Consider the following 72,089-nt stretch of genomic DNA (forward strand, 5'->3'; position numbering starts at 1 on the left):
TATGAGGAAAGGCCAAGAGACCTGGGGCTGTTCAGCTTGGAGAAGAGAAAGCTTGGGGGGATCTCCTCAGTGTATACATGTATCAGAAGGGAGGGTGCAAAGAAGACAGAGCCAGGCTCTTTTCAGTGGTGCACAGTGACAGGACCAGAAGCAATGGGCACATAGTGAAACACAGGAGATTCCATCTGAACATCAGGAAACACTTCTTTACCGTGAGTGTGATTGAGCACTGGGACAGGTTGCCCAGAGAGGCTGTGGGGTCTCCCTCCTTGGAGATAATGCAAAAGCCATCTGGACATAGTCTTGGGCAGCTGTCTCTAGGTGGCCCTGCTTGAGCAAGGGGGTTGGCCAAGATGACCTCCAGAGGTCCCTTCCAACCTCAACCATTCAGTGTGATTCTGTGTGTGTGTGTGCATGCACACAGCTATAAACTCAACAAAGAAGGATTGAAATGGTTTGGTAGACTTTTCTTGTCCTGGGTCCATGCCATCCATGCACTTTCAATTAAATGAGCCTTTGTCTTACCAGGGTGGCCCTGGTTCTTGGGAGATCTACACAAAACCAGGGACCCTCTGCCTGAAATTAATATGCAACAATCAATTGTGTTGGAAAGCTCTGAGCAGACTAGATGCACTGAACCTGCAATTGCCATTGTCCTCTTTGAGTTGCTTCATTAATCAGGACTCAAGCATGTTATTTATGCTCAAACTACCCCTAGCTTCTCCCATTGTTTCAATTCAGAAGCATCTACAAGCATCTCCCCACACCTTTCCCCCCTGCCCTCCTGCATGAAGCGAGTTAGCAGGGAGCTGCAGGAAGTGTCTGTAATTGCAAAGGCTTTTCCGGCAACAGGGCTGTCCTTGCAATGATTTACGCCTCTCCCTTTCAGTCAAATGTTTTGTGGGCGGGGCGAGGAGCAGGTGGGGGTGGGAGAAGTGGGAACTACTGAAATCAGTCTGTTGGGCAGCCAAGCTATTGCAGGGGCTGTGCGTCAGCTTCAGGACTGGCTCTTCATTCGTTACATGCAAGCACTTGCTACTGTTTGGGAAGAAGAGTTGAGTAGTTGGAAAGAGCAGAGCATAGTGGCAGGGACAGGAATCAATTATTTACAAAAAACAAAGGTACCTGGGGCTTTGTGGCAAGGTTTTGGAGGGATGTGTGTGTGTGAGTGTGTACACTCTACGCAGGTGGCTCCTGTGAGAAAAAATCAGAAGCTGCCCCCATGTCAGATGGAGTCAGTCTCAGCTGGGTTCAAGATGGACACACCGCTGGCCAAAGCTGAGCCAGTCAATGATGTTGGTAGCACCTCTGTGATGACACATTTAAGAAGGGGTAAAAAATGCTGCACAACAGCAGCTGGGAGAGAGGAGTGAGAATATATAAGAGAAACAACTCTTCAGACACCAAGGTCAGTGAAGAAGGAGGGGGAGGAGGTGCTCCAGGCACAGGAGCAGAGATTCCCCTGCAGCTCATGGTGAAGACCATGGTGATGATGCAAGTTGTCTCCCTGCAGCCCGTGGAGAACCATGGTGAAGTAGATATCTACTCTGCAGCTTGTGGAGGACCCCACAGCAGAGAAGGTGGATATATCCTGAAGGAGGCTGCAGCTTGTGGAGACGAGACCATGCAGGAACAAATTTTCTGGCAGGACCTGTGGCACTTGGGAGATACACGCTGCAGCAGTCTATTCCTGATGGACTCCACCCCATGGAAAGGCCCCATGCTGGAGCAGTTCTTGAAGAACTGCAGCCCATGGGAAGGACCCATGTTGGAGAAGTTCATGAAGGACTGTATTCTGTGGGTGGGACCCCATGCTGGAGCAGGGAAAGAGTGTGAGAAAGAAGGAACGGCAGACATGAAGCAATATGAACAGTTTGCAACTCCCATTCCCTGTCCCCCTGCACTGCTCGGCAGTAGAAGATTTGGGAGTGAAGTTGAGTCTACAGAAGGGAGGGGTGGGGGAAGGTGTTTTTAGTTTTGTTTTTTCTCACTATCCTACTCTGTTACAATGAATTGGTAACAAATTAAACTAATTTCCTCAAGTTGAGTCTCTTTTGCCTGTGACAGTAATTGGTAAGTAACCTCACTGTCCTTATCTCAATCCAGGAGCTTTTCATTGCATTTTCTCCCCCTGTCCTGTTGATGGAGGAGTGATAGAGAGGCTTGATGGGCAGTTCTTGGCCAGCCAAAGTCAACCCACCACATCACCTTTTGTCAGGCATGTGCCTGACATCCTATAGCTCCACCAGCCTTGCTCTCACCCCCCTCCCTTGTGTTCATAGGTTTCTTTCACCAGTGCTCCTTCCCCCCTTTACTTTCCTTCTACCTCTTTTCCCCAGATCTCCCTGTATTTCACAGACCCATCACAGGCAGCAAACGCCGAAGTCTATATCTTCAGCTTCCCCATTGCATGGCACGTGCAGAAAAGTCACTGTCATATTGATGGCATGGGGTTAGGAAGTGACAGTGGCCATGGTGAAAGGTGCATGTGTGCATTTCTCAGCCTGGCACCTTTAGAAACTTTTCCCTGTGCTTTATTTCCCCTCCTAAGACTGTGAAGCAGGGATACTATGAACATAATCGGTTAGTAATTTGTGTCCATATTGCCTGACAGACAGATTACTTCCCTTCAAAAAAAGGACCAAGCTTTAATCCTTGAAGAATCCATTGGGATCTTCACGACCTCCCAGGGTTACATGCAATCAATGATGGTCCCTCACATGAAGATTAATTATCATTTAAAAATTCCACGTTTTATAGTGATGCCCAGCTCTACTCGCAAGATCAATCAGAAGAAGTGTCTGGAAAGAAAAACAGTTAATTTCAATTGGGAAGAAGAAATGGGCAGGTGTGGCAGGGTGACAGACTTTTCAGTTACTTAGATACATTTCAAAAATACTTCAGTTAGTATTTGAAGGGGTAAAATTCTATCGTCCAGTAGCTTGTAGCTTCTTGGTGCAGACAATTTACCTTACCATTTCATATAGAGTTTGATAAATAAGTAAACTTAAATTTGACACAATGGCTACAACATATTACTTTGCTAATATATCTGGTAAGCATTTTTAATTTCAAGCATTTTACATTAAAAGATACTAAGAATGCAGCTAGGACATTTTCTCACAAGAATTAAATACGTGTGTGTATTAAAATAAATACATACTGATGCCTCAGAGCTTTTTTTTTATTTTTAATTTTTATAGATTTTAGAAGTAGATGTGTAGTGAATGTAGATTTTAATGTAGCTGTATTATATCCCTTACCCTGTAACATAATGTTTATGCATACCCAACCTTACTACCCCATCTCATATCAATCCCTCAAAATTCTGTTAGCGTGTTTAGTCTTCTTTTCAAGGTAGAATTGTAGAAAAACACCTTAAGGCCTGGACCAGAAGATATCACACAGACACAGCGACCTTCAAGCCCAGAACTTTGGAGGAACTCCAAGGACTGTACGTGCTGTGAAGAAGCAGAAGATGAGGAAGAAGGGGTCCCAAACGCTCCCAGACCCAATTCCCGAAACAGCGTGTCAGGGGGCAGAATGGGGCAGAACTGGGGTTGGACAGAATTGGGATTGGATGGACCTTATTATAAAATCATAGAACCAGTGTCTGAACAGGTGCGTGTGGTATGTATTCCTCTAGGCCTACAGACTCATTAAAGGATCAGCTCTCTTTATCTTATCTCCTACACTAAATTTTCCTGGAGTCTTTTTCTCCGCAGTCTTTTAGGCAACATACAATTGTTAAAATTAATTTTAGTTTTCAGGAAAATTTGCTACCTAATTTAGCAAAATTTACTAACTAAAAGGTGACATGTGGTGTCACTTGTTGAAGAAAAATTATGTGAGTTTTAATGTATAGATGGAAAATTCATTTACTCCTAAATATCACAGCAGTGCCATGTTCTCCACACAACCCCAAATAAAATTTCATTGATTGGAAAGGTTTCTTCTGTTTATTCTTTTAAAACTCTAATAGTTAATGCCCATCCCCTAAGACAGTCGTTCACCACAGAAAGTATTCCAGATTTCATAAGATTTTCCGTGTCACCTACCTGCATCACCCCTTTTCCTCATTCCCACATGTGATTTGATTTGGGTTTTCACGTAATGTAAGAAGAGGTCACCATACCACCTCCAGAGAAGTAACACCACTGGACCTTGCAACCTTGAGCTGAAAATCATGGAATGTCTTCCAGCATTTCAGGCCTTTCTAGGCTAGTTTGCTAAATTTCACAAACACCCCACAACACAGATTGCTAGCTAGCCACCTTGTAGAATATAAGGGTCAAAAGCACTTTTACTTGCCATCCTGTGCTTTGCCTTGTGAGATACTATAGTGGGTTGACAATGGCTGGATGCCATGCACCCAGCAAAGCCGCTCTATCACTCCCCTCTGCAAGTGGACAGGGGAGAGAAAATATGACGAAGGATTCATGGGTTAAGTGAAACAGGAGGTTAGGCCCAAAAGAGTTAACTAAGAAATTTGGACCTGCTAACAAACTACCAACATCCAAAACGATCTGTGCTCGTTCTGTTCTACTTACGGGACCAAAGCTTCAGAGAATAGTACAAGAACATGTAATAGGCCTAGAAGCAATAAATTAGAAATATAACAGGATCAGGTAGACATTTGAATAGGAGAAATAGGCCTGGAGCCAGGGCTTCTTCCAAGCTTCAGTGAGCGGGTCAAGAACAATGGAAGAGAAGGAAGGTCAAGCTGAGGAAGATGAGTTTAAGCCCCCAGACCCACCAAAATTGAGGGCCAAGAGAAGCACCGCCCCAAGCCCCGCCTGAGCTCCACCTATACTCCGCCTATTATTAATATGCATAGATAGATGTTGTAATCACTTGAATATGCATTTAATCACATCTGAAGATTGTATAAAAATGCTGATTTTGTGTGAAGCCTTCGAGCAAGTTTGTCCAGCGTGAACTGGCTTGCTCCCAACGTTGAATAAACAAATACCTTACTGCTTAAAGATAAAAAGTCTCTGAGCAGTTTCTTGGACCGATTTTTCGGATTCATAAGGACTGGGAGAAATCACTCACCAAATGCTGTCACAGGCAAAATAGAATCAAATTGGGGATATTAATTGAATTTAAAATAAATCTTAGAAACACCTTCCCCCCGCCCCTCCTTCCCAAGCCCTACCTCCTCCCCTCCAGCGGCACAGGGAGATGAGGAATGGGGGTTATGGTCAATTCATCGCAAGTTGTTTCTACCACTGCTCAGGGGGAGGAGTCCTTCCCCTGCTCCAGCGTGGGGTCCCTCCCACAGGAGACAGTTCTCCATGAACTTCTCCAGTGTGAGTCCATCCCATGGGCAACAGTTCTCCACAAACTGCTGCAATGCAGGTCACTTTTCCATGAGGTGCAGTCTTTTAGGTGCAGCCTGCTCCAGCATGGGTCCCCCACGGCATCACAAGTCCTACCAGAAAACCTACTCCTGCATCAGCTCATCTCTTCACAGGTTCGCAGGTCCCTGCCAGGAGCCCGCTCCAGCATGGACCTCCCACGGGTTCACAGCCTCCTCTCAGGCATCCACCTGTTCTGGTGTGGGGCCCCACTGCAGGTTGCAGGTGAATCTCTGCATCCCCATGGTCCTCCATGGGCTGGAGGGGGACAGCCTGCCTCACCATGGTCTTCACCACAAACTGCAGGGGACTCTCAGCTCCAGTGCCTGGAGCACCTCCTCCCCCTCCTTCTTCACTGACCTTGGTGTCTGCAGAGTTGTTCCTCTCACATATTCTCACTTTTCTCTGGCCACAAATACATCTGCGTAATAACTTTCTTTTTTTCTTCTTAAATATGTTATCACAGAGGTGTTACTACCATCTTTGATTGGCCCAGTCTTGGCCAGTGGCAGGTCCATCTTGGAGCTGCCTGGCACTGGCTTTACCAGACATGGGGGAAGCTTCTAGCAGCTTCTCTCAGGAGCCACCCCTGTAGCCCCTCTGCTACCAAAACTTGGCCACACAAATCCAGTACAGGTACTCACTACTTTTCACAGTCCTTTTCACCGCTTTATGGTAACTACACAGCTCTCTTCATACAGAAATTTCATACAGAAATGACAGAGACAGGAGGATATAGAAAACCACCATTGCTTTATGGTGATTCAACCTCATTCATTTTCTGTGTGTGAGTTTCTTTAAAACTCTTCCTGTACTGACAATATTGCACAATATTGAGTCATGGCACAGACTCACCTTTGCCGAGTCCTTTGTACAGTTCAATTTTAGGGAATTTCTGTTTGGAGAACAAGATCGGAATGCAAGGTCATTCATTCAACTAAAGTAAGATTTCTAACTTTGCTCCACAGAAGGAAGAGTAGTGAACAGCTGTTTAAAAATATTAGCTAATAAAATTGATAAAATAAGGAAACAAAAAAATGCAGTTAATTAGATACTTAGTATCACCAGAAACACCTACAAAGGAAGATGTACCAACTTGGGTAACTTAAATTACTCTTATTAATGCACTTTGTTTTTGACAGAGGAGTAAGTCATCCATTTCAACCCTATGGTTACTGTTGTCATGTGGCTTCAATACAGTTGCTTTGATTTTATTGTCATATGTGCATGTATGAAAAAGAAGAAGGTATAGGTACCTTTCTTTAGAGATTAATTGCAATGGCTAAGGGTTGAAAACCAGGAGAAAATTAGGGACAAACTGAGGGAAGAAAAACTACTCCTATTTCAAGGCATCTCCTTTTCCAAACAAGAGGATGCCTGATCATGAAAATAAAAAGTGTCTACTTCCACCATTGAGGTATATAAGAAAATATTACAATGCACAAGTAATATTGTTTGCGTTTTAAGATGATGTGGGGAGAAAACTAAAAAACAAAGTTCAGCAAGAAGGAATGCATGTGTTGTTTATAGTTCACTGGGACACCTTAGGAGCAGGAACACTGAAGGAGCTTGGTGTACCACTGAGAGAAACATGAAACAAAGGATAGAGTGGCATGAAGGTGCTGTGGTCACACTCTGTTGAAATCAATGCAGGTATGAAACAAAGGCTGAAGCAATACAACAGTGTTGTGGTTATGCTCCGTTGAAAACAATGCAGCTAATGGGAACTAAGCTAAAGGAAGACGGGTTTTGCTTATATAGGCCAGGGTCTGCTACTCAGACCTACCGTTATCTCCGGTTTCTCCGGGAGGTGTGGGGGAGTTGGCTGCTACCTTGCACACCTCTGCTGTCCCGATCAGGGAAGTATTTAATTCGTTTTTATATTTATTGACTTGCTCTCTATTAATGGGTATATTTAGGAGATATTTGTTTTTAGGCTTCTTTTTATCCCTGTTTCCCCCTCCCTTTTCCCTTTTATCCCTCCTCCCGGGAGCTCCCTGTTGTAGATAATATATTCAAATTGTATATATATATAATTGTAAATATATACTTTTTTGATAGAATCCCGTTTCGCTCAAACTTCTTTCAGTTTTTCCCGTGGTTCGTTTTCTCTTTCCTCTCTGGGAAGCAGGCCTTGTTGTCAAGTTTCGGAGACTTGGTGGGAAGCCGGCTCGAAACCTGCACACACCCCTACATATGCTAATGACTAAAGTCACTCAAACTCCACCTAAACATGAGATGACATCAACTGTAACTTTACCTTTTCCCCTCCCTCAAAGAAAATAATATAAATATAGTTTAAGTGGGGAGGGAGGTCAGAAAAGACTCCATCATAATTTCTGGGATCAGTCAACTGGCAGAACCTGCCTTCACCCCCATAGGGGCCTATTGGGTTAGAACCATATTCTATGCATGCTAAATTATTATGTAGAACTAACTCTCATTGGGGATTAGAGCTTATCTGTATATGACTGCAAGTTCATTTTGCAGTCAGTTACTATCAGCAGCAATCTCTGAACCTTAACCTGTTTGTTAATAAAGTGTGTTATTCTGTAAACTCTTTAGTGTGAGTCCTTCAAGGGCACTAGCAGCTGCTGGCAGCGGATAACATACTTGACAAAACTGATAACAATTAAGAGCAGGGAGATCCATAAGGAGGTCTCTATTTAAGATTCAGCTCTGATATACTGTAGGCATGTGTCCTTGAATAGGTTAGCTGAACCACCCTCCAACAGTAGGCTGTTCAGTGGGGTCCCCATAACGGGGCACTGACAGACTGATTGGGTGCAAGGGTCTTGTCTTTCTTGGGGTGTTGATAGACTGTTGTCTCAGTTTGAAGAGACTGGAATGTTTGCTAAAGAGGATGAGTTATGAGATAGACCAAACTCCTCTCTCTCAGCAATTGTAAATCCAAAATTAAGAGGTTCTAATCAAGGAAGTATAGAAAAAAAGAAGAAATAACAGCCCTTTATTAAAAGATATATGTATGTTGGTAAGGACAGTAACAGAACACAAAAACAACTAGACAATAGTCCTGTACACAAAAGTCCCCTTCAAACAAAAGAAACAGTCTGAATACTTCTTTGTCCTTTAGCACGGTTCTAATCACGGCAGGGGGTGCTGTTGGATCACTGGAGGTGCAGAGATTGAAGTTCTCTGTGTTGGCCTGCAGGGGGCACTGTATGATCATTGGAGGTGCAGAGCCTGCAGTACTCGGTCGTGGCCTGCAGGGGGCCCTGTTGGGCTCTGGTGGTCACTGTGCAGTGGGTCTTGGATCACAGGAGAAACCAAAAAAAAATGGGGACCCTTCCCCCAATGGAAGAAGAGGAAAAGAAAAACAGTCCACCCCCATGGAACTCACTGTTGTTCTCGGCTGACAGTGTTTCAAGGCTCCTCCCTTTCTCCCAGTGAGCGCAAAACTCTCCGATGAAAACACAACAGGTTCAGACTGGAGGCAAGGGCAGCGTGCAAGCAAGCCGAGGTCAGTGGTGAGGACTGACCAGGTCGAGATCAAGAAAAACTGACGTCAAGGCTTTTTTTCCAAATGCATGCACACAGACCCCGTCTCTGTTCCAGAAAGAAACCCAAAACTGTTCTCTCCTTTGTGAGGAGGGCCAGCAACAGAACAAAACTCCTCCCCCCTCACTCCAGTCTCTGATGGACCATCAGTCAGGTTCTGTCAGCTAGATCTTTTGTAAAGCTAATCACTCCCCCTTCCCCCTTCCCGTTCGAACTCCATCTTTCTTACAGTGGGGGCAGGGGGAAGAAAAATTCCTCCTTGGATTTATAACCTATAACATTATCCACCCCTAATTTTTCTTTCCCATGCTACCACACTTTATCAAATTAAGTCTTTGAACTTCATAGGTACATACATTATTCTAACTATGTACACATTCACTAATATGTAGGTACAAATACAGATATAGATACAGTGTTACAGCCAGTTCACCGGAAAATAAGGTCCCCTTGAGGTATACACCGAGTTTCTCCATCTTCCGCCATCACCCACCATGTGCAACCGGGTCCTTGGGCAAAAACAATCCCACGAATGGGTTTGCTTTTGCTCGAGGCAGGGTTAATCCAAACTGTTTTATGTAACATACCCCTCATGTGAATCACTGGGACCTTGTCTCCATCCACGGTGTGAAGGGACTCTGACTGGGCAGGGTCGGTTCAGTTGATGGAGCCTCTGGTGTTGACTAACCATGTAGCCTCTGCTAGACGCTGATCCCAGTGCTTGAATGTCCCTCCACCCAACGCCTTCAGGGTAGTTTTCAACAGTCTATTATACCATTCAACCTTCCCCGCAGCTGCTGCATGGTATGGGATGTGGTACACCAACTCAATGCCATGCTCCTTTGCCCAGGTGGTAACTAAGTTGTTCCTGAAATGAGTCCCATTATCTGACTCAATGCGCTCTGGGGTGCCATGTCGCCACAGGACTTGCTTTTCAAGGCCCAGGATGGTATTTTGGGCAGTGGCGTGGGGCACCGGATGCGTTTCCAGCCATCCAGTGGTGCCTTCCACCATGGTGAGCACATAGCGCTTACCTTGGTGGGTTTGTGGCAGTGTGATGTAATCAACCTGCCAGGTCTCCCTGTATCTATACTTACTCCAACATCCACCATACCACAGGGGCTTCAGTCTCTTAGCCTGTTTAATGGCAGCGCAGGTCTCACAGTCATGGATAATCTGGGAGATAATGTCCATGGTTAAGTCCACCCCTCAGTCTTGTGTCCATCTATGGGTGGCATCTCTGCCCTGATGGCCTGAGGCATCATGGGCCCACCGTGCTAGGAACAATTCTCCTTTGTGCTGCCAGTCCAGTTCCACCTGCGACACCTTGACTTGTGCAACTCGGTCTGCCTGTTCATTGTTGCTATGCTCCTCATTGATTTGGCCTTTGCGCACATGGGCATCTACGTGGCGGACTCTCACAATCAACTTCTCTGCCCGGGTAGCAATATCTTGCCATGTATCAGCAGCCCAGATGGGTTTTCCCCTACGTTTCCAATTTTTCTTCTTCCATCTGTCCAACCACCCCCACAGAGCATTGGTCACCATCCATGAGTCAGTGTAGATATAAAGTTTGGGCCACATCTTCCATTCAGCAATGTCCAATGCCAACTGGACAGCTTTGAGCTCTCCATCTTTCTTACAGTGGGGGCAGGGGGAAGAAAAATTCCTCCTTGGATTTATAACCTATAACAACTGTTCAAACATAAAGAGTTCGAGGAAACCTCCCTTTCATGTGACAGATGGTAGGAATAATGCTGTCTTGCTAACAAGTTTCTGATTTCAAGTAAAAATATTATTTCTGTCTTAAAAATTATACTAACCTGAAATGAACAGCTGATCGAAAATCAATGTAACCAAGCGAGTAATTGAGAGGAAATATCAGATTGTGCAATTCTTTCAAATCAAGCTTTGCTCATATCATATTGAGAACAAAATGTAAACAAAGCCATTGAAAACTTAAGATAATGAAAAGTGTGGGAAATAAATAGGACAGTTTTCTTACAAGCAGGGGTTTCCATGGCTGCCTCGTGCTGGGGCACTTGGGAGCCATTTTGTTTGAAGGACTGGGGAACTATTTTGTGGTCGGGGACTGGTGGACTGCTTGTGGTTCTACTTGAAGTTGCTTATTGTTGCTGCCTACTTGCTGCTACATACAGTTCTGCTTGAGGTTGCCTACTGCTCTGCTTATAGTTCTGCCTGCTTACTGCTACTTATTGTTACTTACTGTTCTGTTTGCTTACTGTTACAGTGTGAAGGCGAGCCGGGAAGAATGTAAGGTGGTGAGACCAACCTGGGCTCACCGCCAGGGAACCATGCGGCCAGGGGCAGGGAAACAACCTGATAGGTGGATGAGGACAACCAATGGACTGCGCCAGAAGGCAAAGATCGCCTTTTAAGGAAGAAAAGAGTGAGGCCTGGCATGGGAGGAGCGAGGGAGTGGTTATGCTAATCAAAGGGTCTTAAAAGGGCTCGTCCCTCCCATCCGGGTGTGCTCGGACTTGGTCACGAGTCTGGTGCACCCAGCGTGCTGTTAATAAAGTTCTTTGTTTCATTTTTTTTGGCCATCTCTGAAATTTTAATTAGAGATATTTCTCACAAAAAGTATTAGGACTGGAGAAATGTTACTAGGATTGACAGAACTTGTATCCAAATGCAACTGTTAGAAGTTGAGACTAACAAGACAGCAAACAACCAAAGTAATGGTTTCTTGCTGTAAAAATATCAATCACCTGAACACATAGAGCTTAAAAATCAATGTCCAAATTGGTTTAAATTACGTAAATGTATGTGCAATTTTTCTCATGTCTATAGATAAGGGGTGAAACATCTGCAATGTCCACACATGTCATGCATCAACTACAGTATAATCAGAGTGTCATAGGTTTCCTTGTTTTAAAGAAAAAAACCACCAAAACCCCTGCTTGGAATTTTTTCCCTTTACCACTGTGAAAGAAAGGTGTTGAGCAAGGGAGTGGGGAGGACATGGCCAGAGTGAGACATACACACAAAAGGACTGGTTGATAGCTCCGCATTCCAATCTAATGGCTTCAGAAGACTGTAGGGGGAGGTGAGTGTTTTTTTCTTCTGAGGATGGCACTTTACTTTTGCCCTGACTCAGGGAGAGTGTGAAGAGAAGAGCTCTGGGGTTCATTTTGTTTTGGGTCAAGTCATCTAGCTGCTTTTGGCCCTGGTTTGCCTCCATTCCCTCACTCCCTGTTCTGCCCACGGCCTGGACTTGCCTGGGATTTCATCGGAGAAGCTGGTACCATCTGCAGAGGAACTTTTAAGGACAAAGGCTGCTCTTCTCCTCCCCCCCCCCTCCTTCTCCATGTCGGTGGCAGTTTACACCCATTGATGAGGAAGGGGAGCTCCAACTGGAGCCAGTCTTTGACAATGTGAGTCACAGGAGGAATCACCCTTTCCCCTTCTCCCTTCCCCCTTCAGTGGGGGACCCCATTCAGCTGCTTCCTGCACACCGGTCCAACAGTGCCCTCTGCCGACCATCAGAGAGCAACTGCAGCCTCTGCTCGTCCTGAGGCTCAACAGCACCACCTGGCGACTGTGAGTGAGGTAATGCAGCCCCTGCTGGGTGTTGTTATAACTGCGCCAAAAGGTAAAAAAGTACTTAATTGTTTTCGGTGGAAGTTTGGTTACAGGATTATTGCTTGTTTTTCTTGTGTTACCTATATAAATATGTTCTTTAGTAAAGAGTTGTTATTTTCTTTTCTACACCTTTTTGACTGGAGCCTCTTAATTCCAAAATTATAATTACTCAGAATGAGGAGCTTGAGTTTTTCTCATATCCCACTCTCCTTAGTAAACATTTCTGTCTCGTTAAATTGAGACATAGAGCAATATAACATACAAAAACACTATGGTGGGATTAAGTCTAGGATCACATGCAGTGATCCTAACTAGGAAACTACTGAGTGATGTGCATAACAGCTAACCCACTGAATCACAGAACATGCTGAGTTGGAAGGGACCCACAAGGATCATCAAAGTCCAACTCCTGATGCTGCACAGGACCATCGTCAAGAGTCACACCATGTGCCTGAGAGTATTGTCCAAACACTTCTTGAGCTCTGGCAGGCTTGGTTCTGTGACCACTTCCCTGGGAAGCCTGTTCCAGTGCCCAAACACACTCTGGGTGAAGAACCTTTTTCTAATATCTAACCTAAACCTCCCCTGACACAACTTCAGGCCATTCCTTTGGGTTCTGTCACTGGTCACTGTCGCTGTTGAGACGGTCAAAGCGACACAGAAACAGTCTTCTTCCAAAAGCAGGACAGGAGAGGGATAGATAGATCCTTTATTGCAACAAGTCACCGACATTTATAGCTCTTGGCATAACATACATGTTACACCACAATTGGTGCTTTTTTATAAACATACATCACGATTGGCTGCTCTGTAGCACACTCACGATGATTCAGCATTTGTATACTCATAGTGACTAAGCTCCAGCAAGCTCACCTTGACTCAGGCTATCTGCCTCTATAGTCCTGTCTTCCTTCCGACAGACCTGCTGTTAACCCCAACAATTCCCCCTTTTTTTTGTATTTATGCCACAAAGATGGCCCTGACAGTCTGTTGCAGGGCCCTTTGCAACAGGTTGATCAAGTAAGGCATCAGTATCGACAACCCCTGATTCAAAGCTAAGAAGAAATGCAGCATTTACCAACAAGGATGGATAACAACACTACACCAAGAAAAAGTTAGAGTTCATCTACCATCTAGAATAAGGACTCACTATGGTCCGACAGATTCATGTAACACATTCCTTTAAAATCTTGACACTCATGTAAAGTATTTTTAAGTCTACACACATATATCTACACAGTTTTTCTCTCTCATACAATCTTTTTCCAGTTATTCAATAGGTGGTCACCTCAGTCATTCTTCACTCACGCATAACTGGAATTTCTATTATACCTTTACATTTTCATTACACAGTTTACATTTTAAGTAGTTATTGACTCTGTACTTCTCGGTCTGTCATTTTTTGGTAGTCACGTTCAACAACTGTACCTGGTTTGAAGAGGAATTATTATAAGGAATATAAGGTCTAACAAATTTAAATGAGATCTATTCTGATTTAGCATCTGTTTATGCGCATACATAGTCTCTTTCCCCTTTTTTTGTATTTAAAAATAGTCATTTGATGTGTAAAATGCTTTCTTGATAATAACTTGTTCTATGAGTGAGTTAGTTTTGTTTAGAATAGTAAAGGCTAATAAAGTCAAAGATATAACACTGGCGAGTAATTTCTGCATTTTGCAGTAATTTGATTTTTCTATGCAACACAATAGAAACAATGTCATTTGAGCTAAAAGAACATAAGAAAGTAATGCCCATACACTTTTAATTTCTAACTGAAATGCACTTAATTTGTTTCATAACCTAAGTTCCACTGTTATTACTATTATCTGTTATTGATGCTATTTCATTTTGGGTACTAACTTCCAGTTAAGTCAAAGTTAAGAAGACAGTATTACATACAGAGCATTCTAAAGGAGATGATTAAGGAACATCAAGAGAAATTACACATCATGTGTTATATACACTACTTGATCTTATTTTTACTTCCACTTGTCTCGTGGGCTTATTTGCATAAGTGTTTAAGTCAGTTCACTGTGGAGACAACGTAGTCTCGATATTCAGGCCACATGGTTGATCTAGTTATGCAAAAAAACCCAACTTATTTGGTTGAATAGACTTCCTCAATGAGTTTGCTGCAGGGAGACACAAATGTGATGCCAGGAAGGGGGAAAAGGAAAGAAAGGTTTAGTTTGCAATCACTGGACTACAGTAACCTGGATTAGGATTAAATTTTCTGAATTACTCTTAATTATTGTTTTAGTAAGTAGACATATAGAAGGGCAAAAAGGCACTGCTAGTCCTACAGTTGGTCCCTGTAGGTTAAAACAAAAGGTAAATAAGTTAAAGCTTCTGTCTGTAGTTGAATATTATTGTATCATGTTCTTCACTATAAAACAAAGTTAAAAAGAGACAGTTATTTTAGTGAAAATTTCTGAAATTGCAATGCTCGAGTCACATGTATTCTATCTTTTATGTAAAGTTAGTACTTAAAAGTCTTATTTATCCTTGAGATAGGTGGATGTTGCGGTTTGAAACTCCCAAAAATCCAATTTCCAATTTCCAAGCCCCTCTCCCACAATTTTGCTTCAGTGTGAGAGGGTTTTCCAGAGATAACACATCTACTAGCATGGGGAAATTATATTAAATTTTATTACTAACAATAAATACTATAATACATTATATATAACAATTCTAACTATCTCTCCTATGGTAAAACAATATATATATATATACACAAATCAAATCCCTCCTTTCCCTCCAAATAAAAGTTCAGAAAGAAAAGAAGAGAATCACTTTCAAGGCAGCACAATCTTTTCCAAGCAACAGGTTCACTCCATCGTAGCTGGAAAATCTGTCTCTCTTCATTACAATGCAGGGGTTTCCTCTCACCCCTCGGCCCTTCGGTTCCAGTCAAAAGTCTCTCTCACATGGGTTGCAAAAGCAGGGACAAGCTTGCTTCACCACAGTCATATCACGAAGTGCAAGGCACCCATGACAGTCCCTTCCTCAGGGGATTCAAGTTCCTCCTGAGTCAGAACGTTTAGGGCTTTCAGTTCAGTTTTTGCCCCAAGCGTCCTACCCAGAGTTCCTTTGCTCTGTCTCAAACTGCCAGCATGGTGAAGGGGGGGGAAAGGGAGGACACTTTCCCCACATTCCTTCTGGCTGTCCTGGTCCAGCTCCAGGACCTCTCTGCATTTCAGGACTCCCTCCAAGTGGAAGTCTACCCCCTCCTTCCAAAAGGGGTCTCAAGGGTTTGGGGAAATAAAGCTAAGTCTCACCCCAAACAGTCTCTACTGAGCTTGGTTCTCTGTCTCTCTCCGTTGGACAGCTCTGTGTCTCTCAGCTTGGTTCCATGCCATCTTTGCTGCTTCCCTCTTCTTGGCTTTCAGTCGCAGCTCTCTGTTCAGTGCTGCTCATGCTGCTGTTTGAGTTTCTTCGGCTGTCCACTCACAGTAAAGAAACTCCCCTCAGTTTTTTTGGCCACGGCATTCGATTCAGTTTAACACTGTTCTGAGTTCCTGCAGCCCAAGCCAGGGGGCTGGGGGTCTTGGCCCCCAGCGGGGCTCCCTGGCCCCTCTCTCTCCTCGTGGTCTCAAAACATGGCTACCTCTCCTCCAACTACATAATCCCTCTTCCCTTCCGGTGGCTCTGGAGGGGTGGGTTCCCTGCTGTCAGTTCTGCTGTGTGGGGGAGTGGGGTCTAGCGAGGCCTAGTAGGACCTTGGGAGGCGGAAGGTGCCGGCAGTCATTCCAGTGCAATTTCTGTTGTCTCAAGGAGAGTAGTAAGATATTCTTTTGCTAATTCTTTAGTTTGCTAGATCCTGAGTTTTTGATCATGTGTATATCTATTTTGGTTTTTTTGTTTGGTTTTTTTTCCTTCCCCCTTCCCTTTCCCTTTTCCTTTTGGAATTGTACATATATTTCAATTGTATATAAATGTAATATAAGTGTATATATATTTATATTAATTGCTTTAGTTGTCTCTCTCTTGTTTTGGTTCTCTTGTTTTTTTCTTTTCCCTTGGTTTTGGGGGGGGGGAGCTCTTGCGGTGAGGTTTGGAGACTTGGCAGGGAGACAGCTTCAAACCACCACAGTGGGACATGTTTGTTGCTTACTGAAATTTAATCTTTAAGGCACTAACATCTATTTTCTCATTAGAAGAATTATCCTTACTTCCACTTTTAACATTAATTAAAAAGGGTATTAGAAATTTTGTATGGAATGCTCTATAAAGCAATTTCTATTAATGTGTAAAATTCAGGGTTATGTTATTCTATTAGCACAACATCTAATTCTATATTTTTGTTCATCTTTTAGCAGCATGCTGTAAGAGCTGCAAATCAAAACAAATGGTATTTCACCTCCTGAACCTAGTTACTCATAATTCACACCCTGACTGAACTGAAGGGATATTGTATCAAATATGGATTAAATTAGCCTGTACAATACATTATCGTGGGATTATCTACTCAACAGTGTTAATACTGAATAAGAATCTCTGAACATTTACATTAGGCATATCAAGAGAAGTTTCACAGCAGTAGTCACTAAAGGAAAACAAAACAGTTATTAGAATTCATGCAGTACATTGCAAATAATTCTGTTAAAGAGGTTCATGCCCCCTCACACTGAGTATAATGTTGTAACCTTTAGAGATTTATGCCGGATGTCTGCAGCGTGACATGCACTTCAACCTGCAAGAATTGTTTTAACTTTGGAAAAACAGCAAATTACAACATTACTTGTCCTTACAGTTTTTTCAAAACTTCCTAAATTGTGGAGAAGTTAAACCAATGTCTGAGTTACGTGAGTAATGTGTGATTGGCAGCAACACGTGATTTCTGTCTATAGTCGGTACCTAGAAAAATGAATAGATAAATCACTATTACAGTCTGCTAATACAGCTTGAAATTCAGCATCTTCTGTGAGAAGTCAGTCCAAGTTGTCTCTGATGTCTGGGATGTAGTTAACTCTCGGTTCTTGTTCATCTGCCTCTTCTAGTTGTTCTTCACCTTTAATAAAAAACTTACAAGTTTGTTATTCATAGTTTAGTCAGTTTTAAGTGGTTATCGTGGGTAATTTTGCAGTTTTTCTTTGAAGTTGAAGGCTTAGTGATGATTCTTTGTAGTATAATTCTCTCCGTAGGAGATAGGTTCTATGGCTTGGTTTTATGAATTTTTTCTGGAGCATTCTTCAATCCTGCTTCTCAAATAACATTGGTTAAAACAATCGCATTTAGTTTTAACTCAGCTTCTTTAGGTCTCTAACTTCTGTATTTTCTTTTACTCTGTTTTTATCATTTTGAGTAGCATTTTATCAGGTTGTATTGCAGAACAATTCTGTCCCATTGTAAAGCAAAACACACTGAATTTCAGGAAGGCCATTGTAACTGATAAAAGCAAGTAGCAAGGCATTAATTGAGCAGGTTGATAACTGTCAGTTTTCATTATGAAGAAACAACTGGCTGTTCGAAATTCCAGCATATGGAAATCCTTCAGAGGATGGGATTACTGATTTTGATAAGGGTTTTATTTGCATAATTGGATTAAATATAGTATTGTATCCTTTACTTTTCTGTTATCAAGCCACACATAGCTTGGGATTTGAACAGTATTTTTAAAATTGAAACTTCCACCTTTCTAATGTAAAGATTCACAGTAATTCATAGGGCAGATTTCTGCCTCTTTGGATGCAAAACATGAAACTGCACAACAGTCACGTCCTTTCAGACTTTAGCAGTCTCACCCAGCCTCTGAAAAGATATGATCAGCTAGGATTTATAAGCAACTAATTCTGAATTTTTGCTGATATTATATACTTTTCTGGGATAACATAATATTTTGAGAATATTTGTATGCATTAAGTAATGAAGAATAGGAATTCTTGAAAACTTTAAACACATTATTTAAACAAAATAGTTATAACAGTTTAACTTACATAGATGCATTTAAGAATTTAACAACTGCAAACAACATTTAGCAACTTTCAACTTTAGCAATTTAAATAAAGCTACAGCAAAACTCACTCAGGTTGCTTCAAAACTGGGTCTTACTTATAGGAGCATACCAGGGGATCAGGGATGCTTCCTGGCAAAGCAGCAACAGTTCTGGTCTAAGCTTGTCACTTGATAACAAGGACACACCTCTGCTGCTTAGCACTGAGACTAGAACAGATGCAGTTTAAAACAATTTTAGATATCTTCAAAATTACGCATATTTGTATCTCACAGAATCTGAGTAAGGTAGAATTTGTCTTTTGAATCCCCAAATGTAATAAACCTAAACAAATCAATGCAAGGCTGTAACTAATAGTCAGTTGTGTTCTATTTTAGAGTTTGTTATTGGTGCTGTTATCTTTTCCAGTAAAATATCTTTGGGTGAAGGAGTATTTATACTCTTTTGTTTCTCTTTCTTAGAAAACTTCACAGTTCTGAAAGCACTCGAGTTCTTCAGAAAGTTTTCTGGTTTTCAGCAACAATTTGCATTAAAAAAAATTGACTAAGAAAAAATTTACACCTCTCAGTCTTTCTGGCATATGCTCTACTGAGAAGAGAACAGAAAAATCAAGGTTATCAAAGAAGTTTTCTTTCTTGTTTGTTGTTATAAAAGGTAGAAAAGGATTTGATTTCCTTTATTCACTTACTAAGCAACAGTTTAAATTTGAAAGGCTGTCTGTTGCTAGGCAATTCCCTGTATTATCTCTTTAGATCTTATCTCTCTCCCGACAAAGGTGGAAATCTCAGGCTAAAACGGCCCAATTTTCCTTTTCTGTCTCTTTTTTTTTTCTTTTTCTGGCAAAAACTGCCTTTGTCAAATAAAATATCTTGGAACCAGGCATTTTACTAAATTAGTCTACACAAAACCTTTTCTAGCAATCTGTAAAGACTTGTCTGCAAAACACAAATCAACGAAAGGGTGTTTGCACGGCTGTCCGCGCAGGGAGGAAGGGGAGGGGAGGCAGGCACAGCTGTGCCTGGCACCACCTCCGCTCAGCTCCGGTGGAAAGCCGTTTCCCCACACACACACATGCTTCGGAATTCTTCACCGCAGGCAGCGAGACCGCCAGCCCTGCGCCATTTCGCCAACTCTCTCTCTCGGAGAGAAATCACCACAAACTCTCTCTCTCTGAGATAAATCACTGCAAATTCTCTCTCAGAGAAAAATCTTCGGCACAGCTCTGCGTCGGAGTCACCAGATGTCGCTGTTGAGACAGCCAAAGCGACACAGAAAGAGTCTTCTACCAAAAGCAGGACAGGAGAGGGATAGATAGATCCTTTATTGTAACAAGTTACCGACATTTATAGCTCTTGGCATAACATACATGTTACACCACAATTGGTGCTTTTTTGTAAACATACATCATGATTGGCTGCTCTGTAGCACACTCACAATGATTCAGCATTTGTATACTCATAGTGACTAAGCTCCAGCAAGCTCACCGTGACTCAGGGTATCTGCCTCTATAGTCCTGTCTTCCTTCCGACAGATCTGCTGTTAACTGTGACAGGTCACCACACAGGAGTGATCAGTGTCTGCCCCTCCTCTTCCTCTCACAAGGAAGTTGTAGACTGCAATGAGGTCTCCCCTCAGTCTCCTCTAGGCTGAACAAACCAAGTGACCTCAGCCACTCCTCATACAGCTTCCCCTCAAGGCCCTTCACCATCTTCGTAGACCTCCTTTGGACGGTCTCTAATAGCTTAGTGTCTTTCTTATATTGCGGTGACCAAAACCGCACACAATATTCAAGGTGAGGCTGCACCAGTGCAGAGCAGAGCAGGACAATCACCTCCCTCGACTGGCTGGCAATGCTTTGCCTGATGCCCCCCAGGACACTGTTGGCCCTCCTGGCTGCCAGGGCACACTGCTGACTCATATGCCCTGAATAGACCCAGGCCCAGGTCTGTGCTGTGCTGCATTATAGCTTAGTGTGCTGTACTATAAGGATGCACTTATATCTTAGTGTAGTCTGTGTTGTGTTGTACATATTCCCTGGCCACAGGATAAACTTAGCCAGCTAATTGTAATGGAGAAGCACCTACATGGCCTTGTCCTTAAAGTAAAGCAGAATGTTGTCATGTGCACATCTTTTTGCTTGAGAGTAGAAATGATTGCTTTCTTGCAAGATAATCCTGTAAGAACTCTAAAGACCTGTCTATGGATGGGATCTATGCAACATACCATGCCCTGATTGGAGATCCATCCTATGCTCCATAGCTCAGGGTTCCCACCACATGAAGGGACATATTCTTCTTTTTCTCTTTTTCCTTCTAATACTAGCTCCAATAAATTATATTTTAATCAATACCTTAGAGAGTCTGAGTGCCTTTCTTCCTGGAATCATAATGTACACTAGCATTGGTGAATTACATAATTGGAATAAAGTGTGATGGAATGACACACGGACTTCTGGCTTGATGGACAGAAATCGCTATATTCCTCATGATCCAGGGTTTTTACCTCATTCACTTTCAGCTGGGAGTGGTTAAGCAAATCAAGGCAGGACACAGCTGCAAGTCACACATCAATCACTCTCGCAGGCCGGCCTGATCATCCAGACATCACACACACATAGACCTTGGAGTTTCAAGTTACCCCTTTTTCACACCCCCACGTGGTGAATTGCAAACTTGAGAGCTTAGCTCTGTTCCTGGACAGTAAATCACGGCTTAGAGAAAACAATACAAGATCATCTAGACATTTCCCAGGCCTTTGTCTTCTTGTTCTCACATTTGGCTTGCTACATCAACTTCTTAGTGAATCACAAGAAATAGAACAAGAAGCTAAAAACATTAATAAAGTGACACCAAGAGGGGAAACTTCAGATTATGTTTGAAAACCAACAGCTATTGTGCTTTGGAAGAAATGGTAATTGTAATGCCAGTGGTACTGTGATATACTCTACACTCCTTTGTGTGCTTTTGTGCTATGAATAATATGATTGAAGTTCATAAATTGATTAAGAAAAAAAACTCCACATTGAGATGCCCAGATGACCAACATACTGAGATGAATCACAATGAATCCATATACTGTTATCATTCATTCCAATGTAGATGTTCTCTGAACCAAGAGGGAGGCTGATTCCTTATGTGATTCATCCAAGAATACTCAAAGAGTTGGCTGATGTCATCATGACGCCTCTCTCAAGGATTTTTAAATGGTCTTGGGAATCTGGAGATGTCCCAGTTGACTGGAAGCTGGCAAATGCTGTCCCAATTTTCAAGAAGGGCAAGAAGGATGACCCTGGAAACTACAGACCTGTCAGTCTCATTTCAGTGATTGGTAAAATTATGGAGAAGATTATTCTGGGAGTTATTGAAAAACACCTGAAAGACAATGCAGTCATCAGTCACAGCCCGCACAGCTTCATGAGGGGAAAGTCCTGCTTGTCAAACTTATTTCCCTTTATGACAAGGTAACCCACCTAGTTGATCACCAGTTGATGTCATCTTTTTGGATTTCAGTAATGTATCGGGGAGGGGTTACTTTATCAGGGAAAAGGTCCGAGAGATACTGGAACGTGGAAAACTAGACACCGTTGCTAGTTAACAAAGTAACTATTTATTACAAAAGGTGGCTAACAGTAAAAACAGGTACTCAAGAGAAAGAGATTAGGAAAGAGAAAAGTGAACAAAAAGAACCTAACAAGGAAGGTGCAACACCCTACTCACCCAGGTATCACTTATAAGAGAGTCTTACCCACTCTAACCACTTATAAAGCCTCTCTGCAGCAGCTACGTGTTCCGAAGGGTTGGCAGGCTCCCACTTCAGCAGGCGTCTCCGCTAAAAGCAACTTGGTCCTTCGTGTAGAGCTGGCCCCCAACACGGAAAGCATGTCTGCTTTTATACAGTTCATTGAGTACACCTGCCCAGGGAGGTGTGGCCAGTACCGCCCCGTCAGGGGTTCTCAATCCCCCCCCCTTGGTTATGTAAGTGCACCCCTTCTGAGCATGCGTGAGAACTTTGGAAATCCCCCCACGCATGCGCATTGTGTCCTGGGGGTCTTTCCAATTGAGTCTGGGGGTGAGCCTTCCTCGTGTCATCGTCACTTTCTCCTCCAAATGCCCTTGACGAACCATTAATCAATCACAGGAGACCAATTAAAACAGTTTATACGGAAGTTCTTCCTCCAAGGCCAAATTCACTGTTGTATCAGTGAACTTGGCAGGGAGAACTAAAAACTACTGCAGGTGGCTAAGGCCAAACACAGACCAAAAATATCATCACGACTTCGTCCCAATACAAGTAAAACTTTAGATACTGTCTCTTACAGGATCCTTCTGGACAAAATGTCCAGCACACAACTGGATAAACACATCATGCGGTAGGTGAGCAACTGGCTCACAGGTCAGTCACAAAGGGTTATAGTGAATGGGGTAACATCAGACTTGTGACTGGTCACTAGTGGGGTTCTGCAGGGCTCCATTTTAGGCCCAGTTTTCTTCAACATCTTCATAAACGACTTGGACGCAGGACTCAAAGGTATACTAAGTAAGTTTCCTTATGATACCAAATTGGATGTACCTGTTGATTCCCTTGAGGGCAGAGAGGCCCTGTAGAGAGACCTCGACAAATGAGAGGGCTGGGCATTCACCAACCATATGGAGTTTAAGAAAGACAAGTGACAGATTCTTCACCTGGGACAGGGAAACCCTTGATGTACGGACAGACTGGGGAATGAGATGCTGGAAAGCAGTGCTGCAGAAAGGGACATGGAGGTCCTGTTCAACATCAAGTTGAATACAAGTCAACAGTGTGCCCAGGCAGCCAGAAGGGCCAACTGTGTCCTGGGGTGCACCAGGTACAGCAGTGCCAACCGGTTGAGGGAGGGGATTGACCTGGTCTACTCTGCACTGGTGCAGCCTCACCTCAAGTACTGTGTGCAGTTTTGGACACAATGATATAAGAAAGATATAAAGCTTGTAAGGCACTGATCTCTTCTCTGTGGTGACCAGTGACAGGACCTGAGGGAATGGCATGAAGCTGTGTCAGGGGAGGTTTAAGTTGGTGTCTTGGTTTAATGACAATATATATATATTTGGGAGGTTGAGACCTCTAATGAGATAAACATTTCCTTTTATATTTCTCTCCCACAATATAGAGAGGGTAAAAATTACAAGGAGTCTGAATGAAGGAAAAAATAACAATTTTCCTAAAAAGAAAAAAAACCAAAAACACAACAGCAGAAAAATATTATCTAACTCCCCCTTTCTCCCTAGATTAAAACAAAACCTGGAAGGATATTTCATCTGAGAAAGTCTTATTCTGCTGAGGTGATGGTGTGGCATAGCAAACTACGTGGGTGTCGGTTTCAGGGCTGGGGCTGACCTGGCGCAGTGCTGGGGCCCGGTGGGGTGGAGTAGGCTTGGGCAGTGGCTCCAGGTTGAGGTGAAAATGTCTCTGGGCTGTTGTGAAATAGCGAATCTGGGTTCAGTCGAACAGCAAAGGAAATGGCTGAGCACCCCAGCAAAGACTCCAAGAGTCTGTCATGCTCCAGCAGGCAGAAAACCAGGTACAGAGAGAGGCAGTTCTGGCTCACGCCTGCTCTTTTATCTCCTGTCTCCTGAGTTCTCGGGATGCTCCACTCCAGGGATCCACCTTTCTGTCAGGTCCCGAGCCACTGGGGACAGTCTTCCCCTGATCTAGCTCGGATGGGGGAGGTCCCCACACTCCAAATTATGTGGTGGTATGAAATATTCATCACTAAAGATCCTTCCCATTTAACTAAAACTACAACAGTTGGTGGTGTTGGTGTGGAGTAATGGATAGGGTTAAAAGTTAAAGGAGAATAAGAATTACAGAAGGAGAACCAGCTGCTGCTTCCTGGATGAAACATGGTCACGATGCCACACAAAGGTTCCCTAAACACTGATAACCACCTGTTATTGGAGGATCTACTGGAGAGGGGAGTGATGTGAAGGCACTATGGCCACCCTCCACAAACATCCTGCAGGAAAGGGAACACGGTGACACTTTGACCATACCATATCTGTCCACCAAGAAAGATAGATGCCAAGGACAGCTATCCAATTAAGCACTTATGAATAGATTGACTCAAACTCCACCTAAACCTAAAGAAATAATATAAAAGGAAGCTGGAAATGGGGAGAAATGCTGGATCAGCTGATGGGCTGAACCTGTCTTCCTGCCCCCCCCCTCCAAGGACACCTGTCGAGTGAGAAACTTATGCTATGCGTGCTAATTACTGCTTTAAGGACTAGAACTTGTGTTTTGCTCCATAATATATTAGTAGATTGTTTTGGTTTAGAGTTTGTGCTTGTACTTGCTTTATAGTATTAGATTGCTTCAAGTGTGTTCTTGCAGCTAGACCCTATCACTGATGACCACGAAACTTATTAACTTGTCCCAATTTGCATTAATAAAGAGTGTTATTCTGTAAACTGTTAGAGTCCTTCATAAGGTGCTGACAGTTTGCCGGCTGTGGAATAACACGTGGGAAGACCTGTTGAGGGGTCTCCCTTATACTGTTGCGTGGCAGTCTCCAAAAAAGGGCAACCGAATTACCCCGATTTTGTGAATCTGTCTAGTGAAGAGTCCCCTTACGGGATACCTGACAGACTGGGTTGGACATACACGGTTTCATTTTCCCTGGGGCGCTGACAGACAAATAAATCTCTGTGGGTTGAAAGAATCTCCCCTCTCTAAGGGTCGCCCATATCCCCCCCCCCTTCACGTGACAGTTGGTGTGGTGGTTTTTAAGCCCAGTTGGAGATAAAGCACCACTCAGCTACTTGCTCAACCCCCCCCCCCCGTTTCCCCCCCCCCCCCAGTGGAACAGGGAGGAGAATCAAAGTAAAACTTGTATGTTGCGATAAGAATAATTGAAAATAAAGTAAAATACAATAATAACAATAATAACAACAATAAAAAGTGAAAAAGTAAAACAAGTGATGCACAATGCAATTGCTCACTGCCCACTGACTGATGCCAGACCCCCCTTCCCGAACTCAGATTGACCCCCCCTTCTGGGTAACTCCCCCCAGTTTATATACTGGGCATGATGTTCTGTGGTGTGGAATATCCCTTTGGCCAGTTCGGGTCATTGTCCCAGCTATACTTCTGTAGGAAAAATCCTTCCTTTAAATTTAAAAAAGGAAAAAACATACCTGTAGGACAAGGAAAGTGTGGCGAGAAGTTCTTTATTTCCGCACGCTGGGTGCACTCCAAGTCACATGGACCTAAAGGCACACCAGCCATTTGAAAATTACTCCCTTTGTATTCTTTCGATTACATAAGCTGTTAAATATTCAGTGACCACCAGTTTTTTGCCTTAAAAGGTAATTTCTCGGACTCAGGAGGGGGTGTTACCTTCCCTCTTGATTGATTTGTGACGTACCTCTCTGTACGGTACAGAGGGGTCTCTCCATACACGATGGATGGCCACGTGGCAGAGGATACATTTTTATTTTTGTACTTTTCCCTGGCGTCGGGCCCAGACAGGACTCTCCACCTTACAACTTTCACGATACACCTAAAAAAACCCCCTTGGAACTAAACGAAAAAGAAAATCCCACCCCCTTCTGTTTTTCCACTAAATTCATTTGCTTATAATAAAACCAGGTTATTTATTTCTCATACTTCCTCCCAGTTTCTTTTGCATACCTCCTCACTGGCAGCACATGAGACAAGAAAAAAAAATGTCCTTGACTTATGAGAAACATGACTTGGCAAAAAACCAAAACATCAGTGTATTATCAACACCATTCTCATTCTGAACCCAAATCACAGCACTGTAACATCTACTGAGAAATTAACTCTACCCTAGCTGAAACCAGGACAACTGGATATTAGGAAAGGGTTCTTCACCCAGAGGGTGGTTGGGCAATAGAACAGGCTCCCTAGTGAAGTGGTCACAGCACCAAGCCTGCCAGAGTTCAAGAAGCTTTTGGACAATGCTCTCAGGCACATGATGTGATTTTTGGGACTGTCCTGTGCTGGGCTAGGAGTTGGACTTGTGGGTCCCTTCCACCTCAGGATATTCTATGATTCCATGATTCTATGAAACAGAAATATCGACGATGGTTGAATGGGACTGCACACACACAATTCAGTTTTCAGTATTTCTCTGCAGATCTCTCTCTGCATTTCCCTTTTATTAGCGTTTTTTGGTAAACGGCAGCTGGTGTTGTCATTCAGTTAACCAGAATTCCCAAGATTTTGCTGACTTGATGTTTTGATTTCACACATTCACACACTATCATTGGAAGAAAGGGTTGACTACTCAGGAAGAATTTAGGAATATAGTTAAGTCATGTAGAAAGAAAATTAGAGAGACAAAGGCAAAACTTGAACTGAATCTCGCCACCTCTGTGAAGGATAACAAAAAGTCCTTCTACAGATACATCAGTAGCAAAAGGAGGGGCAAGGAAAACCTCCATTCTTTACTGGACACGGGCGGGAATATAATTATCAAAGATGAGGAAAAGACTGAGGTATTTAACACCTTCTTTGTCTCAGTTTTCAACAGTAAGACAGGTTGTCCTGAGGACAGCTGGCTTCTGGAGCTTGTAGAAAGAGATAAGAATCTGAACAGCCCCCCTGTAATCCAGAAGGAAACAGCTGAGCTGCTTGGATCCCCACAAGTCTATGGGACCAGATGGGATCCATTCAAGGGTGATGAGGGAGCTGGCGGAAGAGCTCGCCAAGCCACTCTCCATCATCTACCAACAGTCCTGGCTCACTGGGGAGGTCCCAGATGATTGGAAGTTGGCAAATGTCACGCCAATCCACAAAAAGGGTCGGAAGGAGGACCCGGGAAACTACAGGCCTGTCAGCCTGACCTCAGTGCCTGGCAAGGTTATGGAGCAGATCATCCTCAGTGTAATCACACAGCACCTACAGGATGGACAAGGGATCAGACCCAGCCAGCATGGGTTTAGGAGGGGCAGGTCCTGTCTGACCAACCTGATCTCCTTTTATGATCAGGTGACTCACCTGGTGGATGAGGGGAAGGCTGTGGATGTGGTCTACCTGGACTTCAGCAAAACCTTTGACACCATCTCCCACAACATACTCCTGAAAAAGTTGGCAACCCACAGCTTGGACAGGGGCACCCTGTGCTGGGTTAGGAACTGGCTGGAGGGCCGGGCCCAGAGAGTGGTGGTGAACAGTGCTGCATCCAGTTGGCAGCCAGTCACTAGTGGTGTCCCCCAGGGATCAGTGTTGGACCCAGTTCTGTTTAATATCTTTATTTATGATTTAGATGAGGGGATTGAGTCCATCATCAGCAAATTTGCAGATGACACTAAACTGGGGGGGAGTGTCGATCAGATGGAAGGCAGGAGGGCTCTGCAGAGGGACCTGGATAGGTTGGAGAGTTGGACTGATTCCACCGGGATGAGGTTCAACAAGGCTAAGTACCGGGTCCTGCACTTTGACCACAACAACCCCATGCAGCACTACAGGCTGGGGACAGAGTGGTTGGAGAGCAACCAGGCAGAAAGGGACCTGGGAGTTTGGATTGACAGGAAGCTGAACATGAACCAGCAGTGTACCCAGGTGGCCAAGAAGGCCAATGGCATCCTGGTCTGTATCAGGAACAGTGTGGTCAACAGGTCCAAGGAAGTGATTCTTCCCCTGTACTTCGCGCTGGTGAGGCCACACCTGGAGTACTATGTCCAGTTCTGGGCCCCTCAGTTCAGGAAGGATACTGAGGTGCTGGAGCAGGTCCGAAGGAGAGCAACTAGGCTGGTGAAGGGACTCAAGCACAAGTCCTATGAGGAGAGGTTGAGGGAGCTGGGGTTGTTTAGCCTGGAGAAGAGGAGGCTCAGGGGAGACCTCATCACTCTCTACAACTACCTGACAGGAGGTTGTGGCCAGGTGGGGGTTGGTCTCTTCTCCCAGGCAACTATCAGCAAGACAAGAGGGCATGGTCTCAAGTTGTGCCAGGGGAGGTTTAGGTTAGATATTAGAAAGAATTTCTTTACAGGGAGAGTAATCAGACATTGGAATGGGCTACCCAGGGAAGTAGTGGATTCTCCGTCCCTGGAGGTTTTTAAGATGAGACTGGATGTGGCACTTAGTGCCATGGTCTAGCAACTGCAGTGGTAGTGTATCAAGGGTTGGACTTGATGATCTCAGAGGTCCCTTCCAACCCAGATGATTCTATGATTCTATGATTCTGTGATTGTTTTCAATCATGGTAAACCATGCAGACCATTAAGTGGTTTTCCACTTTGAAAACACAGCACTGTCTTTGTCAAAACATCAGTCAAGGTCAACACTCCTTTTTGGTTCTAATTAACTGAACCTCAAGTGCAGGTTGGCTCAACTTGTTCCCACATCTCCCCCTTTTTTGTTTTGACACTTGGGGTTCATTGCAAAAAGGGTCAGGACTCGGGTTTCTTGTCTTCGTGTTTGTCTGATGGGCTTCCAGAGGACTTGAAATATTAAAAACAGACAGATTATTAAAAAACCTGCTACTACCATAAATATCCAGATCCTTAAATTAAGTCCTTTGAACCAATGTTTGGGATTTAGCCATTGAATGTTATCAGACAACTCCCACCAGACACGTTGTTCAGCTGAAGATCGAGTTTGAGACATCTGCGATTTTATTACTTCAGCAAAATCTTGAATTTTACCATCGATGTTTTTGGCAAAGGCACCGTGCAAATCTTTTCAAACTTGTGCCCAGTCACAATGGCTATCATTTCATACTAATGGAGTGACACATAATCCTTTATGTTGGTGTTCCAAATTGCATTTTAAGGTCATCCTATTACTCATAGCATCTTGTCTATCCCCGATCCATATTAAAACTGCTTCTACTGCCTCGAACCTTGCTAATATTTGCTGGTCTATACTTTTTTGTATAGCTCTCGATGCTGACATATTACCCAACACACTGGTCACTGTATGCCTGTACAGTAACTATTGCTGCAGTAGCTGCTATGATTATTGCAGAGATGATAAAAGCAATTAGCCATCCAATGAACCTTTTCATCTGATTTCTTGATTGTGTTAACAGTTTCACTAATTTACTATATCCTGCATTATCCTCCCAGCTTCTGGTTAGGTTCACTGGGAGCCGCAGTTTGGGTCTTTTGCACATAGGAATTATTAACGATAAATTTGAGAGTAGATGCATTTTGATTTGTAATACAACTAAAATAATAAGAATTGCTTACAGTGATATTAAAGGTATTGTTAGTAATACTAATCACAATGTGAGGTGTGGCAAAGAAGACATATGGGTGAGAGGTACACACCATGACTGAGTCATTATGCCAGTTAGTGAGAGTTAGTCAATACAATGAATTATCCCTAGAATAGTGTCTAATTAGAAATGGCATTGCAACCCTCCATAGTTTGCTTACCCAAGGGCCAGTACTGTTTTTATATATTGTCCTGAGAGACCTCCTTCTGTCCATTTAAGGGTCTCCTTCGTAACTTGTGCGAAGTTTATAGGATGTGATGTGTTGGTGATCAAATGACCCCTCAGTCCCCAGTCCATCATTTTTACTCCAGCTAATCCAATGTTTGCTATTCCTGGAGTTGTTAGTCTACATGGAGTCCACTGTACAGCAAGTATATCTGATGTGGTGCTTCATGGAATTTTGCAAATGGGTAGTTGAGAGGGAGACAATCCCCCCCCATCTCTTTGTCAATCAAGTCCAGTGATGGAAAGAAAAGTTAAATTCCCACTAGAGTGTCCCCTATCTTCCCTTTGCTGGTAATATAAATGGAATTTTTCTACAAATGGTAGGCAACCATTAATTGTGGGGAATTTCGGCTGGACTGAGACCCTAACATGGAATGAAAAGGTGACTGAGAATGGAGGCCTTAGTCCTGACAACATATCGATGCACCCTGAGAAAAGAGAAAAACACCAGGAGAAAGCTGTCCCGTGAGAAACAAGGACTTATTTTGAACAAAGTGACTGAGTAGAATGTAAACATGAGAAGAAAACAAGAACAGATGTGCAGAGAGACTGTGGGAAAGTAAGACTGAGAGAGTCCACCTATCAGCCGTGAGACTGTGTTTCATGTGTTTGAATTAACCTATCTGTAAAGAATACGTGTGCCTTAGAAATGTATATAAGGAGCTGTAAAGTGCAAGCTGGAGGCTTCTCTTTTCTATCCAATAAACCTTTCTGTTGGATACTCTGTGTCATGTCTGTTCCAACAGCGACAATTAATTGGTCTATTGGCAAGACATACAGGTGGAAGATGTGTATAAAAAGTTTGACTTCTATTAGTTTTAATTCAATCTTTGTTTTCCTCCAAAGAACCACAAGGTGGCAGCCAAACACCTCCAATCCAGTTAGACATCCATTGTTAGTGGCATTTCCAGGTTCCACCATGTGACTGGTCGAAACATTGGAGGGTCAAGTATATGAGCCCAATAAATGTGAACCTGGGTCAGATTAAATAAGGAGACCCACATCACACCCAGAAATGCCCTTTTTACTGTACTAATACTGGCCACTATGTGGCCAGATAGGCTAGGAAGATGTTTTGAGGATCAGATGTAGCTCCGACAGTCTCCATCATTTATTCTACCTGATCTTGCAATCTTTTCAGGTTTGTGCTGCTCAGCATTCCTTGGTCTCTTTCTAGGAGTCTTGAGGGTCAGCTTCTTCATTTGCAGAATCAGACTGTGTGTTGGGTCCGTCCAACTCATGATACAGTTTTACCAATGTACTGGAAGCCAACAGTGTCCTGTGGGCAATAAAACACATGCATACCCCCTTCCCTATGCTAACAACACGACAGGACCTTGTCATTGAGCATCCCCCTGTGGATCCTAGTATAATACTTTTGACTTCTGTTCATGTAATGAACCAGTGGTCCCATAATGACAACCTGTTCTGCTACAATTAAAGTGATCCAAATTAAAAAAATTAAGGGTAAATACAGCTTTATCCAATTGCTCTTGGGGTGTCATATTCCCCCTTTTTTGTTTTAAGAGCATGGTTTTTAATACAGAGTTCTACAATAGCTTGCCCCTGTGGATTATGTGGTATGCCAAAGAGATGACAAACCCCCCATTATTGCAAAAAATTCCATGTGCAGGTGGCTGAATACCCAGGACCATTATCTGTCTGTTATAGTTCTATACTTTTTTGCTTTTTCCTAGTGAATTTTCCCATACCAACAACTTCTTTCCAGCAAGCTAAGATGCTATTGTTAAGTGAGACCAGAGCTTAACAACTGCTTCATTGAAATGCTAAGTAACCTCAGTACACCAGCTAAACTGTGTCCTGTGTCGCCCCCCCCCCCCCCCCCCCCCCCCCCCCCCCCGCCCAGTTCCCATCCCCGTCCCCCCCACCCTCCCGCCCATAGGTACAACTGGGGGAGGGAGAACTCAGGTTTGCTTTTTTTGTTCTCTTTCCCTCAGGGGTGGGGTGGGTGTATTGGGGAGGGTTCGAGACATACTGAAATTTGAAAACCCAGATGAAATGCAGATACCATTTCATTTTCATAATAGTAACTTCCTGAGCATGCCCTATTTTGTGAGTTGCTGTGGGCCCTAGTGCCCATGTAACAATGGGCACATCTGAATGTAGGGTGACTTCGTGTCCCACGGTTCTACTCTCGGTATCTAACAATGCCCAATATGCTACCAACAGTGCTTTTTCGAATGCTGTGTATTGCACTTCGGCTCCAGTCAGTTGACGGGACCAAAACCCAAGCGACCGTCGCCATCCCTGCTGTAACTGCCAGAGACTCCACAGGGCTGTCTGCCTTTATAGTAACTTGTAATTCAACGGGTCCGTCCTCCAAGGGATGTAACTCCATGTACTCTTGCACTGTTGATTTTGTTTTCTGAAATGCTTGCTCTTGTTCTGGACCCCATTCCCATTGACTCCTTTTTCATGTTACTTTGTACAGGGGCTTGAGTAGTACTGACAGCCCTGGTAAATAAGCTCACCAAAACCCCACAGTTCCGACGAACTGTTGGACTTGCTTCTTTGTCTCCGGTCTGGGTCAATTTGCTATAGCCTCCCTCACCTTATCCGGAATTTACTGTTTCCCCCTGCGCTTTACTAGGGACAGGAATAGCAAAAAATGAGTTTGCTACATCTATTGCAGCGTACCATTCTCCTGGATGCTGCTGTATACGTTGCACTAAGGTAGCAACCTCAGGAACAGCTGATGTGATTGGTGGAGTGACTCGATTCATCCCCCTATAGTCCACAGTCATTTGCCAACTCCCATCTGGTTTCTTCACTGGTCAAATTGGACTATTAAATGGAGAATGTGCAAAAGGCAAAACCTGAACCTCTAAAAGGTCATCAATAGTCTCCTGGATAGCTTCATCCCCACTGGGTATGCGATATTGTTTAATGTTTACCACTTGTGTGGCAACGGGTATTTCTGCAACTTCTTGCACGTGCCCGACCTGAACTGCCCAAACATTTAACCACCGCGTGGCCCCAAATGCCCATAAATGCTGATCTATAGTCAGAGTGTTCCCCTTTAATAGATCTATGCCAATTATGTATTCACCTATTGCAGCTATCATAACCTGACATACCCGAGGTTACCAATCACCTACTTGTAATTTTATTTTTATCTGAACACTTTGGACTGGATGTTCCCCAAGCCCCCATACCGATGACAAGTCCCCCTTATACTTCGTAGGATTCCTGTGTAAAATTATGACTTCCGCCCCAGTGTCCACTAAAGTCCGCACCTGTTGCAAATTGGTGGACCCCCACCAAATGATACAAGTGACAAAGGGGCACGGGTCATGCCGAGTTACATGGATATCTGGACCTGGGACTTGACCACTTCCCTATTCCGCTTTGGGGTGAAACGTAGCAAGAGTCTTATCTAGGTCCTTCCAAGGATATTATGGTTCCATTGCTTCTAAAGCAGGAACCGAGACTGCTCCAGTTTCTATCTGGGTTACACTACGAACTTGACCCTCCTTTTTCCCAGTTTACATCATTTTTCGTAGTACACTCAGGGGCATACTATCAGTTTCAGATTTTGGGATTCCACGTTGAAGCAGAAACTTGAACAGGCGGGTACATTCACCCAACTCTCACTTGTCCCCCGTTGGTACCTCTTTTAGAGGCTTAGTACCCCCTCGTATCTCAGATTGTTCTGGGCCCCCTGGAAGCCCAGGTAAATCCCCTAACTGTCCTAACTTTTCAATCACTTCCCGAATAGGGTTACCTTGCACTGTCATCAGAATGGGTATGAGATTTGGTTTCCATTGTGATGGGTACCCCTCAAGTAATATATTTCATGTACCTGGTGTGAAAGGTTGATCGAGGTATGTTCCTGGATCACCAAACTGAACAGTAAGTTTCATCCCCTCCTGCTTGAGTAGGAGGATAGCTTGCCTTAATGTGACCCATTGATTAGTTGTGGGAGGTCAGGTTCCATCATTCATGTCTATCACTGAATCCAGTGGCAATGTAAAGTTCTGACCCACAGGAACACGGCGCAATGCGACATGAACATACGGATCCCCCATCAATCCTACGAATCGTGGGGCATCTACCCCATCAATTACAACACTATCAGCTCCCTCTTCCATTAGCTGCACTAGCCACTGTTGGGGTTTCTCCCCTGGGTGTTGGCTATAACGATTGATTAAGTTTTTGACATCCTATGGTGTAAAATCCTCCATGGTATCGATCCGTGCCCAACGCCCTGTAACAGGATCCATGGCCCCCTTTCATTTAACCACAGGAGTTGCCTTTGCAGGTCCCGAGGGTATTTCCTCTCCATCTCTTTCTGCATTCTCCTGTTCACTATCAGACTCACTGGTACTCCAGATGTTGCCATCCCATGTTTTTGGATCCCATCCTGGATCTGTTACAATAGCCCTAACTCGAGGTCCTGTGTCTTTTCCTTTACATGTCTTTCCCTTTCTCTGGGTCCAACCAGAACGCTCCATAAAAGGAGTACCTCCTAAATCCCCTTTCTGAGAGGTTAAAAGTTTTGCTAACCAGCTCACGCTTATCCTCCTTAACTACAGTCCCCCCCGACTCCCTCACAACAAGGAGTTTTTATCTGAGAAGAGAAAACTACTGGGAGGAAACAGGGAAGGCACAGGCAGCACAACTAGTAGGAAACCAACAAGGATAGGAGGACAGGGAAGGGAAAAGAAAAAAACAAAAACAAACGTAAGGGGTGGAGGTTAAACTCCCTAGCTCCTATCTGTCAGCATCAGACGTAACAGCTCCTGAAACCGGGTCCTTCCCCCGTAGTTCCTGGATAGCTATATCCTAGCCCTACAGCGCAACATCTCCCTCCGACAAACCCTGCCCCTACCATCAAGCGGGAAAAAAGAAAGAAGAAAAAGAAAAAAACCCGGCTCTGCAGAGAGTGCACTGCTCCTGCAAAACCCACAGAAAACCAATGCCCCGCAAACAGGAACTCCCCTCACCTCAGGTCCCGCACGGGTCCAAACCGGACAGCAAAGCCCAGCAAGAAGGAATTCCCTTCTTCTCGATCCCTGCACTACAAGCAGCGCAGCCCTATCACTTGTATAGGTCCCGCTTTACGGCAACAAGTGGCATAACCCTATCATCTGTATAGGTCCCGCTTCCATGCAATGAGCGGTGCAGCCCTACCAGCCATATAGGTCCCGCTTTCTAACAACGAGCGGCGCAGTCCTACCAACCGTATAGGTCCTGCTTTCTAGCAACAAGGGGCGCAGTCCTACCAGCCGTACAGGTCCCGTTTTCTAACAACGAGCTGCGTTCCCTATCAACTGTATAGGTCCTGCTTTCTGGCAACAAACGGCGCAGCCCTACAAACTACATACTTGCAGAGGCCACCCTTACCCCAGCAACAGTGAGTTTTCGTGTTCAGGATCCCATCCTCATCGCCAAAAATGTATTGGGGAGGGTTCGAGACATACTGAAACTTGAAAACCCAGACACTGTTGGAACTCAATAAAGCAAATATTTATTACGAAAGGTGGCTAACAAAAAAGAAACAGGCACTCGGGAGAAGGGGAAAACTAAAGAGGAAAGTACGACACCCTACTCACCTAGGTGTAATTTATGAGATGATCTTACCCATTCCAAAGACTATAAAGCCCTCTGCAGCAGCAGCATTTGTCGGAGGGTTAGCAGGCTCCCACGACAGCAGGCGTCCCCGCTAAAGGCAACTTGATCCTTCATGTAGAGCAAGCCCCCCCAACCAAACAACTTGTCTACTTTTTATACAATCCATGAGCACCTCAACTCGGGAAGGTACGGCCAGTATCGCCCCGCCAGAGGCTCTCAATCACACCCTCTTAGTTATATAACTTCATCCCTTCAGCGCATGCATGAGAACTTTGGAAATCCCCTAACGCATGCACAGTCTACTTCGGGGGTCTTTTCTAATTGAGTCGAGGGTCGAACCTTCCTCCTCTCCTCTTCACCTTCTCCTTCAAATGCCCTTGGCAGACCATGAACCAATAGTAGAACACCAATTAAAATGGTTTATACAGAAGTTCTCCCTCCAAGGACAAATTCTCTGTTTTATCAGTGAATTTGGCAGGGAGAATATAAACTACCACAGGTGGCTGGGGTCAAACACAGACCAAAAAATATCAACATTCTCACTACAGGTGGGGTGGGACTTGGCTTTTGACCGGACTCAGGAGTGGTGTGGGGAAGCAAGTTCTGAGTACAGTCTTTTTTTGGCCGAGTCGCCTGTTCTTTGGGCCCTGAGGGAGGTCCCAGTTTCGCCTCTGCCCCCCCCCCCATCCTGTTTTACCCACGACCTGGGTGACCTTTGGAGTTACCAAGGGCTGGGGGGGGGAGCTCCGGTTCATTCTCCAGTGAGAGAGTCCCTGCAGTGCTTGTGGTAGGGGATTACACACCACCTCTGCTGTCAAAGAGACTGCCAGTATCTTGTGAGTTTTCCCTTTTTTCTGGGTCTCCCTGCTCTTTGCTGGACGGACTGACATCTCTGTCCCTTGCCAGTTGCTGCCCCCATGACCAAGGGGTGGGGGCCCACCTTGAGGTCTTGAACCAGCCGCCACAGTTGAGATCCGCCATTTGCCACGTGGGGCCCGTCTGGAGCTCCCTCTGCTGACCATCAGTGAGCAACTGCAGCCTCTGCTCCTCTCTAGGCCCAACAGTGCCCCCTGGTGACCACTGGAGAGCAACTGCAACCACCTGCCTCCTGAGGTGCCAGCGTCCCCTGCTGGATGTGGTTATAACTGTGCCAAAGGGTAAAAAAGTATTTAATTGGTTTTGGTGGAAGTTGGGTTACGGGATTGTTGCTTGACTGGGGTTTTTTTGTGTTACCTATATATATATATTCTTTAGTAAAGACCTGTTATTTTTTTCCTTTCCACACCTTTCGATTGGAGTCTATTAATTTCAAAGTTATAATTACTCAGAGGAAGGAGCTTGGGTTTTTTCCCTATATCCTGCCCTCCTAAGAAAAGATTTCTGTCTCATTAAACTGAGACACTGTCTTAATTTGCTGCCATAGCCCCATCGAGTCCAATGTCGAGGCACGTCACTGCTTTTTTCTTCAGCGTGAGCAAATGTGCACAGAAAGCCTGCGAATGTATTAATTGTGACATGCACAAAGTGAAGCGGTCCAAATGCTGCAATATGTGTAACATCTGACTACCACAAATCATTGGCTTGTAATCCTTGGGAATTACTCCCTGCAAAGGAATAGAAGATGATATTCTCTGACATTCTGGACAAGCTCATACGATATCCTTATCCTGAGTGAGTGTAAGGCCGAACTGTTTGCATAAACTGAACACATTTTGATGGAAAAAGGAATGCGAAACCTTCACATAATCAAACTGTAGAGTTGCTGCCATAAACTGAACGGCAACTGTATTCCCTTTTGTAATAGGGCCAGGAAGAGAAGTGTGGCTGTGAATGTGCAGAATAAAGAATGAGACTGTCCTTTTCTCTAAAAGGGCTTTGAGTTGGACAAACAGTTCAAAGAGAGTTTTCTGATTTATTTCATTCAGCAAAACTGAATGAATTCTTTGTACAACACCTACCACATACTGAGAATCAGAGATAACATTAATTGCCTCAGTTTCAAAGAGAGAAAAGGCAAGGATTATCGCATGAAACTCGCACTGCTTTGAACTATTTTCTCTGATGTAAGCATGCTTCCATATCCCCTTTTCTTGCCATGCAATGGCAGCTTTTTTTGTATTCCCAGACCCGTCTATAAACACATTTCTTTCACCCGGGATAGGTACAGGTGATAAGATTATATTCAGGGTTAAAGGTAATTGTGCCATCCCATGCAACAATTTATCTGCTTGTGAAGAAAAAGAAACGTTTCCCATGAAAACAGCTAGGGCAATTTGAAAGCATTCTGCGTTTTGCAACCGATATTCATAATCTTTGACCATGAGAGGCAAATGCAGACAAGCAGGATCATACCCTGTAAGCCGTTGGCACCGATACCTTCCCGCTTAATTAATTCAGCACATAATTCCTTCATTGGGGATTATGTGGCAAAAATATCCATTCTAAATGTATGACACTGTGTCCGTCAAACTGTCCTAGCAGTGCAGAAGGGTATATCGCCAATGGAAAAACAATCTTACTGGAAAGTCAGGCTCGACCCGCTCTTCTTTGCGTGAAGCAATCTACTGACTAACAAGGTGTATAGCCTCCTTCACTTCTCTCATTAATGTGCGCAGTGATGTCAAATCACTATCGCCCTTCAATAAATCGAATAGACTCTTTAACTACTGTGTAGTAATGCCCAGAAGTGGACCAACACAATTCATCGTGCCTAATAGTTTCTGTAAATTGTTCAACATTTTTACCACAGGCTTTAGAATCAATGACTGTGGTGTGACAGACCAGTCAGATAATATACAGCCTAGATATTTCCACGGTGGGCATGTCTGGACCTTTTTTGCAGAAATTTCTAACCCATTAGCTTGCAACTCCTGCAATAAAATAACTCCTTCAATGCTACATTAAATTGATCCTGTCACTCAGCATATGTTAAAATGTCGTCCATATAGTGATAAACAATGCAAGATCTATACTTTTCCCTGATCGATTGTAGCACAACTGCCACATAAGTCTGGCACATTATAGCACTATTCATCATACCCTGTAGTAACATGACCCATTGAAATCGTTGCATGGGCATTGCATTATTAATCACAGGCAAAGAAAAGGCAAAATGTGCACTGTCCTCTGGATGTAACGGCATTGTCAAAAAACAATCTTTAGGATCAAGGACAGTGAGAACCCCCAGCTGCAACAATCCTATAGGTTGCATTACAGCATTGATGGTTCTGAGATCATGTAACAGTTGCCACTTCCCATACCATTTCTTCAGTATCACAAAAATGGGAGTATTCCAAGAACTAGTAGATGGAATTATGTGCCCCACATCTAGTTGCTGTTGCACTACTTTATGTGCTTGAATGAGCTTCTGCCCTTTCAAGGGCCACTGATCAACCCAAACCAGCTTATTTGTTAACCATGTCAGTTTGAGCAGGGGAGGTTTGTCAGTGGCCACTAGCATAAATTTGCAGGTTGAGTTACAAGCTGCACATTCCATTGCTCCAGTAAATCCTGCCCCCACAGGGAGATCAGAGTGTTTAAAATGAAAGGTTGAAACCAGGTTACTTGTCCTTCAGGATTACATGTCGGCAAAACATGCGTACTCTGCTTAGGTATCTCAGTACCCCCAATTCCTAAAATTGTATTCCGCATATTTTTGAGTGGCCATTCTGCAGGCCAGGTTTGAGCCAAAATTATGGAGACATCTGCCTCTGTATCAATCAACCCTATGTCCCTATCTTTTATGCACAAAGTGAGCATTGGTTGCTGTCTTGTTATTTCTGCCATCCAGTTTATTTGAACATCAGTGCTTCCAAATCCACCCTGACTCCACTCCCATGTGCTTTTATAAGGGACCCAGAAGGGCATCAATAACAAGTGAGTTGCTCACCGCCCTTTACTGATGTCGTGGTTTGAGACCTCCAAAAATCCAATTTCCAACTTCCAAACCCCCCTCCCCAATTTGTTTCAGTGTGAGAGGGTTTTCCAGACATAACACATCTACTAACATGGAGAAAATTATAGTAAAGTTTATTACTACACAATAAGTACTATAATACATTATATACAACAATTCTAACTATCTCTCCTATGGTAAAGCAATATATTTACATTAGATCAAATCCTTCCTTTCCCTCCAAATAAAAGTTCAGAAGAAAAGAAGAAAAGGTCTTTTTCACTTTCAGGGCAGCAGTGTCTCTCCTCTTCAAGGCAGCAGTCGTAGCTGGAAAATCTCTCTCTCTTCATTACAACACAGGGGTTTTCTCTCACCCCTTGGCCCTTTGGCTTCAACCAAAGGTCTCATCTATGGGGTTCGAGGGAAACAGTTCGTTATCACCATAGTCGATATTCACGAGGTACAGGGGTTAAAGCTGAAAGTCTTTAATCCTCCCTCTGTGAAAGGTTTCCAGCCCCTGGGGACAGACTCTTGGGAGACTCCTCTGGGGATTTCCACCCCTCCTGCCCAGGGTCAGAATGTTTAGTTCAGTTCAGTTTTTACCCCAAGCGTTCTGCAAGAGCTCCTTTACTCTGTCTCAAACTGGCAAAGGGGAGGGGAAAGGGAGACCACTTCCTCCGCATTCCTTCTGGTCATCCTGGTCCAGCTCCAGGATGTCTCTGAGCTTTCGGTTCCTCTCTCTCTCTCTAACTGCTGCTGCATTTCAGGACTCCCTTCAAGTGGAAGTCTTCCCCCTCCTTCCAAAAGGGGTATCAAAGGGTTTGGGGAAGTAAAACCAGTCTCACCCCAAACAGTCTCTACTGAGTTTGGTTCTCTGTCTCTCCGTTGGACATCTCTGCATCTCTCAGCTTGGTTCTATGCCATCTTTACTGCTGTTGGCTATCTTCTTGGCTTTTAACCACAGCTCTCTATTCGGTGCTGCTTATGCTGCTGTTTGAGTTTCTTCGACTGTCCACTCACAGCAAAGAAACTTCCCCCAGCTTTTGGCCATGGTACCCGGTCCAGTTAAACACTGTTCCGAGTTTCCACAGCCCCAGCCGGGACTGGGGAGCCTTGGCCCCCAGCGGGGTTCCCTGACCCCTCTCTCTCCTCATGGTCTCAAACCATGACTACCGCTCTTCTTCCAACTACGTAATCTCTTCTTTTCTGGCCTGTTGTGATATGTTTAATTTTGCAGGGGTGTTGATTGGGTCAACATCAAGTGGGATTAACCACTTTCCTACTCCAGGGGAAAACCCTTTTTAACCCACGAAAACTCTGTACAAAAAAGCCAGATAAGGTGGTAAGCATTACTTTTATTTCCCCTTGGTAGTCCGAATCAACAAGACCAGGTAACATTAAAATGTCTTGTTTTGATATGCTGGATATGCCAATAATTAATCCTGCCATACCTTGTGGTAAGGGTCCCCATACATCGGTCCCTACCAAAACAACCTCTATAGGATTATTGAGAGTCACTTCTGAGGCAATGGTCAAGTCCAATCTGAGGTTGCTGCCGATAAATCAGTGATGCAATATTTGGTGTCTCCTTTTCCAATGTTTGGAAAGGAGCCCTGTAGATTTGTGGGGCGCTGGGCTTCATGTCCCTCTTGGTGTTTCTCAAAAGTGGGTTGCTATCAAAGTCAAGCTTTGATTTACACTGATTACCCCAGTGATAGCTTTTATGACACTGTGGGCACAGCTTTGAAGACTTTGTCTCCCTCCTCCGATTTTTCTTTTCTGGGCAAAATTTACTAATGTGCCCTTTTCTCCCATAGTTAAAGCATTTTGTGGAGTAGTTATGCATTTGCAATTTAGACAGAGCCACTGCTAATTATGGATGGCAGGAGCTCCGGAACAACGCACAGATGATCAACATGATCAAACGATGTTCAATTTATTATTTAAATGAGTTAGTTTTTATACAGTCAACTCTTTCCAGGTATGTGATTACAACAAAGCGATTGGATAGCTCAGTCTGTGCATGCGTTTCATGCCTTTAACTCATTGGTCCAGATGCTCTGTCCACACGTCCTGACATCATTCGTGCCGCCCAAAGTCCCTCCTATCGATCCGCCTTAGGGACTTTCCAGTTTTCTCTTTATCTCCAGTTTCCCACAACTTTCAACTATAAACACACAGTTTTCCCATAACTTACAACTATAAACACACAGAGTTTCACATAACTTACAACTATAAACACAGTTTTCACACAACTTGCAAGTATAAACACAGAGTTTCACACAGTTTGCAACTATAAACTATTCTTTTAATAACCTCCAAAGTTATGTCAAGTGAGGCCTACTGCTCCTCAGAGCTGGCAGTATGGATTGTTCACAAGGTGTCCACTATCTTGTAAATACTCCACAGCTAATGTATTAGTAAAGCACTTGCGGCATCATTGTTATCTACTTGCCACAGTATTGCATTTTGCAGTCTATCAATAAATGACACATATGACTCTTGGGGTCCCTGCCGTATAATTGCAAAGGAAGTAGACTTATTCCCAGAATCAGGAACCTGTCTCCATGCCCGCAGAGCCATCTGCCTGTCTAGCCCGACTTGGATTCGTGGATGAGCATATTGTCCAGTACCAGTCAACATGTCAGGCCCAATGGCAATTCCGTTATTAAAATTCTTCACTGCCTGCACAGTAACCAAGTCCGTTCTAACCTCCAGACTGCATATTGTGTGGCAGTAAGAACAGTCCTCATCAGTGCCAGCCACTCCCAGGGTGTCATGTCCTAAGAAGCTGCAATACCTTCAACTATATCCACAGTAAATGTACCTTGCAACCCATTCTTCTGTATAGAACGTCATAATTCCTTAAAAAGTTGGTAGGGAAGCCCCTCATGTAGAGGCAACTGATTCAGTTGATATATGACAGGGAAAGTTAAAAAGGAGAGATCACCCACCTGCAAAACCTCTGCTCTGCATCTTTCTAACGCAACGGTCCTAGTGCCTGTTGACGCCATCTCCCCTCTATACTGCAAAAAAGGATCAACGGGGGTCAGAGGCAGTTGCATTTCGTGAAAATCACTATGATTAAGGACGGGAGAAGGACTGTACTTTTGCGGTTCAGGCCAGGATTAAATGTCCTCAAATAGAAGAGACCTATCTTAAAGAGAGACTAAACATTTCTACTGGAATTCAGGAGATAGTGATATGGGGAATGGGGGTAAGAGGGTTGTAGTTACTACGCTAAGGGTAAGGGAATACGTGCTGCTGCTTCTAAATCTACTTCTACTATATAACTACCTATAAAACTTATAAAAGTTAGAAAAATCAAAAAACCAGATGGACCTTAAGGCATCAACCTCCACTACAGTCTTCTGAGAGTATTGATCTGTGGTTTGATAAGCACAGACCAGGCCCCAATATAGAGTAAGAAGCTACTGGTTTTGATTGGGTATCAATGCAAGGGAGGGGGGGAAGGGTGTATTTCTCCATCGTTCCCAGATAGCTCCCCAGAAGATAACTCCCCAAGCATAACAAGGCCTTTAGTGTAAAAGGCTGGACACAGAGCGGCTGGAGAGTAGCCAGGCAGAAAGGGACCTGGGAGTTTGGATTGACAGGAAGCTGAACATGAGCCAGCAGTGTGCCCAAGTGGCCAAGAAGGCCAATGGCATCCTGACCTGTATCAGGAACAGTGTGGTCAACAGGTCCAGGGAAGTGCTGGTGAGGTCACACCTGGAGTGCTGTGTCCAGTTCTGGACCCCTCACTTCAGGAAGGACATTGAGGGGCTGGAGCAGGTCCAGAGAAGAGCAACAAGGCTGGTGAAGGGACTCAAGCACAAGTCCTATGAGGAGAGGCTGAGGGAGCTGGGGTTGTTTAACCTGGAAAAGAGGAGGCTCAGGGGAGACCTCCTCACTCTCTACAACTACCTGACAGGAGGTTGTAGCCGGGTGGGGGTTGGTCTCTTCTCCCAGGCAACTATTAGTAAGACAAGAGGGCATGGTCTTAAGCTCTGCCAGGGGAGGTTTAGGTTGGATATTAGGAAGAAATTCTTTACAGAGAGGGTAATCGGGCATTGGAATGGGCTGCCCAGGGAAGTGGTGGATTCTCCATCCCTGGAGGTTTTTAAGATGAGACTGGATGTGGCACTTAGTGCCATGGTCTAGTAGTCACGGCGGTAGTGGATCAAGGGTTGGACTTGATGATCTCGGAGGTCTTTTCCAACCCGGTTGATTCTATGATTCTATGAAAGCAAAGCACGGAACCATTGTTTAGATTAGTATGTTCCCAAAACTTAGTAAAATAAAGTGATAAGCAGTGCAGCCAGCAAACTCCATGTCCTGCACAGAAGATTGCTATTCAATAGCTACTATTACTATAGCATGCAATATATATGTGTGAGACAGTCTAAATGATTGCAAGATCCAGTTTGTGGGTCCAAAACTGAATTCTTTATTGTACAAAAATCTTGGTATATATATAGAGTTCGGGGAAGGAGGGATATACATTCCATTCATAGCTGGGGTTAAAGGTCTAGAGATATTTTTCTTCAAACAGAAAAACAGATATTGTTTTATCATAATCATAACAGCAGATGGGGTAAATAAGGTGGTAAAAGGATTTTCGTGGAGCCTACATGTCTACTTAATTAAAAGATAGTGTAAGAAAATCAGGTGGTGCATGTAAACAGACTTTATTGTCTTTGTTTAAGTCTCAGGGTTTCTGGCTAAAATAATTTCTTATGTCTGCTATGTCATAAAGAATTCCTGCTCCAACATATATATAACTGCCTTTATCTGGCCCCACATTGGGTGTCAGAAAGGACTGTGGTGGGTTGACCTTGGCTGGATGCCAGGTGCCCACCCAGCTGCTCTATCACTCCCTTTCTCAGTGGGACAGGGGAGAGAATAAGGTGGAAAAAAAGCAACTCGTGGGTTGGGATAAGGCAGTTTATTTAAAGCAAAAAGTAAAATGAAGCTTGCGCGAGCAGAAGCGAAAGATAGCAGGGTTTATTCTCTACTTCCCATGAGCAGCAATGGTGGACCACTCCCGAGAAGCAGGGTTTCAGTATATGTGACGGTTTCTCAGCAGGCAGCCATTGGAGACAGTGAATGCCCCCTCCTGCTCTGTGCCTCAGCTTTTATATCTGAGTTGATGTCATATGATATGGAATATCCCTTTGGTCAGTTTGGGTCAACTGGTCTGCTTGGGTCTCCTCCTAGGATCTTGCCCTCTGTTAGGTGGGGGTGGATGCTGTACCAGCACTGCTCAGTAGTAGCCAAAACACTGGTGTGTTATCAACACCTTTCTAGTTACCCATGCAAAGCACAGCACTGTGAGGGCTGCTGTGAGGAAACGAACTCCAGCTCAGCCAGACCCAATATATCTGTTCATGTGGGTGTGCTACCTAACCCTCTATGTGCTCCCCATCATGATATTTTTCAGAGTAGGGAGAGGGATTAGAATGACTGTTGCTGTACTGTGGGATATCAGATTATGACATGATAACATCAAGGGCAGCAAGGGTCATTTGAGATGTGTATTCAGTGCTGGTCTCCTGTGCTACCTTTGAGAGTCCATTAATAATCATATCCAGTCTGTGGGGGGAACAGGGGAGGATGATTTTCCCCAGCCTTGCACCCCCATTTCCTGGCTGTTCCGATGCTGGGATATCGTGGTCCATGATATGAAACTAGATGATAGTGAAGCCAAGCAACTGGGATCCCTGTTCTGGGATGTGGGCATTGACAAGGGCATTGGGAAGAGGACCGAAACTTTCAGCCTCTAAAGGTGACTCCTGTCAAGTGTGAGGGAAAGGTATTCTCTCAAGGATGATCTAGTAGTGTACCCAAACAGGTGGAACGTCATGGAGAAATGTATCCAGTACCTCAGACATTCAACTGTGTGGGTGGTAATTCATAGGGATTCAAATAATGAGCAGTAGATCCAGATGAGGTCCAGTGTACACAATCCATGTGGCAGAAGTTTGTACAGAGTACACCATTGTTCTATGTCAACTCATTGGCATTGATGTCAATGAAAAGAGGTGAACAAACAGTGCTTCAGGTGGCTACCCAATTCCGGCAATATGAAGATCATCTTTTTTCCTCCCTACCAACCTGCTCCTTGGCTGTGGAAAGACTGTCCAAGACTGCAGACAGACCTAAAAGACTCGAGCAAGCTAAAGAGGAAATGTCTCATGTCCCACCAGTATGGATCAGAGTCTCTGCTATTGGGAGTAAGAGCCTGCCTGCTCGAGAGAGACAGTACACACCACGAGGTAGCCTGTGTGACCATGGAGAGGACATGAGGAAGTGGGATGGAAAACCCACCTGTGCCCTAACAGCATGGGTACCGATGCCTTAAAATCTATATTATGTAGATTTTGGTATAACTTGCTAGTGCCTTTGACCTGTTAAACCTTTATACAAGATTTCTAAAAATGCTGTTTAAAATTCTTTGTTAAGAATTTCAACAAATCAAGGGTTTTAAAAAGGTGAAGAGTTTTCTATCTCTAAAAATGTACTGATATAACCAGTCAAAGCTATTCAGAAGCCTTGAAACCATTCCAGAAGGCATGATACTGTACCAAAGACCAAGGAATAAGATGAGGAAGACAAAGATAAGGGGTCTTTGGGACCTCCAACTCAAATTTGGGAGGCGTGTTGAGGGTGGTATTGAAGGAAGGAACAGTTTTTGGAAGTGGGTGTAATAGTATTAGGTAATGCTTCAAATTGTTAATTCATTCATTCATTCATGGCTAGGCTTCGCGAACGAAGATTTGGGAAGGCACTATCCACATTTGCTGCAGGCACGCTGGTGGCTTATGAGGCCAATACGTGACAGACATATCCGATTGCAAAAGGTGCAGCAGAAAGACTCCTTAGATGGTGTATTTTGCAAGAAACGGTTCTTTCTGTGTTGCCTTTTTTCCTTGAGAGTGATCCTGCGTGAGTTCTCAAAGGAGACAGTTGCGTTATAGATGGTATGTCTCCAGGCCTCCCGATTGGAGGCCAGAGTAGACCAGTTATGGTGATCAATATGACCAAGGCTGAGATGTTGTTTCAGGGAGTCCTTGAATCTTTTCTTCGGGGCTCCTCTCATGAGGCAGTCAGTGGCAAGTTCACCATAGAGCAGGATCTTAGGGAGGCGGTGGTCCTTCATCCTTGAGACGTGCCCTGCCCATCGCAGCTGCGTTCTCAGTAACATGGCCTCAATACTAGTGACAGTTGCTTGTTCTAGTACAGATGTATTGGTCACATAATCTGACCAGCGGATGTTAAGGATTGTGCAGAGGCAGCGCTGATGGAAGCGTTCTAGGAGACGCAGGTGGTGGCTGTAGATGACCCATGATTCGGAGCCGTATAGGAGAGTAGACAACACTATGGCTTTGTAAACACTGATCTTGGTGCTTTTCTTCAAGTGTTTATTACGCCATACTCTTTTGTGGAGTTTTCCAAAAGCACTATATGCCTTAGCTAACCTGTTGTCTATCTCTCCATCGATCTTACCATCTGAGGAGATGAGGCTACCAAGGTAATTAAACTGTTGGACTGATTTGAGCTCTGATTGGCCAATGGTGATGTGGGGATGATGGGGGACTTCCTGAGGTGCAGGTTGATGGAGGACCTCTGTCTTCTTTAAGCTGACTTCCAGTCCAAAGAGCTCAGCAGCATCTGCAAAGCAGGATGTTAAACGTTGCAGGGCTGCTTCTGTGTGGGCAACAAGGGCAGCATCATCAGCATAAAGCAGCTCCCGGACAAGATGGTTTAAGGTCTTGGTGTGGGCCTTCAGTCGCCTTAGGTTGAAAAGGCTTCCATCAGTACGGTATCAAATGTAGATACCGTCCTGATCATCAAGGTCTGCTGTGGCCCTTTGGAGCATCATGTTAAGAAGACAGTGAATAGGGTAGGAGCGAGAACGCAACCTTGTTTCACACCATTCTTAATTAAAAAGGGCTCAGAAAGTGTGTTGCCATATCTGACTTGGCCGTGCTGATCCTCATGGAGTGAGATGATCATTTTAAGGAACTTGGGGGGACAACCTAAACGTTCCAAAATCTGCCACAGACCTTTTCTGCTCACAGTATCAAAAGCCTTGGTGAGGTCAACAAAGGTTACATAGAAACCTTTGTGCTGTTCCCTACACTTCTCTTGCAGTTGTCTGAGGACAAATACCATGTCTGTGGTGCTCCTGTTGGCTCTGAAACCACACTGACTTTCAGGTAGAATTCCTTCTGCTATAGTGGGTATTAGTCTGTTCAAGAGTATTCTTGCCAGGATTTTGCCAGCAATGGAGAGCAGAGTAATACCACGATAGTTTGAGCAATCTGATTTAGTACCTTTCTTTTTATACAAAGTGATGATGACAGCATCACGAAGGTCTGAAGGTAGTTCACCGAGCTTCCAGCAGCGCCCCACAAACTCGTGAAATTTGGTGTGGAGTGGAAGGTCCCCATGTTTCCAGACTTCAGGTGGAATTCCATCAACCCCAGCTGCCTTGCCGATTTTTACCTGCTGTATGACCTTGAGGGTTTCTCCTAAAGTGGGGGCAGTATCCAATTCATACTTTACTGGTTGTTGTGTGATGAACTGAATAGCTGTGTCTTGGACTACACGGCTGGTACTGAAAAGAGTCTGAAAGTGTTCAGACCATCGATTCAGAATGGAGGTTTTATCTGTTAGAAGGGTTTGACCATCAGCACTGAGTAGAGGGCTTTGGACCTGGTATGTAGACCCGTATGCTGATTTCAAGGCCTCATAGAAACCTTTGTGATCACCTGTATCTGCGTATAATTGAGTTTTTTCAGCTAGATCGATCCACCATTTGTTCTGGATGTCATGGAGTTTCTGTTGGAGCCTGCTGCATGCGAGACGAAAGGTTGTTTTTCTTGTGTGACAGGATGGCAGTGCAAGGTGTGCTTGGTGGGCGGTTCTCTTCTTCCTCAACAAGTCTTGGATTTCTTGGTTGTTTTCATCAAACCAGTCCTTGTTCTTCTTGAGGGAGAACCCTAAGGATTCTTCAGAGGAATACAGGATGCTGTTTTTAATATGAAGCCAGATTGTTTCAGGAGAGGAATCTGTGGGAATGTTTTCGAGCCTAGTTTGAAGGTTTGCCTGGAAACTGTCTCTTACTGTGGCTGATTGGAGATTGTTAACTTGGAGTCTTCTCCTTGGGATGCTGCCCCTCTTTGGTTTGAATTTGAGTTTAAAATTGAGTTTACAGCGCACAAGCCGATGGTCTGTTTGGCATTCTGCGCTGGGCATCACGTGGGTATGGAGGACATTGCGGGCATCTCTCTGTCGCACCAAGACATAATCAATGAGGTGCCAATGCTTAGAACGGGGGTGCATCCAGGTTGTCTTCAGACTATCTTTCTGCTGAAAGATAGTATTAGTGATGGTGAGCTGTTGCTCTGCACAGAATTCTAGCAGAAGTCGACCATTATCGTTGCAGTTTCCAACACCATGCTTGCCTAATACTCCTTTCCAGGCTTCAAAATTCTTGCCTACTCTGGCGTTGAAATCACCAAGGATAATGATCTTATCGTCTGCAGGAACCTTTTGGGTAAGGAGGCGCAGGTCAGCGTAAAATTTATCTTTTTCAACAGGGTCAGTTTGGAGAGTTGGGGCATATATACTAAAGATGACAACATATTGCTTGTTGTTTAGTGGAAGGCGTAGGGAGATAATGTGGTCAGAGTGACCTGTCGGCAGATTTTCGAGTTTAGGGACAATGGAGTTTTTGATCATGAAACCGACTCCTGAGAGGTGTTTTTCGGTTCTGGGTTTGCCTGACCAAAAGAGTGTGTAACCGGCACCATGTTCTCTGAGGTTGCCTTCTTCATGAAGGCGAACTTCACTGAGAGCGGCGATGTCGATGTTGAGACGAGCCAGCTCATGGGCAATTAGGGCAGACCGACGCTCAGGACGTCCGCTACCCGCAGAATCGAGCATGGTTATGATATTCCAACATGTTAGAGTTAATTTAGGTACACCTTTGGAGGCAGGTGCATGCCTTTGTCTTTTGCTCTTTGTGCGACCGCATTGGAAGAAGATGCCCGTTGGTCTGCGGTTAACCAACCGGGTGAAAGTGGAGATGAGTTTTGTTTAGGCCACCTTTTCTAGGCCCCTCTCCGAGTGGAGCAAGCAGTGCTGTCCTTGAAAAGGCTGCTTGGTTGTTCAGGGTGCTGCCCCAAGAGACTGTCATCTCCGGTCAGTCTCAAATGACCAATATCCTGAACCGCCTGCATGCAGGGTTGGCTCTGCGGCTCCCAGTGCACCTTTCACCTGCCGTTTCGACCCTCACCCGTCGCTACAGGACTTTTTGCATGTGGGTAAAGCCTTCAAGCCTGCGCAGTGGATTTTTTAGGTGAGACACAGTGTCCGCGGAACTGAACCCACCCTTTAATCCTGAGGTTCATCTGCCAGGACCGAGCGAGCTTGGACGGTGGCAGTGAGGTCCTCAGGACGTAGGTTTGATTAGAGTGACCTTCTCTTAGAAGGATGGTCTTACAGGGCTAAGTGAGCTCCATCTGCCCGGGTTTGGGATTGGAGTTGTCCTTCTCCTAGGATGACTGCCAGGAGGCTAAAGAGCTCATCCTGCCCAAGAATGTATTAAATCTGGTCCTACGGTTTTGATCTGTCTGGCATGGGCGACCCTACTGGAGGCATGTACCATACAGTTTGCAACCACACAGGGGAACGGAGACTATGTTCCTATTAGAACGCCTTGGGCAAGTCTTTCATTTCCTACTTTATTATCACCTACCTATAAATAAACTGGAGGAGGTACCCAGGGACAACCCTTTGTCCTGTCCACCGTTTCAGGATGTAACAGAGCAAAGCAAGTATATCCAGAACATGCCGAACCTGGGCAGTAGCCACAGGAGAACCAAAACCAGACAGACAGAACAAACAAAGCAAACATTCTGACCCCAGTACCCATCCAGGCAGGGGGACCTTTTATTGGCCCCAACCTGGCGGAGCCCCCTATTATTCTAAAAGAACCTTCTATCCACCCTGACCTTATCCTACCCCCACTGTGTTTCCACATATCTTCAGGCACACTACTCACCTGCGACATTACATACGGGATTGTGCCACTCTCCCTCCTGCTAGTCGACGGACCACCACGACCCGCTTGACACACTACGGTAATTCCCCCCCCCCAACCCCTCCCCCCCAACCCTGGAACGCCAAACCTCTGTGTGCTCCGAATCTTCCTTCTCCTCTTTCATGGAGGTGCAGTACCTGCCGGCAAGGCCCCCCCGTTTCTCCTCTCTCCTGCAATGGTTGCAGTCAAGGGTTCAACCGCGTGTGTGGAGCGCGCGCGGCGCGGGGACAAGCCCCAGCCGCCCCGGGAACGGGCCCCGGCCGCGGAGGGTCCCGGTCACGAGGTTCGAGGTTCGGGAGCTCCCCCCCAGCAGGGACTCCTGCTCCGTGCGGTGCAGGGACAAGCCCCAGCTGCCCCGGGAACGGGCCCCGGCTGCGGCGGGTCCCGGTCACGAGGTTCGAGGCTCGGGAACTCCCCCCCAGCAGGGGTCAAATTGTTAATTAGGTAACTAAATAAAAGCAAGAGGCTTTTGCAACTTTGTATGAATGCTTTTGAAGAAATTAGATTCTCTTGCATTGGATGTCATAATAAAGGAATGTTGCCCACTAAAACTCACGAACTGAACCTTAGGGGTTTTCTTTTAAGAGTTGATTTTAGGCATCAGTACATGAGTTGAGAGGAAGAACAACCATTGCAGGAAACTCTTCAAGGATAAATGCCACTCCAGTTTCCAGTGGGCAAGTCCTCGGACAGAATAGGAGGGCTGATGTTATTTCTGATCCTCTTGAAGGGACATCCAGGTCATATTTACAAGAAGTGAACAACAAGTACCATGACCAGAACTAGAGGGACCCTGCCTCCAGTCAGGTGGAGGAAAGGGACATTTGGATCTATTGGACTGTGTGGATCTGATGACACATCAGACCCACAAGAGTTGACACCAGCGCACGATGTACCTTGATGCCATCAAGATATGTAGGGGCAGAATCCATATCTATTTCTGGAGTGACAGGGAGATCCCAACAACTGACTGTACTGGAAGTTGAAGTGAGCCTGACTGGGAATGAATGGCAAAAGCACCCCATTGTGTCTGGCCCAGAGGCCCCATACATCCTTGGCATAGATTACCTCAGGAGAGGGTATTTCAAGGACCCAAAAGGGCATTGTTGGGCTTTTGGAACAGCTGCTGTGGAGACAGAGGAAATTAGACAGCTGAATACCTTGCCTGGTCTCTTTTGAGGGTCCTTCTGCTGTGGGAATCCTGAGGATCAAAGAACAACAGGTACCAATCACTACCACAACAGTGCATCGTCAGCAATACTGCACCAACCAGGACTCTGTGACCCCCATTCATGAGATCGTTCGTGAACTGGAGAGCCAGGGAGTGGTCAGAAAGACTCTCTCACCCTTTCATAGTCCTATATGGTCAGCGTGTAAGTCCAATGGAGAGTGGACACTGACAGTAGACTATCGTGGTCAGAATGAAGTCACACCACCACTGAGTGCTGCTGTGCCGGACATGCTGGAACTTCAGTATGAACTGGAGTCCAAGGCAGTAAAGTGGTGCCACCATTGACATTGCTACTGCATTTTTCTCCATTCCTTTAGCAACAGAGCGCAGGTCACAGTTTGCTTTCACCTCAAGAGGCTTCCAGTACACCTGGATCCTACTGCCCCAGGGGTGGAAACACAGTCCCACTATTTGCCATGGACTGATACAGACTGCACTGGAAAAGGATGAGGCTCCAGAACACTTGCCATACATTGATGACATCATGGTATAGGGCAACAGAGCAGAGGAAGTTTTTGAGAAAGGGAAGATATTTAAAATCCTCCTGAAGGCTAGTTTTGCCATAAAGCAAAGGTAAAGAGACCTGTCCAGGAAATTCAGTTTTTAGGAATAAAATGGCAAGATGGATGTCATCAGATTCCAATGGATGTGGTCAACAAAATAGCATTTATGTCCCCACCAACCAGCAAGAAGGAAACACAGGTTTTCCTAGGCACTATGGGTTTTTGGGGGATGCATATTCCCGAGTACAGTCAGATTGTAAGCTCTCTCTATCATGTGACCCGGAAGAAGAATGATTTCAAGTGGGGTCCTGAACAACAACAAGTTTTTGAACAAATTAAGCAGGAGATTGTTCATGTAGTAGCCCTTGGGTCAGTCAGGACAGGACAAGATGTGAAAAATGTGCTGGGGAGAATGGTCCTTCCTGGAGTCTCTAGCAAAAAGTACCTGGGAAGACTCAAGGACAACCCCTGGGGCTCTGGAGTTGGGGATACAAAGGATCTGAGGCCTGTTACACCCCAACTGAAAGAGATACTGGTAGTTTATGAAGGGGTTCAAGTTGCTTCAGAAGTGATTGGCACTGAAGCACAGCTCCTCCTGGCACCCCAACTGCCAGTGCTGGGCTGGATGTTCAAAGGGAAAGTCCCTTCCACACATCATGCCACTCATGTTATGTGGAGCAAGTGGGTCACGCTGATTATACAGAGTTTGAATAGGAAACCCCAATCACCCAGGGATCTTGGAAGTCATCGCAAACTGGCCTAAAGGCAAAAATTTCAGACTGTCATCAGAGGAGGAGGAGGAAAAGGTGGTACATGCTGAGGAGGCCCCACCATATAATCAGCTACCAGAAAATGAAAAGCAATACACTCTATTCACTGACGGTTCCTGCCATATTGTAGCGCTACATCGAAAATTGAAAGCTGCCATATGGAGTCCTACACAACGAGTCTCAGAAGCCATTGAGGGACAAGGTGGATCAAGTCAGGTTGTAGAGCTGAAAACCATCCAGTTGGCTTTAGATATCACTGAATGAGAGAAATGGTCAGCGCTCTCCCTCTACACTGACTTGTGGGTGGTAGTAAATGCTCTGTGGGGGTGGTTAGAATGATGGAAAAAGACCAATTGGTAGCACAGAGGGAAACCCATCTGGGCTGCTGAATTGTGCCAAGACATTGCTGCCCAGGTAGAGAAGTTGACTATAAAAGTATGTCATGTAGATGCACACATACCCAAGAGTTGGGTTACTGAAGAACATCGCAAGAATAGACAGTTGCCAAGATTAAAGATTCTGAAGTGGATCTGGACTGGCAACATAAGGATGAATTATTTCAGGCTCAGTGGGCCCATGATGTCTCAGGTCATCAGGGAAGAGATGCAACAAACAGATGGACTTGTGATCAAGGGGTGGACTTAACCACAGACACTGTCTCCAAGGTTATCCATATCTGTGAAATATGCACTGCAATCAAGCAGGTCAAGTGGGTACAGCCCCTGTGGCATGGTGGACGATGGTCAAAATATAAATATGGGGAGGCCTGGTAGATCGATTACATCACACTACTGCAAACCTACCACCATGAGAGGTACGTGCTTAGAATGGTAGAAACAAGCACTAGATGGTTGGAGACGTACCCTGTACCTCACAGCACTACCTGGAACACCATCTTGTGCCTCGGTCCGCAGGGATAGGGGAAATTGGGACCAGGCACTGCAGTTAGGGTTCGGACGCAGTTGAGGTCTCGTGCAGCAATGCCAGTTTATTCAAGGGAAACAAGGGTTTAAAAAACCGCGGTTTGAGGGGTGGATGCTAAGCCAGGGAGGTGCAAGAGATTGACAGCTTAGGGAAAGATGTGGTAGGGGGACAGGGGAAAGATGGGTGGAACTCTCGAGTATCAGAGGGAGCTGCCTAATGGTAACTCCCTCTGCACTGTGATAGCTACAACTAATCAGTAACAGAGGCATGGGAAAACAGGGGAGAAGAAGAGATAAACAGCTTTCAAAGGGGAAACGTGAGGGAGAAATAGGGACAATATGGAGGTACAGTAGGATCTATAAATTTTGACAATAAACCGGGGTGTACAAGGGTTCATAAGCACACAACAGCAAACTGGGGAAAAACTACCAGTCTGTTGGGTGAATTATTCAGTGAGTAAAAAGTCCATTCAGACTCCATTAATGCTTTTCCAGGCCACATATCTCTCCCATTGTGTCTTTTCATCCATCGCATCTCCCCCTTTTCTGTTTTCAGTCGTGGTGACATTCACGGAGACACTGTGGATGACCATCTGGCGAACACAAATGACAAAGCACGGCAAACAGGCACACAAGAACACAAGGGCAAATAGGGAAATCACTAGCATGATTATGATTTTGCGGGACCAATTGGGTAAAGAGGGGAGTTTTATCCAATCAAAAAGTCCATCTAATCCTTCATCACGGGACTGGTGGATATCTTTTACAAGATTTTTTAATTGATGTATGCCTTCATAAATTGATTGTGAGTGATCTGAAAAATTCATACAACACATTCCTTCAAAATCCTGGCACCCATGACCGTGTGCCAGGAGTAAGAAGTCAATGGCTGCACGATTTTGGAGACTAATTTCTTTCAGCTTTTGAGTGTCTGCTAACAGACCCTCAATTGCTTTCATGGTTGCATTCGCTTCTTTAGTTAACCAGCAACCAAGGTGGGAAAACAAGGAAAGGGCATGGGCAGTTCCTATCCCAGGGATAGGGAAGGAAGCCCAAAAGTTTTTCATGCGGGACCAAATGTGAATGCTGGAATCACAGTCTGCTGGGAAGGGTAGGGGCGGTGGCGGAGTAATGATTGTACCTACCACACGTGGTGCTGCATTAAGGGGAGGAATCATTGGGTTCTTTGGGGCCACATTTTTTTTAGGGTTGGGAGACTTTCCTCTTTTTATACGGAGGGACCTTTTGACTTTATTTTTGGGAACAATCGATTGATCTGCTAATTGAAACTTCACCGGGTTATACACAGCCAGTTTCCCTACCGTACAGGGACCCCCTTCTGGGTAGGCAGGAATACCTTGCCACGCCCGATCCCCACACAGGAGGAAAAACCCTTCGGGGAGCTTCATGTTCCTAGGAACATGCTCTGTTGGCACTGTGGTGGCAATTGAATTGTTGCACCACAGCGAAGTGGCCCCTTTGTACATTAATTTATTGGCGGTGACATTTTGGGGGGTAAATAGGTGGGGCTCTGTGTGCCGATGGAATATAACACAATTGCTAGTGGGTAGTGAACCGAGCAAATCTATTTCTTGTGGAGGGATGGTGGTAAACGCCTGCCTGGACACTATTTGTGCTAGGGTGACTGAATTTAGCTGTAAGAATCCTAGACTCCGGGTTTTTTCCACAAATGTGTCCCAGTCTTTGCCTGGAGTCACGGGAATCCCTATAAGGCAGGTTTTGAATGGATTACTAGCACTGGACAAGGTCAGGCACAAGGTGTCAGTGCCTGTGGCCTTGGTCAGGGTTACCCAGAGGTTCTCGGAGGGCTGGTTCATCCAATCCCTCAGAGGGGACGTAGTGACGTTGGTGACAAATCTGAGAAGACAGATCAGGATAGCGTAGACCTGGAGAGTGTGCATCCTTCGTCTCAGTCCTGGTGTATCTTCACTCTTCTTGCAGGGACCCACTTTGGTCCGTTGTTGCCTGAAATACATGCGTACCCCTTCCCCCAGGTGATTAAAGGGAAAGGGCCTGTCCACATCTCTGTAACTGGATCTTTAAACATAACTTTCGCTTTTTACTGTGATGGAGTAAAATCTGATTTGAAATGTCTGTCTATTGGACTTCTGTTTATGTGAGTGTCTTGTTCCTCCATCATATTTAAAAAATTTAAAACATACATAACTTTTTCTAATCTTTCTTGGGGGGGCAGGCCAATACTCCCCCTCTTTTGTTTTTTGAGCAAATTTTTAATGTTTTGGTGAGCACGCTCTACTATGCCTTGTCCCATGGGGTTGTGAGGGATTCCAGTGGTATGGTGTACCCCCCATTCTTCAAAAAACTTTTTTGTGTCTGCAGATACATAAGACGGTCCATTATCTGTCTTCACTTGTTTGGGGACACCCATCCTTGCAAATGGGGACAGAAAATGCTTTTTAACATCTTGACTCTTCTCACTAGAATGTGCGGTGGCCACAATCATTTTTGAAAAGGTGTCAATAGACACATGTACATACTTTAGTTTACCAAATTCTGCTACGTGCGTGACATCTGACTGCCAGATTTCTAGGGCTGTCAAACCCCTGGGATTGGTCCCCTCTGGAACCATCGGTGCAAGCATTTGACAATCAGGACATGCTTTCAAAATTTCTTTGGCTTGGGATAATTTTAGTCCGAATTGTTTTTGTAACGATCGTGCATTCTGATGGAAAAACTCGTGTGAAATTTTTGCCTGCTGATAAAGGTTAGGGGTAACCACCATACCTGCCAAATGGTCGGCGATTTGGTTTCCCTCTGCTACAGGACCGGGCAAAGCAGTGTGTGATCTGGTGTGGACAATGTAGAAGTTGAATTTTCTGTTTTCTATTAAAAACAACAATTTGGTTAACAGCTTAAAGAGATTTTCATTAGACACGTTTTTTAGATAGGAATTTTCAATCTTTTTCACCACACCTACAACATAGGCTGAATCTGAAACGATATTAATTGGTTCTTCACTAAAAATTTGAAAGGTACGAACAACTGCTGAGAGTTCTACGATTTGGGGGGAACCTTGAACTTTATGTATATCCTGGTGCCAATTGCCATTTTGCTGCCAAACAATAACTGCATTTCCGGTTCTCCCTGAGCCATCAGTGAAAAGGGTTTTTGCATTTTTAATTGGTAAGTCTGATTGCACAATTTTTAATTTCAGAGGAATTGGAATCAATCTTTGCAAAAACGGGCACGTCGGGAGATGGAATTTGATTTCTCTCGGGTAGCCTCCGATGGCAATTTGAAAATCAATAGAACTCTGCATCAGTTTTTCCAGGTGCTCAGAGGTCAGTGGAAGGTAGATGAAATCTGACTCTTCCCCACTGAGCTCTAAACACCTGGTGCGACCTTTAAATATCAGCTTGCCAATCATTTCTGCTAGGGTTGCAATTGTTTTGCTGAATTGATGAGGGAGGAATACCCACTCCCATAAGCAGAAGTCTCTATTATCAGTAGTAAACTGACCCAGCAGGGTCAGTGGTTGTCTCTGTTCATTAATTATTACAAGGGAGGATGGCAGTCCCTCCATCCTCCTAAAAGACTGTCTCTCTGATATTTTTCTCTCAACAATGGCAAGGGATTTCTCAGCTTCTGTTGTTAATGATCTAGGAGAGGACAGACCAGTATCTCCCTTCAGCAGCTCAAATAATGGGTGCAGATCACTGGTTGTGATCCCCAGCACAGGTCTAATCCAGTTAATGGCTCCTAGCAGCTTCTGGAGGTCATTCAAAGTTTGGACTCGCTTGTCTATTAACACTGACTGAGGCTTGATAGCCTTCTCTGTAATTTGGAGCCCAAGATACTTCCAGGGTGCTTCCCTCTGCACTTTTTCAGGGGAGATCTCTAATCCTTTAGAATTTAGAGCCTCAATGGTTGAATTTAGGGTTTTTTCTACAGCCAATTGTGTTTTGGCACAGATCAACACATCATCCATGTAATGGAAGATGATTGACTGCGGAAATTTTTTCCTGATTGGTTCTAACGCTTTAGCCACAAACATCTGGCAAAGAGTTGGAGAATTTTTCATCCCCTGGGGAAGCACTCGCCACTGGAACCTGCGGTGAGGTTCACAAGCATTGATGACAGGGACAGAGAACGCAAATTTGACCGAATCAGCCGGATTTAGGAATATGTGAAAAAAGCAGTCTTTAATATCAATAATTACCAGAGGCCATTCAACAGGGAGCATAGATGGAGATGGCATCCCCTGCTGGAGGGTTCCCATGGGTTCCAGGACCTCGTTTACTTTCCGCAGGTCCTGGAGAAATCTCCAGGAGCCTGAGGATTTTTGAATTACAAACACTGGGGTGTTCCAGGGACTGCTGGAAGACTCCAAGTGCCCTTTTTCTAATTCCTGATCAACTAATTTATTCAAAATTTGCAACTTTTGTTTGGGCAGGGGTCAGTGATCCACCCAAACTGGTGTTTCTGTCTTCCAGTTCAGTTTGGGGAGCTGCAAATGCTCAGTGACCCCTCCTAAAAATTTTCATCTGGAGACAGGGTTCCCAAAGTGAGCTCCCACTGCTCCATTGCGTCCCTTCCCCACAGTGTGATTGGGATGTTAAGTACATACGGTTGGAGCGATGCTGGTCTCCCCTCTGGTCCATAGACTGTTAGTACCTCTTTGCTCCTGACAGGATACTGTGATCCTCCTATCCCACTGACTCTGACGTTAGTAGTCTGGGCTGGTCAGCCGTATGACCAGTCCTTGGAGGCAAAGATCGATATATCAGCACCTGTATCAAGTAAGCCCTCTATTTTGACTTTCTGGGGGTGCTTAGGCTGTGAAAAATAAACCAGATGTTAGAAGTGGGCGGGAGGTTTTCACTGAGGTAGTCCAGTGGACTTCCCTCAGTGCTTCCTCCCTCTGCTCCTCGTCTGAGGATTTCACGCAGAGCAGGTCATCTGTGGAGATCATCTTTGCCACGGGGAAGCGTTCATCTAGCTGCACGGGAGGGAGATGCACAGTTAGGCATATAGCAATGTTGGTATTTGTAAGTCCTGTCAGGAGGGTGGGTACAACAATGATTCCTTTAGCCACTGCTGAGAGATGTGATATCATTAGATATGTTTTGTCAGGGTCTACTGGGCTAGATGGTCTGACTTTGGCCAATTGCTCATAGGAGCTTAGGTGTGTTGAGGGGTGAACAACAGAGAGAATGGTCCAGTTAAGGGGAACACATTGATTTTGAACTGGAACAGGGTCTACTAAATTAGGGGAAACACACGGAACAGGAATAGGGTCTGTTGGATTCCGGGGAATAGGATCTACCGGAGGTTTTGGGCTTACAGGGTAACAGGGTGAGGTGTGGGGCGCAGGACTGATCTGAGAGCAGGGGTGATTTGTGTCATCGCGCCCCCCTCGGGTGCTCTGCTCCCTGTTTCCCTTATGCTCACAGGAGCAAGGACGAAGATCAGGCAAGGATTGAAACGTGACTTTTTTCCTTGGCCCTGGGGATCTCCTGGGGGGCAGAGGTTCACCATTGAGGTTGGTTATGGACCTACAACTAGAAGACCAATGACCCCCTTTCCCACACCTCCGGCATAAGGTTTTAGGTAAATTTGGTTCAGGGATTAATTTAGGACAGTGCTTTTTAAAATGTCCTTTCTCCCCACACTCAAAACAATGCTGAGGCCCTGTAAAAGCAGCAGCCAATAGACGTGCCGTATGGGAATTAGAGCCTATGTTCTTACAGGCTTCTATCATTTCTAGTAAGGAGGGATTTTTTAACATTTTTAATGCTTTCTGGCAGTCCTCATTAGCCTTTTCAATAACCAATTTATTAAACAAAATTTCTTGACTCTCTTTTTGATGGACTTGCCGGCTGATTACTTCTCTTAATCTGATTTATAAATTCCACAAAAGGTTCTTTTGGACCTTGGTTAATAAGAGTGAAGGAGGGTGTCTGAACATAGGCATTAGCTACCCTCTTCACAGCTTCTAATGCCAATTCTTTGATTACTTCTAAAAATTTGGGGTCAATTCTAGCTTGATCCTTCCTACTAGAATAGTTCCCTTCCCCATAAAGCATATCTATTGCCTGCTGGATAGGAATTCCTCTTCTTTCCATTTTTTCATTCACATATACAGTAATCAGTTTTTTCCATTCAACCTCAAATACTGAGGACTGCACTGTGGTGAACAATCCTCCTATTACTGCGCGAATATCATAAGGAATTAATGTATAAGCAAGAAAAAAGGATTCCAGCAGCCCGATGGTAAAGGGTGCTCCCAACCCATATTCAACGATTGCTTTTTTAATGTCTTTGAGCATGGGGTACGATATGGGGCTCCACTCCGGGGTCTTTCCTTCTTCTACATAAATAGGAAACGCTTTCAGGAATTCGGTATCCTTGGTTGAAGCAGCCTCTTCCCTGAAAGCCTTCCAGATGTCCGGGAGTTTTGGCTGCCATTCAGGGGAGTCTGTGTCCGGCTGCAGGTACTGACAGGCAGGGTAAGCGTCTGTGCCTGAACCGGGTTCAGGGTAGTTGCAGACTCCGGTGCTATGAGGCTTATGGACGCGGCCACCTTTCCGAGAAGAGGTCCTGACTTTCGCCCTGCCCCTGCTTCTCTCTACCCTGCCGCCCCGGTCAGGTGACGGATCCGGGGAAGAGGCGGGACTGCAGGAGGTAGGCGTATCCGTGGGCAGGCCGGGGGAGGGATCCCTGACGCGATCGGGCAGAGGCGGGGGCGGTCTAAAGGGCAGAGCTACGGGGGCCCGCTTTCTCCCGTTCCGCGCGGATTTTTTCTGCGCCGCCCCTTTCTGCCTTTGCTCCGTGCAACCCCCGTGTCCCTCCTCCTTGATATCCTTTTGAGATCGCCGCGATGGTTTCTTCCCTTCCCCGTCACATGGTGTATCTGTCTGCCCAGTGTCCATCTCCGCCCTTTTAGTTTCAGTTTCTGGGAGGCTGATATCCTTGTTCATCACCTGGTGCTGTAGCACCATGAGGATTAGCCTCCACCCGATAAGAGCTTCTTTGGCTAAACTGTCCCCCTTATCACTGTCCCGCCAGAGGTCGTATCCCACAAGTTGCCACTTCTCGATATCAGTGTCCTCGGCAAGCTTATAGCTTTTGTGGTCAAGCCATCTGGCAAGCACTTTAGCTGATTTTTTGTCTAGCGGATGGTCATGCTCTATAAGAAAATCTTTCAAGCGCCGGTATACAAATTTTTGAGAGGTGGAGAGAGTGAGTCCCATGGTGCAGGTCTCCACTCCAGTCTCGGATGGAAAATCCTCTCTTTCAGCGTCCAATCGGGGTATGGGTGATGGGGTAGGGTGCAGGGAATGCCCCCAGCAGCTCACCTTGTGCGATGCGTTGACCCGCGCAGTTTCTACAAGCTCGCAGTCATCCGTTCTGCTGGAGAGGACCGGCTGGGACAAGCGCCTTCCCCGGCGGCGCCTGAACCAGAGTGCAGGCACAGGAGTTCTCTCAGTATGAGAGCCCTCAACTGTGCCCCACGTCTGGGAGCCACTTGCCTCGGTCCGCAGGGATAGGGGAAATTGGGACCAGGCACTGCAGTTAGGGTTCGGACGCAGTTGAGGTCTCGTGCAGCAATGCCAGTTTATTCAAGGGAAACAAGGGTTTAAAAAACCGCGGTTTGAGGGGTGGATGCTAAGCCAGGGAGGTGCAAGAGATTGACAGCTTAGGGAAAGAAGTGGTAGGGGGACAGGGGAAAGATGGGTGGAACTCTCGAGTATCAGAGGGAGTTGCCTAATGGTAACTCCCTCTGCACTGTGATAGCTACAACTAATCAGTAACAGAGGCATGGGAAAACAGGGGAGAAGAAGAGATAAACAGCTTTCAAAGGGGAAGCGTGAGGGAGAAATAGGGACAATATGGAGGTACAGCAGGATCTATAAATTTTGACAATAAACCGGGGTGTACAAGGGTTCATAAGCACACAACAGCAAACTGGGGAAAAACTACCAGTCTGTTGGGTGAATTATTCAGTGAGTAAAAAGTCCATTCAGACTCCATTAATGCTTTTCCAGGCCACATATCTCTCCCATTCTGTCTTTTCATCCATCGCAATCTTGGGCATTGAAAAACAAGTCCTGTGGTGACATGGCCCCCCAGAAAGAATTGAGTTGGACAATGGGACTCATTTCAAAAATAGCTTCATAGACACCTAGACCAGAAAGCAGGGTATTGCAAACATTGGGATCTACATTTATTGAAGGTCACCTGGTTAGTTAACACTAGAGGCTCTACCAATGGAGCTGGCTCTGCCCAATCAAAACCTCCACGTACCGTAGAAGGGGATAAAGTCCCCGTGGTGTGTATGAGGAATGTGTTAGGGAAGACAGTTTGGATTAGTCCTGCCTCGAGCAAAGGCAAAGCCATAAGTGGCACTGCTTTTGCTCAAGGACCTGGGTGCACTTGGTGGATAATGCAGAGAGACGGAGAAACACGATGTGTACCTCAAGGGGATTTGATTTTTGGGTGAGAACAGTCTGTAATGTTGAATTGTATAACAATGGTTGCTGAATGACACTGCCACGGTATGCCATAACTGCCATGGACAATGAGGATGGACTGCTCCAGATACACCAGTCATGAGCTCCTGATGCAGCTTGCAACCAGCTGCCAGCACACCAGCCCTCCTGCCCTGGAAGATATCTAGGACAGATAGAACCTTCAGTCATGAACTAAATGAACTTACCAGACATCTTGAGGGGACAACCATTGACCATGGAAATTATATCTGTGCTTGTATATAGACATATGTATATATATCTATATATATATATATATAGTTGGAAGGTGTAGGATCTGGGCATGATGTAGATGGTATAGAATAAGGGGTGGATAATGTCCTGGTTCCAGTCAGGACAGGGTTAATTTTTACAGTGGCCAGGAGGGGGCAAGGCTAGGGCCTGGAGGTTATTCTGTACCACCTCACGTCATTGCGGGATGGGGAAAAGGGCTCTCATGGGGAGAACGAGTTCTGGTCTGGTCAAGTAAATGTGGTGGAGGGAGGCATCCGGTATTGTCTATTGTTGGGGCATTTCCGTGTGAATCATTTCTTTCTTGTACCCTCTGTCATTAGTATTGTTGCTGTTAGTTTGTTTTCTTATCTCATTGCTGTTTCCAGTAAATTTTTCTTAACCTGTGATCTTTGCCTTTTGTGCCTCCAATTCTCCTCTCCAACCCACTGCAGGGGGGAGGGGGAAGGAAAAATGGGGGAGCAAGAGAGTGGCGTGTGATTTGGAGAGTCTCGGTGGGGTCACTGAATTGAGGAGTACCGTTCCTAAACCACTACACTTATTTCTACAGTTCACTTAAAATATAGCTTTGTATAATACAATTGTCTTGAACATCAGTCTGATCATGGTCCAGATTCAGCATGAACTTAGCTTTAAGATCTGCAATAAAACAATACACTTTAATGACATTTCTGGGTTTTAGTATTAGGAATTTAAAAAACGTTAAGGTCACTTTTTCTTTCACAGTACACAGTTCTTGAGAGGCATTATAGACCTGAAAATTGCATCCAGACTGGGTTACGGCTATATCTTATTATTTTAGAGTCTCACAGTCAATTTAAATTTCTTGTATACTGAGTAGAGAGACAAGAGTAGAAACTTGACAAAAACTACACTACATGGTCTTCTTGTTAAATATGTGCAAAAATACTCTTATATTAGCTCAGTGACAGGATGAAATAAAGATGATTAATAGTGAAAATGTGAATTTAGAGTTTAAAAATTTCTATAGGCTTTGCATATCTTGGAAAAACAAATCCTGCATCATCTAACCACATATGTGCCTGCCATGAGAAGCATGCACTCCCCTTCTAGTAAATTCACCAATGGTTTCTGCATCTCTGCTACACAGAGACATCAATTGAGAAGCCTTTTAAGTTCTCCAGTCTTTGCTACATTATTTACATCAGTTTCAGGTCTCAACCATCTTATCCACTGTGAGATAAGGACATAGGAAAGTTCCTTGTTTCAGGGGGCATTGTAATGTCTTCTCTTCCCATCTTACATTAGAGGTCCCAGGTTTGTTGATGCCATTAACCAGTTCTGTTGAACTGGAGAAACCAAACAGTAAAAAACTGGACAGCAAAAGTCTTTTGTGATATCTGGATGAAGAATATTAAGGCATTTGATTTAAACATTTATCTTGGTAATTTTGGATATCTGTATTCGATCTCTAAAATTTAACAAATTTCTTCTTTTAAATATCTGATAAATAACCTATGCTTAAGCCCTATATGTTTTTGTTTAACTGCATAAGTGAAAAAATACACTGAAGTTTTACAGAAGAAAATGCCTCCTACCAAGCCTCTGGAAATGCCACAAAGAACCCACCACAAGCCTAGTGGAAGGTGAAAAGCAGCCATATTTACAAGGTATGAATTTGTCTTCCATAAAGAGCAATCCTGTTACTGGCATGTTACAAATTCTTGCATCTGGATGTTGTGTATTTGCCTGATCTCATTTAGTAGTTGAGATTTTTTTAAATTCATTGCATGAAAAAAGGTTTCTTAAGCTCTTTATGCAACACATCCGACTTTGATCTATTAGCACCCCCTTTTGGTCAATTGTTGGAGATATGTTAAAGAAAACCAGATATCACAGCACACGCACTAAGATCACAACATAAAACTGAAACAATGTCTTGAAGAAAATCTCATGTGCCTCATGAAAAATGAAGGCACTCGTTAAGAAGTCTAAACAAAGTTTTAAGTATTCTGATACTGAATGACCTGAGCATCAGTAAGCATGTATATACATAAATGCAGAAGCTTTACTGAACACTTCAATACATTGAACAGACAATCATTCTTAGAAAGTCAACTTTTAAAAATATTTTGACATTTATCAAAAATAATATAAGCTTCACAGTGTACAACCACCACAAAACCATTGAAATTCTGATCCATAAGGACACAAAAAAACCTGCCAGCTCAGAACTTCCACAGCATGCAACCTAGTCACATGTTGCAATTAAGTAGACTAAAATCAAATTAGTATCATGTTCCTTCACATAAAATATAGACATTAATGACTATTAATCATGTCGCCAGTTGGCGGCAGCAGCAGCAGAGGTGACAGTGGTAACCAAGGTAAGTCTGGGGTTTGAGCTTTAGATTCAAACTGCACAGGGAGGTTCCTGAGCCCCAGAACACCTGAGCAGCAGCCCCATCCCTTGCCTGGATCCAGCAACTCCTGTCAGACAATTAGGCAAGCAAGGAGCATTGCAAGGATCATTTGCAAGAGATTTAAACAGCTCTAGGGAGTGTGAGTGACCTGAAGCATGGCGAACAGGAGCAGGCAAACAAGGGTGTGGCATGGCAGTGAGGGTGTGGCACAGCAGTTTGCATGGCAGTTTGAGCAGGAAGGGCACAGCCACCCTTCCAGCTCCTGGTGGTGGGTTGTGTGTTAGGTGTGGGTGCGGTGCGGATTTTTGGTTTTTTTTCCCCAACTTGATTAGATCCAACAATGCTTTACAAACAGTCAAAAGCCATTGCTGCTGCTGCTGCTAGCAGAAGTGTAACGGCGGGGTCCTTGTATAACAAGGAAGAAGTACAGTTCCTCGTGTGTGGTGGGACAAAAGAGAGTTTATTTCAAACTCCGCACGGTTTTATTCCTTAACACCATGTGACTTCTTTAACCAATGGAGTTACCTATGTTGGTGCATGCTCTTTTGGACTTCACTGCCCCAGCACAACCCTTGTGCCTCCGACACGCCTCCCACATCACCCCTCTCCTAATTATCTAAAAGAAGTCACGATAACAGTGTAAACAACAATGCAAACAACAATTTTAACAATCAGAACATTATAAACTACCAAGCTTCACAATGACTCAGTACATTGCTTGCTCAGTTTCCTAATCATAGAATCATAGAATAGATTGGGTTGGAAAAGACCTCCAAGATCATCAAGTCCAACCCCTAACTCTATTGTAAACCTTTTTAAAAACTTTCTTATATTCCTATAGGGTAGTGCAACTTGGAGGGAAAACTTTATTAACTTAGGGCTTATCTTAACTGTGTATAAACTTATAACTTTATTAATCTGAGGGTTTTTATAACTGGGGGATTTAACTTTATTTAAGAAACAGGGTAATCTTAGTAAAACTAAAATTTCTTAAAAGCGACCTTATGGTTGAGGTGTTTTGTGTTTTAATATTTGACCAGTCAGACAACTCTTTTCATTCATTCACTCCTCTCATTCATCGGTGGCCACCGTACACACATACACACATTTTACAGACTGTTTTTTACCACATTGGTCATTTCCTAATGTAAACCTGAAACATAACATAACTATTTTCAAATTTCTGCGTTACTCTGGTTCCTGCTGCTGTGGGCATGTACTTGAATAGGGTTTCACACACCTGGAAGAAATTTGTTTAAGTTCTTTTCTTGTAACTACACAGGCATAGTTTTCTCCCCATGTCATAAAATCTAGGGATCTCGTCCATTGTCCTGAAATCAAATCTTTACCATGACTAGTAGCTTGGGAGAGACAAACGCCTGAGGTGTGTGTTACTTTTCAGACCTGCTTCTTTCAGCACTGTCACAATTCAAAAAGTTGATAACATACATAGCTTTTTACAGATGTTTTTGCAGGTTACACCGATTCTCCCCCCTTTTGTTTTAATCTAGTATGTGTTTCAATGTGTGATGTGTTTTTGTTGTCTTATGGTTTAGTGTGGAATGTTTGTGACGTGAGAATTTTCCTATTTGATAGGAAGTAGCTGTTTTATTATTAATGTTAATCCATCTTAGTGTATCAAGGTTGCTAAGCAACTAACTAATTGTGTTTTACACTCTTGCGTTTTATCTAGTGGATGCAGTGGTATGCATGTTATGTTTTGTGGATGTGTATTTATTTGCATGTACATATTTCAATATGTCTAATTCAGAGATGTATATATCTGTTCGCCGGGTCTCATTTGCCATTAACCCTCTAGGGTTAATGCTTTCCTGAGATGGCATGGGTGTGATTTCTGACAGTGTGGGCATACCTTGATAATGTAGTTTTTCTTAATCATTATTTTGATTGGGCTCTTTAGAGAACGTGTATTCTGATGGAAAATGAATGAGACAAATTTGTTTGCTTTAAAACTCTGGGTATAGTGTTAAGCATTGCCGCTTTAGCAGCTTCTTAGTTTCTGTCAGTTATTGGCTGTGGCATGTCAGGATGTGATTTTGTGTGTATTCGTATAGAAATCATACCTTCTGTAAATCACAGGAACCAAACAGAACACATTTCAAACACCAGGTGAGGGTTAACAATATTTCAAGGAAATTAACTTTCAAGACAGGATATTAACCTTATAGTAAAATAAACAGAGTCACAACATTAGAGGATTGTTCAGAAATTTTCCCAAGGCAATATGAATGGCAGTCAGTTCCAGAACCTGTACAGAAGCTTGGTTCATGGTCTGTAGTTTTTCCTACTGTTCTGTGGCAGGATTTATTTAAGTCACTGCAGTATTTTGTGTTTTTCTAGATGCATGTGCGAAGGTTCTTAAAGGTAGATTAATGATGTCTGCCCACAATATGTGCTTAGTGAGATGGATTAAAATATTACTACCAAAACTTGCCAGGGCAGCTTAAAATCTTGCGTCCTCAGCTGTCATCCTATCTAAATTGTCCTTCGAATCTGGAATGTTGGTAAAGGCAGGATCTCTTCCATCCAGTTCTCTCAGTCGTGCTCTGCCTTAAATGACAAGCTTGCAAACATCTCATTAGCAGTTTACACAGATTTTAGGTGGTGTGCTGTGACAGAAAGAACCATTCTAGAACCAACAGCGGGCTTCTCTCAGTTTGATCCCACAGAAACAAAACTGCAATGGTTCATACCTGCTGGAAACAAGAACTAGGTAGATTTACCTTTCAGGAACTCTCCTGTTTTGTCTGCTTTTTATCACCCTGGTACAATTTTCTAACACTTGGTTCGCCTCTGCAGCTAGAGATTTGTCAGATTTTAAGTTGGAGTTCCCCTTTAGCAACACAAAGAGAGGGTATAGGTCCTCCGTGGTTATGGTTGAAACAGGTTTTAAGCAATTGGCAGCTCCCTGAGGTTTCTGCAACTCGCGTAAATATAAAGTGTTTTTTACCTCGAGCTGTAGCAACTGTGGGGAACTTTTTTGCTGCGTGGATTCTTGTCCAGGGCAAGTCCAGAGCTGTGATCGCTGGATCCTTCCTGAAATAATCTGAAGATCTGCATCTTGGACAATTTTGGTTAGAGCAGCAATAATGAATGGCAGTTCATTTCTTGTGGCCATAGATATTAATGCGTCCTATGCACAATGATATATTATGGTTGTTTGATACCTTATCGGGTTATTTTGCATCTCCTGAGGAAGGACGGCCCAGCAGTGACTTTGCATAGATTGTGCATCGTTCATAACCATGATGGGAAAGAAAAGTCTCTGGGCATCCTCAGGGTGAAGGAGGGTGGTAAAGGAATAGTTCTTTGAACCAGTTACCACTAGTGGTCAATTTGCTGGAAGCCTTATAGGTAGGGGCAGTCCAAGCTGCGAGGCTTCCGCATGTTTTTTGACTGCGTGTTCTGCTCTTAACATTTGCAGTGTTTTCCACCTGTCACCTTTCTTTGGGGTGCAGAGTACACGGGTATTTTGGGGGCTGGTTATCGATATATTGTGGCTTGCCTGAAGTAGTTTCCTCTTTTGCACATGAAAAGTGGTACTACAAAGGATTACAGCTAACAATGCCATTACAAACAGTATGATGCTTGCAGCATATCTTTTACCTTGCTCATGGCACCCTTGGTACAACTCAACCCATTCTCTGCTGTTAGGGTGCTTATGAAATGTTGCTACTAGGGGTTTCCAAGGACAATTTTCCTGAGAGTGATCGGTGTCTCCACAACTAACACAACTAACTGTGTGTCTGACTTCTTTCTGTACTCTTATCTGGGCATCTAAAGCTGCAGTTAAAGAGGCAGGTTGCTACTTCTCAGAACTAGTTCTTTGGTAGGGTTGAACCAGTTCAATAATGTTGCAGTTTTCCCTTGTAGGAGGGTTCTGCAAAGCTCTTTCCCAGTTTGCATTTTCCCTTTCAAAAGCCAAGTGCTTGTACAGCATCTCTCTAGCTTCATTGTATTCAACTTGCTTGTTTAAAGCAGACTGCAGCTGGTCTACACATCTCAAATTAGGTTCAGTACAACCTTGTAACCTTTTAATGGGGGACAAGTAATTATTTTGGTTTCTAGTGAGAGTGTTTTCCATAGTTTTTATGGTTTGCCTCACTATTACGTCGCATATTTCTCTATGGTATTTTGATTGTGTATTTAATGAATTATAATTTGCATCCCCGCTTAACTGATGTGCTGTGACGCCTGCCTGTGGGTATTTAATATAAGCAGAGCAATTTTTTTGAAAGTCAGTTAACCAGACTGTGTATTGGGTGTCACTAAGAACTAATTTCATCAGTTCTTCCCAGTCATATGTGGTGAAAAGATAGATGGAACTCAATGCCTCCAAATACTTGAAAGTATTGATTAAAGACATCCCAGATTCTCTTACCAAATGCCTCAGATTCTCTGTAGCCCTATACAGGGTTTGATGCTGAGGGGACTGGGTTTGGCTCATATCGTTTGGGCATGCCTGAATATTATTCAGGCTTTCCACACGAAGTGCCTCGTCTAGACATTGTTCCCACATGTTAGCTGACCTCCCCCCATTTGCCTTTTTGTTCCCTTCCGGTGGAACCATCTGTGGTTCCTTCTCCCCCTCCCCCCATTCCTCCCATTCCTCCCCCTCGGTAGCCCCAGTGAAACCAGTTCCCTGTGTCGGGGCAGTGGTGGGTGGTGGGTAGGGGGTGGGGTTGTTTTCCCCTTTGTGTGTGTGGGTGGGTAGGGACTGCGCTGGGGTCGGAAGAGAAGGGTCAGGGTTTGGGCCATTTGGTGGGCAAGATGGCTGTTACCATGCTGGGCCATGTGGTCGCTGTTCACTTGCAGCGAAGGGGGGTGAGTACACTGGACTGCTACCCCTCTCGCTGTAACGGAGTCGTCTGCTCTGGCCTCGGGGGCTGGGACCTGGCATGGTAGACTCCGTCCCTTCCCAGCAACTCGGGTTCTCTTGGTTCCCGCCTCCCGTCCCCATAGTTAAATCGTGAACGGCTCCACTCTCCCCCCCGCCGGGCTTTGTGTGTTTAAACTCCAGCGTGTAAAAGCTGGTCTGCTGCTAACAGCGTGAGCGGGGGTGTGTGTGTCAGTGTTGGGTGCGTGTCTTGTGAGTTTCTGTTATTATGTTTCAAGTTCGGTAATTGCTTGTGTGCTGTCTTTTGTTTCAATGTTTCATGAGGTTTCTATGGAGACAAGTGTCTGTGTTTACCTTATCTACGGGCGGCTGCAAGCACACGTGTTCGGGGTTTTTTGTCTGGTCGGCTTTCAGTTTCAGTTTCTCGGGAGCTGTTTTTCTGTGGTTTTTTTTTTCTCTCGGCATGTCTCCGGGGTTTTGAGGCTACTGCGGGGGGGTGCGGGGCTGCCCCGGCGGTGGTGGGGGGGGGTCCCTCCGCTCGGCACCGGGGCAACGGTGGTGGCAGGCGGTGGCGGTCATGTGGCAGCGGGCACTGGTGGCTGGTGTCCCTGGTGGGGCTGCGAAGGGCGGGTGCGGGGCAGCGGTGGGCGCGGGGCCGCGGCGGCGGCGGGTAGGCGAACGGCTGCAGGCGATTGGTGTGGGCGCGGGTTCCGTCTGCGGCAAACGTTGGTGGGTGGGGGAGGGCGACTGGGTTCCTCGGGGCGGGCTACAGCGGCGGCGGTTCTGCGCTGGGCAGGGTCGGCGCGCGGGCGTCCGCGGTGGGCGGGCAGCTCGGCGCGTGGGTACGGCAATGGCTCCGGGGTTCCCGCAGTTCGCGGGGCGGTGCAGGGGTCTGGTACTGTGGCGGGAAGGTGGTTTGAATGTGGCGCGATGGGTCTGCGACGGCACTCTGAAACGAGGAACCGATCAGAGGCGGTAAGTAGGCGGGGAGCCCCGGCAGTTTCTGCTGGACAGAAACTGAAACGGGGCTCCATGGGGGTCCAGCGGTGGCTGGGGATGTTAAGAGGTGGCAGTGGCAAAACCGCTTTTCGCACGTGGTCCGGTCGCAGCAGTCGGCAGTGGCAAAGCCACTTTTACCAATTGACCGACACACGGGGACCAACGGGCTTTCCTTGGCGGTCTTAAGATGCTCCGCGGCCCGGGTCTCCGAGTTGCAGACACGCTACCACTCAGGGAGTAGTCCTAGCCGTGCAGGGTGCCTTTCAGCTGGACTCACCGCTTTTGGTGTTAAGTTGGACGCTCTCCGCTCTGTCCGGTTGCCTGCTCTGACCTCTCGGCTTCTTCTTATCTTCTTTCTTCTCTTCTTCTCCTGTGCACTATTTCTAATATTTTTGGAACTCGTTAAACTAACTTTCCGTTTCTCAGACACCACCGAGACAACGGGTTTAAAGACGTCTTGGTTTTTTGTGGTTAAAAGACTCCCAAGTCAAAATAGCAGATTGATAGCCGGAGTCTACCATTTGTAATACCTGATCCAGGGTAAATAACTGGCTTAATATAAACTAAAGGAGTCCAGGTTAAATAATTGGCTTAATATAAGCTAAAAGAGTCCCTGTTTGGGTGCCATTTGTAATGGCGGGGTCCTTGTATAACAAGGAAGAAGTACAGCTCCTCGTGTGTGGTGGGACAAAGAGAGTTTATTTCAAACTCCACGCGGTTTTATTCCTTAACACCATGTGACTTCTTTAACCAATGGAGTTACCTATGTCGGCGCATGCTCTTTTGGACCTCACTGCCCCGGCACAACCCTTGTGCCTCAGACACGCCTCCCACACAGAAGTGTGCTGTCCTGGTTAGAACAGCTGGGACCGATTCATCACTGAATGGGTATAGCCCAAACTGTGTATTCTATAGCCCTCCATGCCATTTCCCAGAAACTGTTGTCAGTAGAGGCCTGCGAGGTGGGGGGGGAATGTTCCTGAGCACCCTCATATCCTTTTATGGAATGAGTACCCTCATACCCTTTTATGGAACTCCCCGCTCTGAGGGAAGGACTAAACACCCTTTTATGGAACTCCCCGCTCTGAGGGGAGGACTGAACATTCCCACCTGAACTGGAGAGTATATAAACCTGGAGTTTCGGAACCTTTTTACCACTCGTGGGATCC

The sequence above is a fragment of the Chiroxiphia lanceolata genome, chromosome W (genome assembly GCF_009829145.1).
Source record: "Chiroxiphia lanceolata isolate bChiLan1 chromosome W, bChiLan1.pri, whole genome shotgun sequence".
Classification (NCBI taxonomy): domain Eukaryota; kingdom Metazoa; phylum Chordata; class Aves; order Passeriformes; family Pipridae; genus Chiroxiphia; species Chiroxiphia lanceolata.